Below are 72,089 nucleotides of genomic sequence, written 5' to 3' on the forward strand. Positions count from 1 at the left end.
TGCAAACATGGTTCTAAGGCTCTCCACAGTGGTGGAGGTGGTGCTCGAGTTTAAAATGGTGCACTCGATCCACTTTGAAAATGCATCGACGACTACGAGGAACATTTTGCCCATGAATGGGCCCGCATAGTCTACATGCACCCGCGACCACGGTTTGGTGGGCCAGGACCAGGGGCTTAGGGGGGCCTCCCTGGGGGCATTACTGAGTTGGGCACAAATGGTGCACCGTCAGACGCAGAGCTCCAAGTCCGCGTCAATGCCAGGCCACCAGACGTGGGATCTGGCTATGGCCTTCATAAGGACGATCCCCAGGTGCTCGCGGTGGAGCTCCCGGACAAACGCCTCTCTGCCTCGCAAGGGCATAACTACTCGGCTGCCCCACATCAGGCAGTCTGCCTGTAGTGATAGTTCATGCATGTGTCTATGGAAAGGTTTGATCTCCTCGGGGAAGGCATCGCAGGCCTCTGCCCAGTCACCAGTTAAAACACATCTTTTGACTAAGGATAACGTGGGGTCGCTGGTCGTCCAGGCTCTAATTTGGCGAGCCGTCATGGGCGAACCTGTGGATTCAAAGGCATTGATTGCCATGACCATCTCACAGTCCTGTTCGTCAGACCCTTCCGTGGTCACTAAGGGTAGCCTGCTAAGTGCGTCGGCACAGTTGTCTGTGCCTGGTCTGTGCCTTATTGTGTAGTCGTAAGCCGCCAGCATGAGTGCCCACCGCTGAATGCGCGCCGAGGTGTTGGCGTTTATTGCCTTGCACTTGGATAGCAGGGACGTGAGGGGCTTGTGGTTGGTTTCTAATGCGAACTTGGCCCCGAAAAGGTATTGGTGCATTTTTTGACACCGTACACGCACGCGAGCGCCTCCTTCTCAACCATACCATACCCGTGCTCTGCCCGCGAAAGTGACCCGAAGGCATAAGCAATGGGTTGTAATTTACCCGCATCATTGACATGCTGTAAAACACACCCAACCCCATACGCTGATGCATCACATGTAAGAACTAGCTTTTTACCTGGGTCAAAAAAGGCTAAAACACTGTTGGAACATAGAAGGTTGCGTGCCTTATTGAAGGCGCGTTCTTGGGCGTCCCCCCAAAACCAATCACACCCCTTTCTGAGTAGCACATGGAGAGGCTCCAGCAGTGTACTCAAGTTCTGCATAAAGTTCCAAAAGTAATTGAGTAGCCCGAGAAAGGCGCGCAGTTCCGAGACATTCCGGAGCCTGGGTGCCAGACGAATTGCTTTGGCTTTGGATTCTGTTGGGCGGATTCCATCAGCGGCAATCCGTCTGCCCAAAAATTCAACCTCCGGCGCGAGGAACAGACACTTGGATTTCTTATCTCTTAGGCCTACCCGATCCAATCGACTTAGTACTTCCTCCAAATTGCGGAGATGGGAGTCGGTGTCCCTGCCCGTGATGAGTATGTCACCTTGAAACACAACCGTCCCCGGGATGGACTTGAGCAGACTCTCCATGTTGCGCTGGAATATAACAGCTGCCGACCTGATGCCGAATGGGCATCGATTGTACGTAAAACGGCCTCGATGTGTGTTGATGGTGGTGAGTAGCTTAGACTCTTCGGTCAGTTCTTGCGTCATATACGCAGATGTGAGATCTAGTTTCGAGAAAAGTTTTCCCCCAGCCAATGTGGCAAATAAGTCCTCTGCTCTGGGCAGCGGGTATTGGTCCTGTAGGAAGACTCTGTTTATGGTAGACTTGCAATCCCCACAGATTCGTACAGATCCATCAGGCTTCATGACGGGGGCGATGGAATTCGTTAGTCACCAGTCGTTAAATTCCACGGGTGAGATAATGCCTTCCTGCAGAAGCCGGTCCAGTTCGTGTTCAATCTTTTCCCTCATCACATAAGGCACAGCTCGAGCCTTGTCATGGACCGGTCTGGCATCCTGTGTGATATAGATTTTAACTTTAGCCCCTTTGAAGGTGCCCACATCTGGCTGAAAGAGATGTTCAAAACGACTTCGAACTGTTGAGCAGAAGGTCTGTTCCTCTGATGACATGGCGTGAACATCATTCCATTTCCAATTTAGTCTTGCCAGTCAGCTTCTCTCCAGCAGTGCTGGGAGATCTCTGGGGACAATCCACAGGGGAAGTCAGTTCACCGACCCTTTGTGTGTGACTGAGAGCATGGTGCTGCCAAGGACTGGGACGATTTCTTTGGTATAGGTCCTTAGTTTGGTGTCGATCCTTGTGAGTTTTGGTCTGTTGCTTTTGTGCGGCCACAGCTGTTCAAATTGTTGGACGCTCATGAGAGATTGACTCGCTCCCATGTCCAGTTTCATGTTGACGGGTATCCCGTTGAGTAGGACCCTCATCATTATTGGAGGCGTCTTGTTGTAAGAACAGTGTCCATTGATCATGTTGACCCGCTGTACCCTGGCATCCCGGGCACTGTCCCCACCATCTTCTGATCCGCTTTCCGACCCTTCCGATTCGTATACCAGCCGAGCTGCTGTTTTCTGCACATGCGAGCCAGATGCCCTGTATAGTTGCAGTTTCTGCAAACAGCATGCTGAAATCGACACCCCCTTGTTGAGTGCCTGCCCCCACATCTCCAGCACAGACCGCTTCTATTGTTTCCGAAGGATGAGCTGCGTCTGGCTGATCTCTCTTGAGATTCTCTCAGTTTGTAGTTGATTGCTCGCATTGTGGGTTGATGAGGTGTGAACGGCAGTTCATGTGGCCCTTGATGGCTTTTGGCACCACTGCCTGCTGTTGAGGGCCTGCTCTCCTGCCTTTGTCTGTGTGTGGGGCTAGTGGCTCGTTTCATGCTGTGAACCCCTTGTTTCGTTAGTTGTCGTACCCGCAGTATAGATCAACCTCGTTTCTTCTTCTCCTGCCAAGAATGTCTGTGCAACCAGTGCTGCTGCCTCTCGGGTCAAGTTCATGGTCTCTATAAGCTTTCGGAATATGCCTGCATGGCCTATTCCTTCAATAAAAAAGTCTATCAATACTTCTCTCCTTAGTTCATCGGCGAACTCACATAAACTAGCCAGCCTCCGAAGTTCCGCCACAAAGTCGGGTATGCTCTGGCCCACACAGCGTCTGTAGTTGTAGAACCTGTGTCTGGCCATGTGTAGGCTGCTCGCTGGCTTCAGGTGGTCTCCCACCAGTGTGCTCAATTCTTCAAACGACTTGCTTGCTGGTTTCTCGGGTGCCAGCAGGTCCTTCATTAAGGCGTATGTTTTCGAGCCACAGCTGGTCAAGAGATGGGCTCTTCTCTTGTCTGCCTTATCGTCGCCCAACCAGTCTTTGGTTACAAAGCTTTGCTGGAGCCTTTCTATAAAGTCCTCCCAATTGTCTCCAGCATTGTATTTCTCATCTGAGCCGTTGGTAGCCATTCTGTTAATTCTGTGATCCCGTAACTCGTCGCCACTGTAAAGTCCTGACCCTGCAATACAGACTTACACGAGGCAAATGCTGAAGTCAAGGTCACTCTGGACCTGCACCTTTATTTCACAGCTCTCGAGTGCCACACTTGCCTGAGACCTGCCTTTATATACCTCTGTGGAACAGGTATGCAGTGTCTCCTGCAAGTGCACCACTGGTGGTAAAGTATGCTTTTGGTTACAGGTCATATCTAGTTACAATCATGTACAGCATGGTAAGATACAGTTATATACAGTAGTGTGAGATACATGACAAGAACCATAAAGAATCAGTCGAAAAGGCAATTTGGTTGGTCTGTCTACAGCGACAGGTCCAACTCTCAGACAAAACCGTTGAGTCACTATAGGCAGAATTATAGGAATGCGCAGAGACATCACAGGAAAGGGCTATGGCAGAAGAAAGGTTATGGGGAGAACTCCATAAGCTAAAACATGGAAAGGCACAGCTAATGGAAAGGTTTAAGAACAGTCAGGACAATTTTCAGTGTCAGGTTACCGAGGCTAAAAATAATGAAAAGATACTGTGGGAGGAAAACACTCGCCTCACCCGACAAGTGAAAGAGCTGAAGGAGAAATTAAGAGACGTACAGGCAGCTTATAAAGTAACCAGCACTAACGGGTTTGAGTCAGGAGACCACGGTCCCTGCTAGCAACAAATCAAAAGTTTAACCCTTGCTCTGTCCAAAGCAAAAGGCATGATATGCCGAATAAACCCGGGTATGGTCGAGGTAAGCCTGGAAGAGAAGGAAGAAACTGTTCAGCCACCACCTGTGGCACTGGTGACTCCTCCGGTTCAGCAGCAGGAGGGACGAACGAGTTGAGGGGCGGACAGGGATAGCAGACCACTACCACCTATGGCGCTGAGTTTCAGCTTGGCTTGGCAGCAGGGAGGAGGGGTAGGCGAGCCAAAGCAGGAAGGGCCAGAACCAGGGCCAATGTGCCCGGTCCGGTAACAAAAGTTCGGCCTGCCCACCGGTGTTGGGGGTCTGGGGCCCCTGGAAAGTCAGTTTGTGATCCCCCACACTCCCCAATAGCTTAGGGCTATGATAAGTCACCTGGGAAAGCTCACTTCAAAGGGAGACCCTTCGGTTCACTTTATCGAAGTGGAACAGGCGGGGGATATTAACGGGTGTGATGATGCTCCTCCTCTCACTGGATGGCAAGCTATACCAGTCCCGCTCTGTCGAGAGCAAAAGGGGCAGAGAACATATGCCTCAGTCCAGGAAGACATTCTAGAAGCCATGGGCTGTAATGACAGGAGTCCCTTCTCCAGAGTAGAGAAAGCAGTGCAGCTCACAGGGGAAACCCCACAGGCTTTCGCAGACAGACTTTGGCCTGTGTACCAGAGCGCCTGTGGAAGGGACCTCAACCAAAATCACCTAAGCCGGGACAAGAGAGCCCACTGGCTCCGAAGCCTGGTGGCAAACAGTTTACCACAAATAAGAACAAAGGCCGAGGCCTGGTTTGACCCGAGAAATCCCCAGGCCACCAAACAGGGAGTGGTCAGGCAACTGACCCTAGCCTACCGGAAGTGCAGGGGGACGGAAGAGCACCCACCCAAGGGAAGGGTCCATAAAATCAAACCTAGCCAGAACATGGCGCCACGAGGGGGCAACCCCTCCGATACAAAACGTACCTGTTTTGGTGCGGAAAGAGTGGGCACTGGAGAAAGGATTGTAGAAACCCATGGAAGCGTAGCGCAGGGAAGAGTTCTCCAGCCCCTGCCCAAAAGACCGAGACCAAGAAGCCAGTCCCTCCCCACACGTTTGATACCTTCCTAACTGCATCCAAACAATGCTAGATGGCCCTGGGCGGGTAGCCACTGCCACCGGTACCAAAACTCCATCTGCCCCCTCCCAACCAAAACCGTGACTAGGACAGGCACAGCCTGTCTACCTGTGTTCCCTTGAGTATGATGCGTGGGGGAGGCCGACCGTTCAGATGGAGGTGGAAAAGGTGAAAGGAACTTACCTGCTGGATACCGGTGCATCAAGCACCCTTGTCTATGCAGCTAACCCCGCCGCCTCACCTCTGTCTAGCAGGGTCCCCTAAAGCTTGGTGGGTTGCACAGGCGCTGAGCAGGCTGGCTGATTCTCCGTTCCGCTCTCTATTCGTTTAGGAACACTCCACACTAAGTGGACTTGTGTCCTGATGAAGTGGGAACAGGAAGGGAGGGGGATCCTGGGGGCTAACTTCATTCTAGGCCACAGGATCTTAGTGGATTTAAGAAACCACTGTCTTTAAGGATCAGTATGTACGGGACAGGAAAGTGAGGTGATGGTTATCCCAGAAAAATGGGGAAAAGGGTCCGTGTGCACCATGAAGCCAAAGGAGGGTTACGACCTTGAATCACTGGTCAGTAACACTCCGATAGAGTACCAAGAGTATGTGAGGGCAAACCTTGCAGCTTTTGCCACTCACAAACACGACTGTGGAAGGATAAACGGGGTCGAGGTTAGCATAGATGGGGACCCCATGACCCGACCACAGAAACAGTATAACTTCCCCAGGGAGGCGGAGGCAGACATGGAAACAGCCTTGGGTTCTTTTTGTGAAACCAATAGCTACCCATGTGAACTCTCAGTTGTGGCCGGTTCATGAACCGGACAACTCCTGGAGAGCCACGATGGACTATTGAGTATTCAACCGTAAAATCCCCGCCTGTGCACCCACCTTTGCTGCCGTTGCCGATCTCATTGGAAGTATCCCAGCCTCTGCCACCACATTCACAGTGCTGGATATTTCCAACGGGTTCTGGCCCATACCTTTAAGAAGGGAAGATCAGCACAAGTTTGCTTTTACCTTTAAAGGACAGCAATACACTTGGAACTATCTCCCTCAGGGCTTCCACAACAGCCCTAGCATTTTTCACCAATGTATGGCCAATGTATGTTTAAAGAACTTCAGCAGACCCCATCAATAGTACAGTATGTGGATGACCTGCTCCTGTTCACCGATGAGGGGGAGGAACAAGGCCCACTGCTGGCTGAGCTGCTGGAGCTGCTGAAAGAAGAAGGGTTTAAAGTGAACCCCAAGAAAGCACAGATCGGCCTGAAGGAAGTAAAATTCCTGGGACCAGCTGTGCGCACTGGGGAAAGGGCCATTGACAAAGCAAGAAGGGAAGCAGTGCAGAAGTTACCAGCCCCCAACACAGTAACAGGAGTAAGATCTTTTCGAGGTCTAACCGAGTACTGCAGAGATTTCATTGAGGATTATGCAGCCACCGCAGCCCCTCTGCTCCGACTCCTACACAAGGGAGTGGAGTGGGATTGGGACGAAGGCTGTGAGGCAGCATTTATCCAACTCAAGAAAGACCTACAGACCGCGCCAGCTCTAGGGGCTATCGATGGGGGTGAAGAGTTTTTCCTGGAGGTAGCAGCCAGTGGGGACAGCCTGAGTGCAGTACTGCTCCAGGAGCGGCATGGCCGGCTGAGACCAGTGGTCTACTCCTCCAGGATACTCACGGACGTGGAGAAGGGATACTCCAACTGTGAGTGGCACCTCCTAGCCACTCACTGAGCTGTGAAAAGATCACTGATCTTCATAGAGGGTCCCCTATCACATTCCTTACCCACCATATGCCCACCCAAATGCTCCTGGACAGGAGGATCAAGGACGGGACAGTGAGCAGTGCCCACATTGTTCGCTGGACCCTACTCCTCTCCCAGATGGACCTAAGGGTAAAGGATCTCTGGAGCCAAGGCTCGCAGCCAACATGATCTATCCAGGGACAGCCCACCGGTGTTTCTTAGAAGAGGTATGGGAAATTAACATTGGCCTTCGGGCTGGGTTACACCCCACAGGCCGAGAGATCTATGTGGATGGTTCAAACACGGTATCTGCGGGTGAATGACTCACAGGCTGCGGAGTTTATGACCCAGAGGCAGGCATTGCCCTGGCGATTAAACTCCCCAGTATTATGAGCGCCCAGCACGCTGAACTGTCTACGGTGGTGTACGTAGTCACACACCCCGATGAATCCCCTACCCCACACACGATTTGCTCGGACAGTATGTTTACATGCAATTCGTGTACGGAGTACCTGGCTATCTGGTCCCGTCGCGGATACACATCCGCAGACGGGAGACCCCTGGCAATTAAACCCTTACTGGAAAAGTTCATGACAGCGGAAGGGGAGGAAGGAAAGGTCTATATACATAAAGTGAAGACACATTCCACCACAGAACCCCATAGCGAGGGACATGTTGGCCAAGCAAGGTGCCCGCACGGGCAAGCTCTGGGATCCTTACAACCCAGGACCCATTGCAGCAGTCAGAGGCAGGATTGGGACGGCAGGGAGGGCAGGGGTAGCATTGCCCCCGGACCTAAAAACAGTTCAGACCCAAGACCCCGTCCTCAAAACTGTCCTGAACACGCTAGCTAAAGGGGAAAGGATAGACGGCCCGTACGGCACCGCAGCTATTGCCATGAAAGAAGGCATGCTGTTCAGGGGGGAGCAATGGGTAGTACCACAACAACACCGGAGAGAATTCCTCCAGCTGGCTCACAAGTGTCCAGGAGCAAGACACCCCGGACCTGAGACCATCTGGCAATTGGTGGAACAGGCAGGATGGTGGCCGGGACTCAGGGAAGACGCCCGCAAGTCCTGCGCCGGCTGTCTGGTGTGCGCGGCCAACAACCCTGATCCCCAGAAAAGAAAGGTGTCGATGGGACATATCAGGAGGGTAGAGGGACCCTGGCAGTTGATCCAGATCGATTACATCGGGCCCCTACCCACTGCCCAGGGGGCTACAAGTATTGCCTAGTATTGATGGACGTATTCACCAAATGGATGGAAGCCTTCCCATGCCGAACAGCTACCGCACTGGGAAAAGCTAGGATCCTGGTCAGGGAAGTATTCTCCCAATGGGGACTACCGCAATATGTGCAGTCCGACCAAGGGAGCCACTTCACCAGGCAGGTGATGTAGGAGACCCTTTAGGTGCTCGGCATCAAAGGAAAATGGCATGTCGCCCACAACCCGCAGTCATCTGGGCCTGTGGAGTGTTTAAACCACACTATCAAAGAAAGGCTGCGGAAAGAGAGAGGGGACTCACCCAAGAGGTGGGTAGAATTCTTACCACTGGTCCTCATGGGGATCCGGGCCAGCCAGTCAAAGAACACGGGGTACTCCCCGTACGAGCTCATGACCGGCAGAGCCATGCAAACCCCCAACCATGAGTTAGCCCTGGTACTCACGGAAGGTCAGCTTAGGTCAGCTTTGTCAGGAATCTGTTTGAACACCTTAAACAGATTCACTGGCAGGCTGCTAACAACATGGGAAAACAGCATCGGAGCAACCAACTGCTGCTAGAACCCCGCAAGCACCACGAATGGGAGATAGGGGACCAGGTCATGGTGAGGAACTACGCTCGAGTAGCGATTTTTGAGGCACTGTACATGGGACCGTACCACATTGTCGACAAGGCAAGTCCATGGTCTATGCTGTGAAAATGCCCCGCCGTACAAAGTGGTTCCACATAAACCATTGCAAACTTTTCAACCCCGGGACAGCAGCTAAACGTAAGGGACAGCCAAAAACAGTGGACCGTACTAAAGGCAGGGATCCCCAGTCAGCAGTCCCCGACTGTGGAAATCCCACAGCGGACGTGGCAGATCCACAGATTGTACCGATAGGGGCAGTGAACTGTATTACTGGAGGAGCTATCCCCCCAATCATTTGGGACTCGGACGCACCCCCAGTAGCCAGAGCCTTAAGAAGGACTCCCTGCACACCACGGCCAAAGACACCGTGGCCACCAGCACCACAGTTTCAGTGGTTCAGCCCCGGGAGGTTTGCATTCCGTAAAAGAATACCCAAGATCAGAGATCAGTCTACGGACAGGGACCCCCAGCCAGCAGCTTTCGGCGGTGAGGGACTCACGGGAGAGGTAGTGGTGGACCAGCCACCAACTGAGAGTCCCCAGCCTGCAGCCTCAGGCTGCGCGGAACCCACAGGTAACGACATGGACCCAGCAGCTACACAGCAGCTGCTGACACGTGTGCTGATGTGGATTGAGAACTGGTTGGCAGACAGGAAGCAAAGAGTAGGAGTAAATGGGTACTTTTCAGAATGGCAGGCAGTGACTAGTGGGGTACCGCAAGGTTCTGTGCTGGGGCCCCAGCTGTTTACATTGGACATTAATGATTTAGACGAGGGGATTAAATGTAGTATCTCCAAATTTGCGGATGACACTACGTTGGGTGGCAGTGTGAGCTGCGAGGAGGATGCTAAGAGGCTGCAGAGTGAATTGGATAGGTTAGGTGAGTGGGCAAATGCATGGCAGATGAAGTATAATGTGGATAAATGTGAGGTTATCCACTTTGGTGGTAAAAACAGAGAGACAGACTATTATCTGAATGGTGACAGATTAGGAAAAGGGGAGGTGCAAAGAGACCTGGGTGTCATGGTACATCAGTCATTGAAGGTTGGCATGCAGGTACAGCAGGTGGTTAAGAAAGCAAATGGCATGTTGGCCTTCATAGCGAGGGGATTTGAGTACAGGGACAGGGGGGTGTTACTACAGTTGTACAGGGCCTTGGTGAGGCCACACCTGGAGTATTGTGTACAGTTTTGGTCTCCTAACTTGAGGAAGGACATTCTTGCTATTGAGGGAGTGCAGCGAAGGTTCACCAGACTGATTCCCGGGATGGCGGGACTGACATATCAAGAAAGACTGGATCAACTGGGCTTGTATTCACTGGAGTTCAGAAGAATGAGAGGGGATCTCATAGAAACGTTTAAAATTCTGACGGGTTTAGACAGGTTAGATGCAGGAAGAATGTTCCCAATGTTGGGGAAGTCCAGAACCAGGGGTCACAGTCTAAGGATAAGGGGTAAGCCATTTAGGACCGAGATGAGGAGAAACTTCTTCACCCAGAGAGTGGTGAACCTGTGGAATTCTCTACCACAGAAAGTTGTTGAGGCCAATTCACTAAATATATTCAAAAAGGAGTTAGATGTAATCCTTACTACTAGGGGGATCAAGGGGTATGGCGAGAAAGCAGGAAGGGGGTACTGAAGTTACATGTTCAGCCATGAACTCATTGAATGGCGGTGCAGGCTCGAAGGGCCGAATGGCCTACTCCTGCAACTATTTTCTATGTTTCTATGTTTAGTCCCAGAGGGGCCATTCCCCCGATCATCTGGGACTGGAAACCCCCAATTCTCCAGGTCCTGCGGTACAGACCACCTTACATCCAGACATACAAGCTGCCCAAAGGCCGCAAAAGGAAGGAGCAGAACAGGATTTAGCCTGGCCACCCGGAGGCGGGTGGCGAAGGTACATAGCGTTACTTTACGATTTTAAGGTGTTTTAAATATTTTTTGGAGTTCAGTTTAGATTTTAGAAATTTTAAAATTTTAAGGTTCAAGTTGGATTGTGGAACTGGATCACCTTTGCCAAGCCAGAGAACTGTTTTTCTCAAGGGCAAGGCTATCTATTTTGTGTCCCTACAGGGAAGGAACCGAATGATGAGAGGGGCCTTGCTCCTGCTTGCCCTAATGGGGGGGGTACGAGTCACAGAGATGATATTGAGGAATACCAGGGGGTACACTATGCAGTAGCTTCAGTCATCTTAAACCTTACAGAAGTACACTTACCTGCATGGTGCCCGAAGGAAACGGAGCAGCTATACCAGACCCTACTCAGAGAAATGTTCAAGAAATTTTACGAGTTAGATTTTGTCAATATAGACAAAGCAGATTTATATACCCTATACGCTGGGAACACCATGGGCACAGGGAGACAAGAGGGAGATAATGCGAGTCAATCCCAAGAGTGTTATAACTGTGGGAATTTGGGACACTTGAGCTGGAATTGTAGGCTCCCGAAAGGAGGGAAACCGGGCTACAAGGGTGCTGAGGCAAACCAGAGCCACAGGAAGGCAGCCGACGACCCAGTATCAATTACAGCAGGTTATGGGCACGGGTGGAGAAATGCTGGACTAAAAATCTCTGATGTTTCAGTGTGAATGGTAAAATTAAAAGCATATGGATGGTTTGTAACTTGACTTTAAGTGTGTGTGTGTCTGTATAGTTTTTTTTCAACCGGCACTGGTTAGTTTGAAATTGGTTTGAATTAATTTGGAATTGAGGTTAATTAACTGGGAAAACCAAACCTTCATTATGGCCATGTTGGAATTTTGGTTAACTTGTGTGAAAAACCTCTAGTTCCGGACATGAGGCAATCACATATATTTGGTATTTTTAAAATAAAAATTTTCTGACCAATTCAAGAATGTGACCAGTGGAGAAAAGGCTGTGTGCTGCTATTGTGCATGAAGGAAAGAACCATTGTAATGTGTAAACTATTGGTATGCGTGGTATCATGCATTAGTATGTGTGTTTGTCGCACTTTAAAAAAAAGGTAACACTCTGTACAAGCAGAAAGCAACACCTTGTCAAGAGTGAAATAATTATTCCGAGCATTTGTAAAATGTTGAAGTTATATTTTGAGTGGATGTTTTCCCTCAGTAACAGTAAGGGAAAATAGCTGGATGAATTAACCCATTGGGCGGACAGAAAAACCACAATAGATGTTCGTTTCTTTTTCTTTCAAGCAGGCAATTACCGGAGAGGTGTAATTGATTTATAGGGAAATGACCTTAAGGTGTAGCTGAACTGGATGAGGCATTGCTGTGTGAACTCCAGTAATTTAGATCACAAAGGCTGGACATTTGACTTAGCTAAATTGATTTAAAGATAACTGGAGAAGGACCTGTGATACGAGATTGTGTTGAGAAAGGTGGTGGAAGGAGAAACAAGGGATCCATGTCATGTCTTGTCTGTGTGGGTTTGAGGCCCAATGTCTGTGTGATCCCAAATCCCCCGAACATCATCAATGCCACAGAGCTCATCCCATACACCAGGAAGCCCCCGCCCAGAGCCCCGATGGTACAGACGACTGTAGATAGGTGTCCCACCACCACCAGGGGTCCGTGGAATGGGTTGGTGTTAATTCCCTACTGACAAAGTTTTGTTTCAGAACGTGCACCACTCCGTGGCATCCGTGATCCTGAACCTGACTGAAGTCCACCTACCTGTGTGGTGCCCGAAGAAAACAGAGAAGCTTTATGAAGCTCTGTTAAAAGTGATGTTTCAGGAATTTTGTGAACTGGAGTATGGAAATGTAGATAAAGAACAGCTTTATGGTCTGAGTGTTGGGAATAGTGTGGGATCTGGGAGGCAGGGAAGAGTGACCAGGAACGATGTAGCCACAGTGTTCAGTACGGAACGGGTGTTGTTAATAGTATGGATGATGTACAACTCCAGATGCAGATCACGGGGTTAAAGAACCAACAGCGTAAGATTCTAGGGGAAGAGAATACAGTGGTGGGTTCAGAGCTTCATGAGGACCAGACAATGACCGTTCATTTAAAGGAGGTCATTGCGGAGCTGGAGAGACACGTTAAAACTGTTGATGATTTGATACGGGAGGACAGGAACGCCTCGGAGCCCGCTGCACGGAATGAGGTGTGTGTGTTGTATGGAACATGGTTGCTGGGCGAGGGCTGCAGTAACCTGGAGGAGCTGAGGCAAGGTCATGTCCCTTCATGGATAAGCAACAAGCATCTCGCCGCGCTGCACCCGTATAGCAATTCATTGAGCACGTGCCAGCTTCGTTTAGCCTCTGAAGCCTACCCTGTCCCTGTAGATTGCAGGCGGTCCAACCATACAGTGATGGGACTTGCAGTAAGGATGCCGGTAATGGGCGGGTCACCCCAGCCAGCACCAGTATAGAGGGTTGAGAATATCGGGGTCATTTGCGGAGGAGTGCATGTCCACTCTAAAGCGGTCTCGCCGTCTGTCATAAAGTGGGAGCATGCTATGACAGGCATTGACCTCTCTGGATGTCAGAGCCGGGGTGCACACATAATACTGTGTCCCCAGCACTTGAATGGTTTTGCTCGATCAGGATGTGAGTTTGCTTCTGCAGGCATGGAACCTATCAATTGCACCATGGAAGTGATGGTACAAGACTGTGTTCCTCCACAGGTAGCATATATAGGAGGTGGAACATATTGTATCACCACCAGTGCGCCCCACTACCAGCATGGACAGCACATCTGGTGTCCGGTGAGTGACAGCAGTTTCTGTTTTAAAGCCGAGACAGAAGTTCAAGTGGCTCAGTTACGAATTGTCCCCATTCCTGAACCCTCCACTGTTCACCTCACTGTAAGTGACAACATAACAAACCTGCAATACTATGTTGCACATTTCAGATATGAAATCCCCCCTCTATCTGAACATCTTACTGCCCTACTGAAAGCTGTAGAAGTATCACAGAAACTTTTCTTTACTTTAGAACAAAAAACAATTGAGATAAGGGGCGAGATTTCAGAGATCAAATTCCACTCTGGTGGAATATTTTCAGAAATATAGAGGTCCCTGCCGGGATCAGCATTGCTTCCCACGTTTTGATTGTCTGCCAGCTCGCGACTATTCTTTATCGATGGTGCACTACCTGCAAGGTGAGAGGCAGAGGTCGTCCGTCCCAGCACCAGAGGGTGCTGGACAAGCCCTAGCTGAACTTAAGGGTGGTATCAGGAGGAAAACACTAAATATGACAGGACACTGCAGAAAATTCGCAGTCACCCGGTGAGGTCCGGTTTAGGTTCCACCTGCTGTAAAAAAAAAAGCAGAGGTCAAGTGTTAAAAGGTTTTTACTACGTGTGTTTTACTGTGTATTTTTGTGAAACTGGAGTTATGTAGGGGTGTTGGACCCCCTCTATGCTGTAATGTAACTTATGACTGAATTTACCTGTAAACAGTAATACATTTCAAAGGGGAATGTACATTTGGGTTTAACTAGGTAAACTACAGAGGAAGGTTGACTCTCAGGAATCAGGAATTTTGCTCAGCTAGCATGACACTCTAGCATGTAGAGTATCACTCGGGGGACTGTAGGATTGCAAAATTCGTGGAAACCCCTCAGTGTTTGGACTCATTGAAAAGAAAATTCGATTTGGGACTATCAAACAGAAAGTTTGGGATCCTAAAATGCTTATGGAAGAAATCTATGAGTTTTAACCAAGTTTGGGATTTTTAAGAGTAGAAGCAAGTCTTCCTCGATTCCGAGGGACTGCCTATGATGATGATGTAGAATCAGCCAGTGATTTCTGGTTAGAATCAGCTGGTGATTTCTGTGTTGAAGACTGAAGTCAGCTGGTGATTTCTGTGGTGAAGACTGGGATCCTCTGGTGATTTCTGCGGTGAAGACTAGAATCAGCCAGTGAGTTCTGTTTAGAATCAGCTGGTGATTTCTGTGTTGAAGACTGAAGTCAGCTGGTGATTTCCATGGTGAAGACAGGAATCAGCTGGTGGTCACTGGAGTGGAACTTAAAATCAAATGGTGATTACTGTGGTGAACCTTACAATCAGCCAGTGATTTCTGTTTAGAATCAGCTGGTAATTTCTGTGGTGAGGATTGGAACCAGCTGGTGATTTCTCTGTTGAAGACTGGATCAGCCGGTGATTTCTGTGTTGAAGACTTGGGCAGAATCATCAGAATGGGCAAAATCAACTCCCATAATATCACCCAGCATTAATTTCTGCACTGATTTAACGCCGAGATTCAATAATACCACCCGCCCACTTTTTTTGTCGTAAACAGCATATTTACCAAAATTAGTGGCTATGAGATCGTCCAGCGTCAATTTCACCACCTCGCACACATATCACCCACAATATCACTCGCCCAAAAAAAGTGGAACTAACAGGAACTAATCACAGCGTTATGGACACCATGTTCTACACCACATGTTGCATCCTTTAAAAGGCTGCTGTGCTTCAACCTCAGGGGAGTTCGGTTGTACTCTGGATCATTGGAGTTGATGTGAACATCTGTACAAACATCTTGACCATACTGTGACTGATTGGAACTTAATAGGTGTCTTCGTCGGGACATTCCTTGTTTGTGACCAATTGGTGGAAAACAGAGAGCTACTGCAAAGGGGCCTGTCCTTTCTCACTCTCTCTTGGTGACCAATTACATGCAGCAGACTCGAGGTCACCGACAGTACGGTCCACTGCATTATGCATCCAATGTAAGATGTGACAGACCGATGAGGAGGACATTACAACCCCGCAAGTACAAGAAGAAGCATTCTTACCCCGACTTGCCCGATACCACCTGCCTTCGGAGACTGCGCTTCCACAAAGAGGTTATCACTGAGGTATACCAGCTGATAAGGGCAGATTTGCAGCCTGCCAGCACCATCAGTACTGCACTGTCCATCGCAGTCAAAGTCACCACGGCACTGTCGTTCTACGCCTCGGGTTCTTTTCAGGCCACAGCTGGAGATATTTGTGGACTTTTTCAGCATGCCACACATCGCTGCATTAGACAGGTCACTGAAATCCTATGCACATGCAGGAGGGACTTGATCAGCTTCCCTATGACCAGGAAGGCACAGAGTGAGAGGGCTCTAGGATTCTCCAGAATTGCAAACTTCCCCAATGAGCAGGAAGCAATAGACTGTATGCACATTGCGATGTGAGCACCTTTTCATGATGAAGAGGTTTTCAGGAACTGCAAGGGATTCCACTCCCTGAATGTCCAACTCATTGTCAACCATGTCGAAATCTTGACTCTCAATATAAGACTCTGACACAATCAGCTCCGGTAGATGTTCCTTTAATAAGTTTTACTTGCAGCAAGGAAGAATCTTGCTCAGTCAAGGGCTAAGCGAAGACTCCCACAGTGGTACAAATTTACAATATCTTTATACAGTAGAATAAACAAGTTATGGTTCCATCACGTGTATCAGTTCTGCCCTTGCGGTCAGCAAATACAGATAAAGAGCTCCCCGATCATATAATTAGTACCACATCCTTGTTTGAGTCCTTACATATCTGTACAACCTTTATCTAGTCCTTCTAAGGTTTAGCATCACAACAGTTATTATTAGGGAGTACAACAGGACATTCTTTCTGTTATCTGGTCTTTAAGCCTCCGGCTGGGTGGGTATATTCAAGGTTCCCTTGCTCAAACAGATGGCTCCTGCTTTTCTCAATTAATCAGCTATCAGCAGTTTGTCAAGGTTAGCATGTTTATGCAGAAGCAGACTGTTAGCTGCAGGGGCTTCTGGGAGGACTGGGACTTCATTTTGTTTCATTGCCAAAGGGTACATGTAACAGGAAATGCAACTTTAAAATTATATTGCCACAACCACCAGCAAATTATAATGGCAGCGAATGCTAAATTTCCGGGCAGCATCCATGATGCTCACATCCTGCGTGAGAGCACTGTATCTGACTTGTTTAGCAATCAGCCACAAGGTCAATGCTGGATGCTTGGTGACAAAGGATATGGCCTTGCCACCTGGCAGATGCGCCCCTGCATGACACCCACACCGAAGCCGAGAGGCAATCAACGAGAGTCACAGAACAACTCGCAATATCGTGGAGAAAACCAGTGGAGTGCTGAAGCAGTGCTTTAGATGCCTGGACTGCTCAAGAGGTGAACTCCAATACCATCCTGAGCAGGTAGCTCAATTCGTGATGGTGTGCTCTATGCTGCAGAACTTGGCTATCAGGAGGGGACAAGAATTACCTGATGAGTCAGACAGGCCACCTCACCAGAGAGAGGAAGAGGAAGACGAGGAAGCGAATGCTGACATCGGCCCACATAATCAGGCTGATGCTGAAGCCATGCCCCCGCCACCCTGTAGACTGCAAGAAAGGGCCTGTAGTGGCATGATAGCTGCAAGAGCCTTACGACAGGAGCTCATCAATGATCGCTTTGCTTGAAAGAACGTTGGTGTTATTTACAAGGCTGACACACTGCTGGATGTGCAGGTCATACATCAATGGTGGGCATCACCTTGGTGACAGTTAAAGTTTAAGTTGATTGAAGTTAAGTGTAATTACACCCGTTGATGTTAAGGAATCACCAACATGTCACGGTGCAGCTATCTGAGCCAATGCGCTACAAGGTTTTGTTAAATAAAAAACATTTAAAGTAACATTAGTCTGAAATCAACAGTATTTCTGTATAACCCAATCCTTCCCCCCCCCACCAACCCGCTTCTCCTCCCCACCTCTACCCCTTCCCCTTCCCCTCCTGACTCCAAGCCGCCTGGCCGAGGAGCTCCTCAGGCAATGCTTCGTTGGGGCGGGGGGGCGGTGATGGCCAAAACGCTGCATGGACGGATGCGGGAGAGGACGGTCCCGAGGTGGGAATATGTTCCGAGCCAGAAGTAAGATGTTGTTGTTGGCTCTCATGTCTGGTTGGCAATGGGGGTGCGGCACCTTGGGATACAATGGCATGCTCCGGAACCACTGGGAGCCCTCTGCCACTAGTGTTCCTGGCTACCAGCTCCAGAGCCTCCTCCATCCCTATCTTATTTGTTGGACAAAAACTCAGTGCCAACTATGTTCTTGGTACTTAGTAGGGTTTTTGCTGCTAGTGAATCTCCCTCATGCCTCCCACAACAGCCAGACAAGCACACACCACAGCCACACAAGCTTTCAGTGCCTCTGAGCTCCCTCTCTATCTGACTCCTCTTCTGCGCATGTCATGATCATCCTTGACCTCCTGAAACGTGGGAATCGAGCATTGCCATGCCGTTGCTACGGGTGGCGACACTTTACGGCAGAAGGTCAAAAAAAATTTACGCTAACGCCCATTTCATATCGCTCATGGTAATGCCCATTTTCAAATATGGAGTCTAGATGCTTTGAGAATGGGCGAGAAGCCGGCGATCTGAAAACCCTTTTTTACCGCGCACGCCAGAAATAGCACCCATTTTTGGGTGATAGGCACAAAAGTGGAGGTTCTAGCCCACAAAATATAAAAACAGATAGCAAGAGTTTCTACAGGTATATAAAAAGGAAAAGAGTGGCGAAAGCAAATGTTAGTCCCTTCGAGGACGAGACCGGGGAACTAATAATGGTGAACATGGAGATGGCAGAAACTCTGAGCAAATATTTTGTGTCAGTCTTTACAGTAGAGGACACTAACAATATTCCAACAGTGGATAGTCATGGGGCTATAGGGGGGAGGAACTTAACACAATCACAATCACTAAGGAAGTGGTACTCAGTAAGATAATGGGACGAAAGTCAGAAAAAACCCCTGGACCTGATGGCTTTCATCCTAGGATCTTAAGAGAAGTAGCGGCAGGGGTTGTGGATGCATTGGTTAGAATTTACCAAAATTCCCTGGATTCTGGGGAGGTCCCAGCAGATTGGAAAACTGCAAATGTAACACCTCTATTTAAAAAAAGAAGCAGACAAAAAGCAGGAAACTATCGACTAGTTAGCCTAACATCTGTGGTTGGGAAAATATTGGAGTCCATTATTAAAGAAGCAGTCGCAGGACATTTGGAAAAGCAAAATTCGGTCAGGCAGAGTCAGCATAGATTTATGAAGAGGAAGTCATGTTTGACAAATTTTCTGGAGTTCTTTGAGGATGTAAGGAACAGGATGGATCAAGGGGAACCAGTGGATGTCGTGTATTTGGACTTCCAGAAGGCATTTGACAAGGTGCCACATAAAAGGTTACTGCACAAGATAAAAGTTCATAGGGTTGTGGGTAATATATTAGCATTGATAGAGGATTGGCTAACTAACAGAAAACAGAGAGTGGGGATAAATGGTTCATTCTCTGGTTGGCAACCAGTAACTAGTGGGATGCCGCAGGGATCAGTGCTGGGACCCCAACTATTTACAATTTATATTAATGATTTTGAAGAAGTGACTGAGTGTAATGTAGTCAAGTTTGCTAACAATACAAAGATGGGAGGAAAAGCAATGTGTGAGGAGGAAACACAAAATATGCAAAAGGACATAGACAGGTTAAGTGAGTGGGCAAAAATTTGGCAGATGGAGTATAATATTGGAAAGTGTGAGGTCATGCACTTTGGAAGAAAAAAAAATCAAAGAGCAAGTTATTATTTAAATGGGGAAAGATTGCGAAGTGCCTCAGTACAGCGGGACCTGGGGGTACTTGTGCATGAAACACAAAAGGATAGTATGCAGGTACAGCAAATGATCAGGAAGGCCAATTGTATCTTGGCCTTTATTGGAAAGGGGATGGAGTATAAAAGCATGGAAGTCTTGCTACAGCTATACAAGGTATATGTACGGCCACACCTGGAATACTGCATGCAGTTTTAGTTTCCATATTTACGAAAGGACATACTTGCTCTGGAGACAATTCACAGAAGGTTCACAAGGTTCATTTTGGGGATGAGGGGGTTGACTTATGAGGAAAGGTTGAGTAGGTTGGGCCTCTACTCATTGGAGTTCAGAAGAATGAGAGGTGATCTTATCGAAATATATAAGATTATGAGGGGGCTTGACAAGGTGGATGCAGAGAGGATCTTTCCATGGATTGGGAGACTAGAACTAGAGGGCATGATCTTAGAATAAGGGGCCGTCCATTTAAAACAGAGATGAGAAGGAATTTCTTCTCTCAGAGGGTTGTAAATCTGTGGAATTTGCTGCCTCGGAGAGCTGTGGAAGCTGTGACATTGAATAAATTTAAGACTCTACTAGGGGGCCGAGAGTTGAGTGAGAAGGAGGAACTGAAGGAAATCCTTATTAATCAGGAAATTGTGTTCGGGTATTTGATGGGATTGAAGGCAGATAAATCCCCAGGGCCTGATAGTCTGCATCCGAGAGTACTTAAGGAAGTGGCCATAGAAATAGTGGATGCATTGGTGATCATTTTCCAACAGTCTATCGACTCTGGATCAGTTCCTATGGACTGGAGGGTAGCTAATGTAACACCACTTTTTAAAAAAGGAGGAGAGAGAAAACGGGGAATTATAGACCAGTTTGTCTGACATCAGTCATGGGGAAAATGTTAGAATCAATTATTAAAGATGAAATAGCAGCGCATTCGGAAAGCAGTGACAGGATCGATCCAAGTCAGCATGGATTTATGAAAGGGAAATCATGCTTGATAAATCTTCTAGAATTTTTTGAGGATGTAACTGGTAGAGTGGACAAGGAAGAACCAGTCGATGTGGTGTATTTGGTCTTTCAAAAGGCTTTTGACAAGGTCCCACACAAGAGATTGGTGTGCAAGATTAAGCACATGGTATTGGGGGTAATGTATTGACGTGGATAGAGAACTGGTTGGCAGACAGGAAGCAGAGAGTCGGGATAAACGGGTCCTTTTCAGAATGGCAGGCAGTGACTAGTGGGGTGTCACAGGGTTCAGTGCTGGGACCCCAGCTGTTTACGATATACATCAATGATTTGGATAAAGGAATTGAGTTTAATATCTCCAAGTTAGCAGATGACACTAAGCTGGGTGGCAGTGTGAGATGTGAGGAGGACGCTAAGAGGCTGCAGGTGACTTGGACAGGTTTGGTGAGTGGGCAAATGCATGGCAGATGCAGTGTAATGTGGATAAATGTGAGGTTATCCACTTTGGGGGCAAAAACACGAAGGCAGAATATTATCTGAATGGCGGCAGATTAGGAAAATGGGGGGGTGCAACGAGACCTGGGTGTCATGGTACATCAGTCATTAAAAGTTGGCAGGCAGGTACAGCAGGTGGTGAAGAAGGCAAATGGCATGTTGGCATTCATAGCTAGGGGATTTGAGTATAGGAGCAGGTAGTCCTTACTGCAGTTGTACAGGGCCTTAGTGAGGCCTCACCTGGAATATTGTGTTCAGTTTTGGTCTCCTAAGGTTCATCAGACTGATTCCCGGGATGGCAGGACTGACATATGAGGAGAGACTGGATCCTTTCACTGGAGTTTAGAAAGATGAGAGGGGATCTCATAGAAACATATAAAATTCTGACGGGACTGGACAGGTTAGATGCAGGAAGAATGTTCCCGTTGCTCCTGAGTTCCAGAACCAGGGGTCACAGTCTAAGAATAAGGGGTAAGCCTTTTAGGACTGAGATGAGTATCAAGGGGTATGGTGAGAAAGCAGGAATGGGGTACTGAAGTTGCATGTTCAGCCATGAACTCATTGAATGGCGGTGCAGGCTAGAAGGGCCGAATGGCCTACTCCTGCACCTATTTTCTATGTTTCTATGTTTCTATGTTTCTATGAGGAGAAACTTCTTCACTCAGAGAGTGGTAACCTGTGGAATTCTCTACCGCAGAGAGTTGTTGATGCCAGTTCGTTGGATATATTCAAGAGGAAGTTAGATATGGCCCTTACAGCTAAAGGGTTCAAGGATATGGAGAGAAAACAAGAAAGGGGTACTGAGGTGAATGATCAGCCATGATCTTATTGAATGGTGGAGCAGGCTCGAAGGGCCAAATGGCCTACTCCTGCACCTATTTTCTATGTTTCTATAACAGAAATAGACAGTTTCTTGAGCGATAAAGGGATAAGGGTTTATGGGGAGCGGGAGGGGAAGTGGATCCATGATCGGATCAGCCATGATCTTATTGAATGGCGGAGCAGGCTTGAGGGGCCATATGGCCTACTCCTGTTCCTATTTCTTATGTTCTTATGACTTTTCTTCCCAATGTCTTTAATATTCTTTCTTTTTTCTAATTATTTCGTTCAATGCATTATTTCACTCAATGACTACTTTGTGGTTATCTATATGGCCACAGCAAATAAAATTAGGCCTTATATTGAAATCATACATCGTGTCTGACAAAAAATATAGAACCAATTAATTGGATTTCAGAAAATTTGCTGAGTCTTTTCATAAACTCATAGCTGTAACTAAGCGTTACACCATTCATGCCGAACAGACCATATAAAATGTTATTTTAAACATGTACATATGTTGAACAGATTTGATTTTGATAGTTTTAAATAGTTGCTCAGGGAGGCCATCAAAAAGGGAGAAACTTTTCCTTTATAAAAAAGAATGGCCTTAATTCGAGTAGCACCATTATACACTGTGTCCCTGAATTTCTGCAGGATTCACCTGATCATCTGCGGGAACAGAAGCAGGAGTAAGCATATGCAGGAACAGTGTATGCAGCCATTTCTAGTCATTTGTGCTGTTCCTCCAGGGGCTCCGCTAATCTGCTGCCAGAGAATGCTCCTGGAAATTGCAGGCAAAAAATAAGTAGCGTTAGTAAATCTCCTGTGACATTTCTCATCTTGGACCTGGAGAGTGGTTATTAATGCCGATCATGTTTCTCTTTCAGACAGTACAATGGTGATTTTCTGTAATCTAGCAAATTTACTGAGGCAATATGTCACACAGCTGACACCAAGTAAAAATATTACACACCTCATTGTTACAGCCCCGCCTCACAAGCATGATAAAGTTTCCTACTGCATTTTCATCTGATTTCAGGCGAATTGTCAGCAAGAAATGGTCTGGGGAGCCAGGAGTCATGATGGCTGTTGAAAATGCATACAAGTTACGTATGCATTGAACTAGCTTCAATTTCAGGAGATTTATTTTCATATAGGGGCATCAACCTTTGTGAAAAGTTGCTGGCTCGTGTAGTGACTGCAGATTCACTGCAAATGTTCACATGCGAGCTGGACGACTTCCTGGGTGAGGCTGGTATCACTGCGTACAAAAGGTAGGTGGATATTAGATATGCACCTCATGGTCACCTTGATCTCCTCGTACGTGTTTTGCTCACCTTTGGCATCAGAGGGGAAATTCCTGGAATTCTTTTTCCCATGAATTGGCTGAGGGTTTCCTTTTAGATCCTATTGTGTTGCTTCTCCCAGGAGATTGCACTGCTGTTGGTGGGTAGGGAGCTTTGAGTATCATGATGCTCAGCTGCAACATTACAGTTTTGAGCAGGCTTGAGGGAACAGCTGCTCATTTCCTGTCTGTCATTGTTGTATATTCATAAATATGAGTGGGTGAATGCAAAATATGCCATAATGATAGAATTGTTGTATCTAGCACTGCTGGATGTAAGGCATACAGGAGGGGATTTGCATTGTTAAAGTTCCCTGAAAGTGCATGATCAATTATGGAACAATTGATTGCATTCCCACACTTCCCAATGCCAGCCATCCTCTTCAGTTTCCAGAGGCACCTGGCACTTTCCTTAGCCGCAGGTAGATTCCTCAGTACTGAATAAAATGAAACTGAGAGACAACCAAAGTTATGTAAATGAGGCATAGTCAGCAGCAGGAAAGTTGGGTGGATAATGCAAAGCCCTCGAGGGTGGGGGTAATTTTAACCGAACTTGTCTGGTAGAAAACTGACAGGATGGGATTGAGCTCTTGTTTAAAACTCTGCCCGATTTTACTTTCCATTGACTCCAGAATGAAAAATCGCGAATAAATATCTACAATACTCTTTACCTACCATTTAAAAAAAAACATGCTTAAGATGCAAGTAGCATTGGGCCAATTGTGTAATAGGGTATACTGGTAATACTCGTGCCAGTTGGACCTCAGCCTGTTTCTCGCCAGACCACACAGAGCACCACCATTCTGTGGCCAGGTTAGGATTTACAAAGGCTGATCACACATTGCATGGAATAACCTCATTATTCCGTTAAAATTTATTCTAATTCATTTAGAGTACCTATTGCCACCATTTCAAATGCTCAGTGCTGGGAATGAACGGAGGTTGCGAGAACCATTTAAAATTGACTTTGCTTTGAGATCCCTTCAGCTATTTCCACATAACATTCTTCAAAGGTTCGTGCATTATTAGCTGTAGAATTTTCTTGATGTACTACTTATCGCTCATAAATCTTTTTTGCATTGGTTTTATTAAATTAGTTGATGATTTCAGTTGTGGCTTAAGATTTACAATTTCTGGGGATTGGTCAGATGTTCCCTATTTTCTATCTGTGTGGTTTGCACGAAACTGTAGTTTAAGCTGCGACAATCACAGTTCTCAAGATGGGCATCCTGCTCGACATATCCCTCTAATCGTTGCCTTTGGAGGAGGAGGAGGGGGATCTGAGGAGGTATGAGTGGAAAGTATATTTAATGCAAGGTGCTCTTGCCACTACTACCCTTACCTTAGCCTAGAAATATAGTACTGCCCAAAAAGGTGGTGGGGGTAGCGCAGTGGAGCGCACATTGCATACGCCCGTTAGTGTTGTCCCAGGTAGCATGTTATATTCATGCTGCCTGTTAATTATCATGACACAGACATGCAGCCAGCATTCCTGCACTGCTCATTGCATGCCTATTGGGGACCGGATATTGGTAGTCCCTGATGCCACTTAAAGGCAACAAGCACTTCTTAAAGGGCAGGTGCCCTGGCTGAAGTCACAAGGGAAAAATTCTCAATACAAAAATGGCTGCAGCAAGCACTGAGAGGGCACCGTGGTCCTGGTGCAAGCAGTGGACAAGATGAGGGAGATCCTCTTCCCCCAGGGGGCAGAAAGCCCTCCAGGCAACAACTCTTATCATCAGAGGGAAGGGGTCACTGAGGAGGTCAATGCCAGGAGCTTAGCTCCAAGAACATGGCTGCAATGCTGAAAGAAGTTCAATTACCTCACTTAATTTGTGAAGTTAAGAATACTACCCCACTTCTCTTCACACTTCTAATCACTGGACCAACCTGCACTGCAGCTTCTTCTCGTCATACTCACACACTCGCTACTATTGCAATACTCACTTCCCAATCTCACATCTTATAAACTGCCATGATTGCTACATTCTCTAAATACCTCACAAGACTGTCACTAACACATTCTGTGCCATCCACGGCTTGGGACAGGAGGCTGCCAGTGGAGGAGGCCAAGCTCACCTGCATACTCTCTTCCCCATGGAAGAAAACTGCCATCATGGGCAGTGGGAGAGTCTTGGTTGTAGAGACTGGCAATGCTGGAGGAGATGTTGTGCAGGGTTTCTTCACACGTTATCCTTTATTTCCCTTATTAATATATTCTTACCTACAAATTGCTTGGGGGTTAAATTGGGCATTGTAGCACCTGTTTTTAGGTGCTTTACGGCCTTCTAAGATTCGAGAATGGGGTCCGAGATGCGCGCACATTTCTGATTGGAAGTGTGCAGGATGCCATCTTGATAAAAGGGTTTGCCCGTGCACGTAACAACCAGCGGCAGCATATAAAACAATGAGATCATGACGCGAATCTGTGTGCAATGTCGATTTGATACAAGCACTGCCATTTTGTAACTCCACACTCCAACCAATGCCCTGATTTAACCTTGCACAGCTGAACACGACATTAAACAGAATGAAGGACCCCCACCATTGCTAAATAAAGGCATCATGAACTACATACAGGTTAGTTACTGGATTATTTCTTCTGGCTGCTAATGTAATGATACACCTTTTTGGAGGTTTCCTATACTAGGCTAAAGTTTTAATAGTCCTCAGGGAGTAATGCTGAAGTACTTTTTTGTTGATTTAAAAGCTTATGCTGAAACAAGTTGCTTCCAGGCATGGGCAGCCTGGTAGAGCTTCCTCTGGGAATTGAAAATGACTGGGAGAATGAACAGAGTAGTGAAGCTGTTAGAAGAGGGAGTAAGAGGAGGGAAGAATAGCTTTCAGCAGGAGGCCATATCCACTGAGGATATTTAGGGAGCAATTCTCTTACATCAATTTCAGCAAGGACCAATGCACGAGACATCTTTGCTTCACAAAAGAGGCTGTGACTGAAATCTGTCAGTTGTTGCAGCCACAACTTGAACTTCAACGCATGGAAAAGACTGCATTGCCTGTGGCTGTCAAGATTACTGTGGCTCTTAATTTTTATGCATGTGACTCCTTTCAGGTTGCTGCTGGAAATATAAGCAACATCTCACAGTTTGTTGCATAAGGGAGTTCACTGAGGCTCTGTATACAAAAAGAAACACATTCATCTCATTTTCTCTTGCCGGAGAGAAGCAGGTGGAGCGAGCACGAGGGTTTGCACAGATTGCAGGCTTCCCCATGGTGCAGGGAGCCATTGATGGCACGTACATTGCTTTGTGTGTGCCTCATCTGAACTCAGCCATATTCATCAACAGAAAGGGATTTTACTCCCTCAATGTGCAGCTGGTGTTCGACCACAGGCAATGCATCATGCAGGTGAATGACAGTTATCATGTCAGCAGTCATGATTCCTTCATTCTGTGGAAGTCCTCTGTGCCACCTGTACTTGAACCACCATGGCAATATATTCACAGACACCCCCTCGAACTTGCCATCTCACATGGCTTCTCTACACCCATCGTGTCAATCACAGATAAGGCCACTCACATCCCCCTTCCCCCTTCCCCCTCTCAATCCAACTTTCTTCTGTGTCCGCCCCTGGAACAAACTCTTTCCCTCCCCCTGCCCCCCGACCAGTCACTTACAATGGCACTTCAAATTCCCAACTGTCTATTTAAATTCCCACCTGTCTAGCCTTTAGCCCTCACAGCAATCATGGAAATCAACACTTCTCATGTTTCATTTTTCCATTTTTAATCGACGGTGTAATTATAGATTATGTATAACCTGAGTAACCATAGCGATTCTGAGAGCAGTAAAGACATTCATGAAAGCTCTACCGTCATGGTTTCCTGTTACAGTCTATCTTAGAGAATTATTACACTTCAAAGGCTGAGATGCCCTCTCTAGAATACACAACAGGAGTTAGACAAGGAATTACTGTCAAGAGCCCATATGACCAAACATTTTATTCAATCAAACTTCCAAAATATTTGGAAGTCTCACAATAATTATAATTACATAAAAGGACAACATAATTGCTGTTGAAACACATTCAGTGTAAAATACTTATCCCCTGCATGCCTCGCCCTCTTAAAAACATTAAGAATACTACACAGCCCAAAATAATACTCCCTTGAAGCTCACCTCAGGTCTGACCACTAGCTATAACTGTGCATCCCAAAGTTTGCTTTTGTGATAAATACAAAGGTGTCCAATTTTGTATGATAACACTCCTGCGACAGCTTACGATGTTAAAGGCGCTATATAAATGCACATTGTTGTTGATACTGGGCACCTTGCTGATGAGTGCAGTAATCCTGGAAATCAGCAGGCAGCACCAATTTACTATCCTGCCTGCAACGTAATGAACGGGCGCACGTTAATCGCCAACCACGATTGCCAAGCCTGTTTTCGGTAGTTAGCCAGTTTAACCCCCCAAATTGCTTTCACCAGTCACTTCGCTCTCTCTCTCTCTGCTCTCCATTTGCACTAGAAGCTAACTCTTGTCCCTCTCTTTCATTTCATGGTGAAATAACCTAGACAACCAGAGCCTTTACAGCTATATCATCACCAGTTCCAGCCACTTCCAGATCTCCGGTCATAGACTCTCCCCTTCTACCACCATCAGTCACACACTCTGGCCCTGCACAGCCATCAGTTCCGCACATAACTTGCCCATTACATCATCGCCATGTGCAGCGCCCCATTACCACCCTGGAAGAGAACTTTGGCTGCGTCCCCTCACTTACCATCTGCTGCTGACAATGACAGCTTCAGCTGTCAAGTTGCAGTCAGCTGGAGGAGCACTATTTAAAGGCGCCATCTTTGCAAACAATTTTTGTCAGCCATTACTCTGTGCAGCTTGCTAACATATAGGCAGAGTGGCAGGTGGACAGATTTGAGCGATTTTCATTTCGGGGACTATTCTGCCTCTTAACTATTCCTTTGTTCCATTGAGGGCAGATTTGAAACAACAACGTTTATATTGTTTCATGGGGGCTGTGTTGGCACTCGACCACCTGTTCTGACGTCACCGGCAAAGGTTACTTAGGTGGAGACAATGGCAGAGACAAATGCACAGAGAAAGGCAGAGAGAAATACAGGGAGCAGGACAGGGAGTAGGACAGGGAAAAAGGCAGGGAGAAGGTAGGGAGAAAGGTAGGGAGAAAGAAAGCAACATGTGGCCAGAGGGAGAAAGCTGCCAAAGGAGGCCTTACCCTCCCAGGGTATTCCAGCAGCTCTTCCTCTGCATCAATTTCACTGAGGAACAGTGTGTTCAAAGGCTTCTCTTCAGCAAAGACATGGTCACAGAGCTCTGCCATCTGCTGCAACCAGACCTCGAGCCTCAGACCAGGGTGAGAGCAGCTCTCTCAGTGGCAGTCAAGGTTACCATTGTGCTCAATTTCTACGCCAATGGATTCTTTCAGGGAATAACAGGAGACATCCCCTACATCTCCCAGTTTGCCGTCCATCACTCCATCCGCGAGGTTACAGATGTTCTGTACAGAAGGAGAAAGGACTACATTTCCTTCCCCATGACCAGAGAGTGCATGTGGCTTCATCAGGATAGCGGGCTTCCCCATGGTGCAGAGTGCCATTTACTGCACCCACGTCACTTTGCAGTCACCGCATAACAATCCTGAGGTATTCCGTAACTGCAAAGGCTACCACTCACTGAATGTATAATTGGCGTGTGACCACACACACACAGAATCCTCACCGTCAATGCCCGCTATCCTGGCAGCAGCCATGATCCCTTAATCCTGCGCCAGACTGGTATGCCAGATTCCTTCCAGCCACCACATCAAGCTCTTGGGCACCCTTCACATCAGAGTGCATGGCCATCACCCTTTCTGTGAATGCCTCCCCATCGAGGTCATTATCTGAGTCCTGTGCAGCAGAACTTGCGCTTGAACTTGCCTTCCAGGGAGATGGCTCCTGAGGTTGTCTTTCTCCTTGGCCTTGCTGCAGCCCACTAGGCCCCAGTGCATCACCCAGTGCAGATCCCTCTACTAACCTAACCTCTAACGAATGCGTAGTGTCAGTATCTGAGCTGGTGCCTGCAGGTGACAGATGCAATGACGCAGTGCTCGGCTCCTCCTCCTCCTCCTCTTCCTCCTCAATCTCTCCCTCCTGAGTGTGCTGGGGGGGCTCAGGTGCAGGCTCCACATCTGCTTGCTGGTTATCTGAAAGTATAAATGGCACAATACTCGCACTAAGGTGAGGGCACGGGAGCAGGAATGGAGCAAGGAATGCAGATAGTGATGAAGCCTTCTGGTTTGACGGGGAAGTTGGATGAGAAAAGGAGAGGGGATAAAGATACCGTTGTTGCCCTCAGCAGCTTTGACTTCGCCAGCTATGGCGCCCACCACCTGTTCCTCAAGGTCACTCAGCTCGCGCAGTTCAGGTTCCCCTCCTCCAGTCCGCTGCTGCTCCCTCCTGTTATGTGCCATCTTGGCCTGCAAAAGAAAGGAACTTGTGTGAGTAACAGTCCAACTATGTATGTGGAAGATATGCCTGTCGTGGTTGATTGGCTGTGAATGAGATGAAGATATGAGTCTGAGTAGCTGAAGATGCTTGGTGGGTGAGTAGTGGGGGAGTGGTGCTTTGCTCAGTGTGCACAGACAGAGGTTCAGAGGCTGGTATGTAGGAGGTCTGAAAGCATCTACTCACCTTCACCACCTGACTGAGGTGGTTGAATTTCTTTCGGCACTGTGTGAGGGTTCTGACTATCACAGTGCTGGCCGACACCTTCTCAGTCACCTCTCCCCGGCCCTGAATACCTGTGGAGATGGCCTCCTTCCAGATGGAGGGAACAGTGACTCCCTCCTTCTCTCCCAGTGCCACATTATTAAACCGTGTGGCCCTCTCCCTTGAAGCTGGATTTGCACCAGCCATCGCACAAAGGTGCCTTCATTCATGAGAGGTCTGACTCAAGTGCAGCAGTGCTGAAAATGAGCAGCAGCAGTTTGAAATTACTTTTCCTTTAAGAGCAATAATGAGCTGGAAGCAAGGATTGAAGGTTAATTGCTGAATGCAAGTCAGCTTAAATTAGGTAACTCTCTGTCAATAGCACCCCTGCAGCACCCAACTGAAGGCATTAGCGCCTCATTTACCGCCCCCTTCATTCCTGGGGCGAAAAGCCCAATTTCCTACTATTTTGCAAGCCATTTCGCCAGGCGCTAAATTTTCAAAAAGTTAAAAGTTAACACCCTAAATGGGGCGTTAGCGAATTTCGTCCCCTTTATCTCTCCTACCACGGACTCTCTGGAGGAGACATTGGCCTCCTTTGCACCTCCCGTTACCGTTTCCAGGGGGTGATAATGGGACACAAATGGCTTTACAACTGGGTACGGCGAATTGAGCGACGCCTGTGAAATTCCCTGATGCTTTTGCGCTGGCTAAGACTTAGCATCTCGGTCCCTGGTGCCCTAGTGATCATGACATCAGCCGATGTCATGTTGGCGTCCCGGTCACAAATTCCCTCTCGACCCCTGCACCTGCCAATAGCAACAGCAGGTAGAGGAGGTGATATGCAGTTGCATGGCTGCTGGAGGAGCGGTATTTAAAGGCGTCAACATCCGGTTTATTTTTCGTCAGCAAAGAAGGCTGCCTTGTCAGTTTAACAGAGACAAACAGGCGTTTTGAGTGATTTCAGCATTTTTCAGTTTAAGGAGTCTTCTGCCCCAGAAAAATTATCCACTTTCAAATTGCAACATTTCTATATTTTAATTGGGGCTATGCTGGCAGTGGACCATGCCCTCCAGCGTCAATATCGGAGGCAGCGGAGGCAGAGAGAAAGAGTGCAAAAATGGCCAGAAGTAGGAGGGCCAACCGGGCTCTCAACAGGAGGCCTTACCCTCCCAGGGTATTCCAGCAGCAGTTCTCCTAAATCAATTTCACTGAGGAACAGTGCGTTCAAAAGCTATGCTTCACCAACCAGACTTGCAGCCTCAGACCAGGGTGCGTATGGCTTTTACTGTGGCAGTTAAGGTCACCATTTCCCTCAATTTCTGCACCAGCGGACCCCTCCAGTGAGCAACAGTGACATATCTAACATATCACAGTCTGCCATTCATTACTGCTAACTTGATTGAACGTTTTGGGGAGTTAACAAGGAGGGTCGATGAGGGTAGTGCATTTGTAGTAGTGTATATGGATTTTAGCAAGGCTTTTGATAAGGTCCCACGTGGCAGACTGGTCACGAAAGTAAAAGCCCATGGAATCTAAGGCGAAGTGGCAAGTTGGGCACAAAATTGGCTCAGAGGCAGGAAGCAAAAGGTAAATGGTTGATGGGTGTTTTAGTGACTGGAAGGCTGTTTCCAGTGGTGTTCCGCAGGGCTCAGTACTAGGTTGCTTGTGGTATATATCAATGATTTAGACTGAGTCTTGTGCCTTTTTCTTTCAGATAATCAGCAACCAGATGAGCAGCATGTCCCCGAGCCTCACATTGAGAGTGAGGAAGGAGAAGAGAAGGAGGATCAAAGCATTATATCATTGCATCTCTCACCTGCAGGCACCACCTCAGATTGGCACTATGCGATCTTTACAGGCAAGCTTAATAGAGGGGTCTGCACTGGGTGATGAACCAGGGACGAGCGGGCTGCAGCAAGGCCAAGGGGAAAGGGTAGCTCGTGGGCCAGCTCACCAGAGGGCGAGTTCACGTGCGAGTTCTGCTGCACAGGCCACAGATGGGGACCTCAATGGGAAGGCGTCCATAAGCAGGGTGATGGCCATGCTCTCCGATATGATAGGTGCAATGGCATGGGTGCCCAAGAGCCTCTCGGCAATGGTAAGGAGCATGGAGGAGTCCGCCTCCAACATTGCATAGAGCTCTGCACACACCATAGAGCCCATCATTTCTATTCTGCAGAGGATGGTGGACTCCCAGAGAGACTGTGCGGATCTAGACCTCATGACGCGTGTCATGGGTGATGTGGCAGCTTCCAATGCAGCACAGGCGGAAGCAATGCAACATCTTAGTGCTGTAATGCAGACAATGGTTGGTGGCATCGAGCTTCAGACTGGTCCCTCAGCTGGATGCCACAAAAGCTCTGACTGCAGCCATCGTTGCTGGCTCCACCACAATCTCAGGGAGTTGCAGCAGGACATCAATCTGTGCTCCAGCAGATTTCTGGGATGCAAAAGTGCTGCCTCGGGGGAGTGGCAGTGGGTCAGTGGAGCAGGAACCTGCTGTCCTCTTTCAGGATGACAGCATTCCTGATCCCACCACTATCACTCCGCCATTGCACTGTCATCCAGCCAGCCCAGCCTGCCGCCGCCCATCTGAGGTGGCGCAGTGTACCGCTGGGCCTTCCAAACCCAGAGCTTGTTGAGGACATACTGCAAGGCCATCTGTAGTCTCTGGCACTAAGCAGCAGTTGTGCAGCATGCAGTAGACGATGATGCAAAGGATGAATGGCTCAGTCGAGTACAGGGGGGTCCTCATGAGCTGTCGAGGCAGCGGAACCGTTGCTTGAGCGCTCCAATGGTCTGCTCAATGATGTTCCTGGTGGCAGCATGGCTTTCATTATATGAGTGCTATGCACAAGTGTTGGGGTTACGGAGGGGAATTATGAGCCAGGTGGAGAGCGGATAGCCCTTGTTTCCCAGCAGCCAGGCGCGAGCTTGATGTGGTGTCTGGAATTGAAGACATCGTGATTGCTGCCAAAATAGCAGGCATTGACAGTGAGGATTCGCTATGTGTGGTCATACACCAACTGCACATTAAGTGAATGGTAGCATTGGCATTACAGAATAGCTCAGAATTGTTTTGTGGTGCCTGCAAAGTGAAATAGGTGCAGTCAATGGCGCCCTGCAAAATGGGGAAGCCACTATCCTGATGAAGCCACATGCTCGTGCTTCTTCTCTCTGCTCATGTTGTCCCTTCTCCTGCTATAGAAAGCATCTGTGATAAAGTGATAAAAGCTTGTGATGTGAGTAGGAAGTGGTATGAGAGAGAGGGGATGAAGACACTGTTGTTGCCCCCAACAGGGCCGATATCGCCGATGGCCATGGCCACGGTGCCCACCACCTGCTGCCCAATGAGTCGCAGCACTCGTTCCTCAAGGCCTGTTCTCTGCTGCTCCCTCCTATTGTGGGCCAACTTGGCCTGTGTGTGAGTCAAAGTCCAGCTATGTGTTTGGGAGAATATGCCTGTTCACAGTTGAATAGCTGTGATTGTAAGCAAGGCGTGAGATATGGATGTGAGTTTGAGTAGATGCAGATGTTTGGTGGGTGGGTGACTGATGGGGTTATGGTGCATAGTGTGCACACGCTGAGGTTCAGATGCTGGTATGTAGGACACGTTGAAGCTTGTATTCGCCTTGATGCAATCTCTCCTTTAAGAGTTGGAAGGAGCCAGTGTGAAGGATCATTGCCGATTGCATTGCACCTGAAATCCATTATCGCTCTGCTGGTAGCGCCTCTGTATCGCCCTACTGAGGTCATTAGCGCTTGATTTAATGCTCCAGTTCTTCCCTGCAGCGCTAACAGCCAATTTATTAGCGCCTGGTGCTAATTTGTCAAAATTTCAAAAGTTAGCACCCATGGGCAAATGGAGAGTAAGCAGGAAATGGGCACATGGAGATTAAGCAAGAAATGGGTGCATGGAGAGTAACCAGGAAATAGGCACATGGAAAGTAAACAACAAATAGAGAGGAGGGGAGGAAACGGGAAACAATCACATGGTGAATAACCGGGAAATGGGCACATGGAGAGGGACCAGGAAATGGGCAGAGAGAGGGACCAGGAAAAGGATACAGAGAGAAGGACCAGGAAAAGGGCAGAGAGGGAGGGACCAGGAAATGGGCACATGGAGAGGGACCAGGAAATGGGCAGAGAGAGGGACCAGGAAAAGGATACAGAGAGAAGGACCAGGAAAAGGGCAGAGAGAGAGGGACCAGGAAATGGGCACATGGAGAGGGACCAGGAAATGGGCAGAGAGAGAGGGACCAGGAAATGGGCACAGAGAGAAGGACCAGGAAAAGGGCAGAGAGGGAGGGACCAGAAAATGGGCACATGGAGAGTAACCAGGATATAGATGCATTGAGGGTAATCAGGAAATAGAAAAAGTCACAAACAGTAAAATCATAGAATTATAGAATGATATAACATAGGGAACCAAAGGACAATGGGGATAGAGCGGAAAGGAAGAGTTTGGGTAGAACATCTTATTGAATGCCAGTGCAGGCTCAAATGACCAAAAGGTCTACTCCTGCTTCTATTTCTTAAGTTGTTATGTTCTTATGTTCAGGTGCTGAAAATGTGGATGCCAATCTGCCACTTAAGGAAGTGGTGTCCCAACTTCCTAAAGGTTCAACGTCATGCAATCTGACTCTCATAAGCAGCAACTTAGACTGGCACCACACTTTAGAGGTTGGTTAGTGGTGGGGTCTTCACGTGGTGAATCACCAGCCAAAAGTGTGTAGGAACTAGGGCACGGGGTTTGCATACTTGCTCTGCTGTAGAGGGGCCAAATGGCCTACTCCTGCTCCTATTTCTTATGTACTAATGTTCTCAGATGTTGACTTTGAGGGCTCGGGTATATATGGGGGAAGGCTAGGTGCACAGGGCAGCCTGCCAGGGAACTTGCACACAATGTCACAGAGCATTGAGGACAGCAGCTCTAACTTTTGTCAAGGCTTTGCAACGAGAATGGAGACCATTCTGTCCAACATGGACTGAGTGATCAGCTCCATAAACACCACAGTGGTGCCCACCATCTTGGAGCCTCTGCTGTCAGCTTTCACAGCTGCCATGGAAGCTCAGATGGCTGTCATCTTGTCTCTAGGAGCCAGTATTGACAGGGGCTTCAAGAGCATCACATCACTCCTGCACTCTGTTCTCGAGCAGAGCCATAGGAGTGCTGCGGCGCCATCACAGGAGGGGGGCCTTGGTTCCATGGGAGAGGCATCTGCTCTCTCTCAGAATAACAGCATGTCTGTTCTCCCATCACCCACTCCACCAGTGCTCTTGTTAGTGCCACACAGCCAGCTGGGCCAGACTGCCCCGGCCTACGCCAAGATGGTGCAGTTTTGAGGCGGGGCCTCAGGATCACCTACCACGATTATCTGAAGTATGCTCAATGGAAGCTCAGCAGTCTTCCATTTCTCAAGCTATAGCCACTGGGAAAACACTTTGTCGAAACACCAGAATAGGTAAAGTTCATGTAGGAGAAGTGTTCCCTGAATACCTACTGTGGATATGGTCTCCTGCGCAGTTTCCTCCTCCTCCCTGTTGCACCTGCTCCCCCTCCTCCTCCAGCCATAATGGCAGCCCGAACAGACCACCCATGACTGCAGCGAAACTATTCCTGAGTCAGCCAAATGCAGCACAAGACCAGAACAACGTTCTTCTCAGCCATCAAACTGAACTTTCCAAAGGCAGAAAACAGGCTAATAAACACCCAGATGTTAACCAGCAGGCTGAAATGATAAACCAGCAGCTAAAGTAAACATTGGTCCCCTGGAGGATGAGACTGGGGAATTAATAATGGAGAACAGGGAAATGGCAAAGATGTTGAACAAATATTTTGTATCGGTCTTCATGGTAGAAGACACTAAAAACATCCGCATAGTGGATAATCAAGTGGCGAAATGGAGGAACTTAATACAATCACTATCACTAAAGAAGTATTACTTGGTAAAATAATGGGACTAAAGGAGGACAAGTCCCCTGGACCTGATGGCTTACATCCTAGGGTTTTAAAAGAAGTGGCTGCAGAGATAGTGGATGCATTGGTTGTAATCCTACCAAACTTTTCTGGATTCAGTGGCGGTCCCAGCGGATTGGAAAACCGCAGATGTAACACCCGTATTTAAAACAGGAGGCAGATAAAAAACAGGAAACCATAGACCAGTTAGCCGAACATCTATCATTGAGAAAATGCTGGAGTCCATTATTAAGGAAGCAGTCGCAGGATATTTGAAAAAGCATAATACAGTCAATCAGAGTCAGCATGATTTTATGAAAAGGGAAATCATGTTTGACAAATTTGTTGGAGATCTTTGAGGATGTAACGAGCAGGGTGGATAAGGGGGAACCAGTGGATGTGGTGTATTTGGATTTCCAGAAGGCATTCAATAAGGTGCCACATAAAAGGGTACTGCACAAGATAAAAGTTCATGGATAGAAGATTGGCTAACTAATAGGAAACAGAGAGTTGGCATAAATGGGTCATTTTCCGGTTGGCAAACAATAACTAGTGGGGTGCCGCAGAGATTGGTGCTGGGGCCTCAACTATTTACAATCTATATTAATGACTTGGATGAAGGCACTGAGTGTAATGTAGCCAAGTTTGCTAATGATACAAAGATGGGTGGGAAAGCAAATTGTGAGGAGGACACAAAAAATCTGCAAAGGGATATAGACAGGCTAAGTGAATGGGCAAAAATTTGGCAGATGGAGTATAATGTGGGAAAATGTGAGGTTATCCATTTTGGCAGAAAAAATAGAAAAGCAAATTAGAATTTAAATGGGGAAAAATTGCAAAGTGCTGCAGTACAAAGGGACGTGGGGGTCCTTGTGCATGAAACACGAGTTTGCAGGTACAGCAAGTAATCAGGAAGACAAATGAAATGTTGGCCTTTATTGCAAGGGGTTAGAGTATAAAAGCAGGGAAGTCCTGCTACAACTGTACAGGGTATTGGTGAGGCCACACCTAGAGTACTGAGTACAGCTTTGGTCTCCGTATTTAAGGAAGGATATACTTTCATTGGAGATTGTTCAGAGAAGGTTCACCAGGTTGATTCCGGAGATGAGGGGGTTGACTTATGAAGATAGGTTGATTAGGTTACTCATTGGAGTTCAAAAGAATGAGAGGTGGTCGTATCGAAACGTATAAGGTTATGGGGGCTTGACAAGGTGGATGCAGAGAGGATGTTTCCACTGATAGGGGAAATTAAAACTAGGGGACATATGCTCAGCATAAGGGGCCACCCATTTAAAACTGAGCTGAGGAGGAATTTCTTCTCTCAGAGGGTTGTAACTCTATGGAATTCTCTGCCCCAGAGAGCTGTGGAAGCTGGGTATTTGAATATATTTAAGGCGGAGATCGACAGATTTTTGAGCGATAAAGGAATAAAGGGTGATTGAAAGCGGGCAGGGAAGTGGAGCTGAGTCCATGATGAGATCAGCCATGTTCTGATTAAATGGCGGAGCAGGCTCGAGGTGCCAGGTGGCCTACTCCTGCTCCTATTTCTTATGTTCTTATGTTCTAACATGTAAGTACTGCATGATCCCTTTTGATAGTGCTGGTGAAGTGTCCTTCCTGCTGGTTGAGTTTAGCACGAGGCCTGTCAGGTGATTCGGAAAGGGTCCTCCAAGAAGTGCAGGGCCCTAATTTGAATAAGTTCTTCAGTGTTTTCCATAGTTCTGACATGTGCTCTGGATGCCTACGAGAAGCCCGATCCAATATTATGTTTGGTGCACTTCCATCTCGAAATGAGCTAGCCCTTCCTGCCACTATGTTGAAGGCTTGGGCATCCGTTTAGACCCCAAAAATGGGCATGGCTCAATTGAATTTCTCGATGTTTGAGAATAAGATAAAGGTATAGTTCACTACACAGAAACTGAGGCGTTCTGCCTTTACTTCTTTTACTTCAATAGGGAGGCAATTTTGGAAAATGCCATCATCTTGAACCAAACCTTTCGTCAAGTTGCACGACAGGACCAATTGTCAGTAAATGTCAAAGTGACTAGCTTTTTAACTTCTTTGCTACTGGATCCTTTTCCCACAATGGCTAAATTTCACAACCACTGGTGGGTTGACACATTATCCAGTTGACAGATGCTTTGTTTACCTTCAGTCATTTCCCCATGGAAAACAGGTAGCAGCATGAGAGATCAGAAGAAATTTCTTCTCTCAGAGGGTTGTAAATCTGTGGAATTCGCTGCCTTAGAGAGCTGTGGCAGCTGGGTCATTGAATAAATTTAAGACAGAAATAGACAGTTTCTTAAACGATAAGGGGATAAGGGGTTATGGGGAGCAGGCAGAGAAGTGGACCTGAGTCTATGATCAGATCAGCCATGATCGTATTAAATGGCAGAGCTGGCTCGAGGGGTCTTATGGCCTACTCCTGCTCCTATTTCTTATGTTCTTATGTTTTTCTATGTCAGGTTTCCCCACGTTCAAGACATTATTGTTAATATGCCATATGGCCATACAGGCCTTATCCCCAATAGCACCAGTGTTACCATGAGGCTCTGCTGCAGTTGGCCTTGAGTGGCCACTCTCTCCATGGTGCAATGCATTTCACTCCTCCTAACTCTAATCTCTGCTTAGCCCTGCACTACCTGTTGCCAATGACTTACAACCATCTTTCTCCCCGATCCCCATCACTCTCCTCCAATCACTGCAGCACACTTCACTCCTGTGATATATTCTTTACGACATCACTAACAACACACACTACAAGATGGCTTCAACTGTTATTATGTGACTATATCACATGACCCTTTTATTATCTACAGTAGTTGCATTACCACAGTAGTCCACATGGTGGAGCTCTATTACACTTCTTCCTTAATGAAGAAGTAATCACAACAAAATAATCATCATGCATAACTTGCGTGATATACACAACAAAACATATGGATTTATTTTGCCATATTTACAAATCAAACTTAACCACTGGTTATCTGTTTCGAAGAGGATACCTTCTTTCTTGAACCGAACTTTCTGATCTTGTTTTAGGACTTAGACTCATTCTAGGCTGAGCCTGAGGAGAGTATTTCTCCAAGGGTAACCCTTGATCTACATTTGAACTCTCTACAACTTCACACTGTTTGTCTGCCTGACTCAGATTCAGACTTAAATTCTGACTTTCTCTTGGATTTGTTTGTAGTACTTCTGATGAAGGATATGCTACTGGTACTCTACTTGTAACAAGACTATCTTCCTCATCAGAAATAATGGAATCATTCCAACATTCAACTCCTTCCACATCTGTAGATAAAATATGATCAATGTGAACAAACTTAACATTTCCACGATGAAACATCTTGACCAAATATGTGCGAGGACCATATCTTCACTACTCTATCTGGTAACCACTTTTAATCATTTAGGGTGCTGGTTCTTCACTCTAAACTTCTGATTAGGTTTTATACTTCTCTCTCTTACTCTACCTCTATCATGATTCTCTTTCTGTCTTAATTGTTTCTCTTCTACAAACTGTGCCAAATTTGGCTTTAACAACGAGAACCTGGTTCATGGCTGTCGTTTGAGAAACAACTCTGCTGGTGTTCAACCAGTTGTTGTATGAGGAGTATTAAGATGAGTCATTACAAAATTAGCCAGTTAGAGGTTCAATGACAACTGGCGTTTCTTTGGATTTGGATCTAACATTTGCTTGATGAGGGCACGTTTTACAATTTCTGCTGTGCATTCTGCTGCACCATTTGAAGCAGGGTGGTATGGTGGAACTTTGATATGTTTCACACTATTTCTGCTCTTGAACTGTGCAATTTCTTCTGAACAAAATAGCAGCCTATTATCAGACACAATTTCTTCGAGGAGGCCATATGAAGGAAACGATCTTCGCAAATTGTCTAGTGTTTTACTTGTTGTTATTTTCCACTTTGGAAACACCTCTACACACTTTGGATGACTATCAATCACAATGAACAATTGTTGTTCTTGTTGCTCAGCAAAATCTACCTGTAATCTTTGCCACACCTGGGAGGCCATTTCCATAGCTGTAATGGTGGTTTCTGGTCATTGACGGCGCCCCTTCGCTTTAGGAGAGGGGTGTGCCAGGGATGCCCCATGTCCGGCCAGTTATATGCCATCTGCGCCTCCTGCAGACGAGGTTGACGGGACTGGCTCTGCAAGGGCCGGGCGTGGAGGTCGTCCTGTCGGCTTACGCCGATGACGTGCTCCTCACGGTAGAGGATCCCATTGACCTGCGGAGGATGCGTGAGTGCCAGGAGATTTACTCAGCCGCATCCTCCGTCAGGATCAACTGGGAGAAATGTTCCGGACTCCTGGTGGGTCAGTGGCGGGTGGACTCCCTGCTGGAGGAGCTCAGGTCTTTTGCCTGGAGCACGACCCATCTCCTCTATCTGGGAGTCTACCTTAGCCCCGACGAGGAAGCCTGGCCGACGAACTGGCAAGAGCTGGAGGCCAAGGTCGCCGCTCGCCTAGGGCGCTGGACAGGACTGCTCCGAGTGCTGTCCTGCAGGGGTCGAGCGCTAGTCATAAACCAGCTGGTGGCTGCTATGCTGTGGTACCGGCTGGTCACTTTGACCCCTCCCCCTGCGTTTGTCGCCAAGATACAGAAGAAGCTGGTGGACTTCTTCTGGAACAACAGGAAGCACTGGGTCTCTGCCACGGTCTTGAGTCTCCCGCTTAGGGAGGGCGGTCAATCATCGGTGTGCGTCAACGCCTAGCTAGCGACTTTCCATCTTCAGACCCTGCAGAGATACCTTTACGTCGAGCCCCCTCCTAGGTGGCGTTCGCTGGCGACGTATTTCTTCCGCCAGCAGCACGGCCTCAACTACGATACACAACTCCTGTTTGTGAGCTTGGGGGGTGTCAGGACCGCCGTCCAGGAGCTGCCTGTCTTTTACAAGGAACTCACCAGGGTCTGGAACAAAGTCTCCACCAAGCGCAGCTCTCCACCGGCTGGAGTGGCGGCTGTCCTGCAGGAGCCGCTGCTCGGGAATCCGTACCTCCACGACCGAGGTTTTAGGTGGCGGTCAGACGAGAGGGCTGTGGCTGGTGAGGTGATCAGGGTCAGGGACCTGCTCGATGGCGGAGGAGCGGGCTGGATGGCGCCAGACACGCTGGCGCGGCGACTAAATTCGGCCGAAGTCCGCCGCGTGGCCGATGCCATCGAGTCGCTAAAAACAGCTCTGGGCCCTGACTCCGTTAGGTGCATCGAGGAGGCTCAAGCACGTGGGGAGATCCCGTCCGAACTGACCCCCGTCCGGACGGAATTCGGTGCCAAACCCCGGAACCACCCTCGGGAGCCGGCGCCTCACAACTTGAGCCGCCTCGGGGAAATCCCCTCCGTGCCTTTCAGTTCCGCGCGGAGGGGTTTCCTGTACGGGCTGCTCCTGCACACTCTCAACTTTGCCATCCTCGCCGGCCGTCCGGACACACCATGGTGTACCATCTTGCCATCCGGAGGAGGCGGGGGTCCCCGATGGGAGTGCACTCTACGCGGGAGTCCTCCCAGTATTTATTGGGGACTTGGCCTGGAGGGTGGTGCACGGAGCAGTCCCGTGCAATAAATTTTTAAGTCGGTTCACGGGCTCCCAGGCCGCCTGAAATTTCTACGGTCTGGAAGAGTCCGTGTTCCACGTTTTTATGGAGTGTGCGAGGTTGCAGCCCCTGTTTCATTATTTAAAGGGGCTGCTCCTCAATTTCGGATTGCACTTCAGCCCCACACTCCTGATCTTTGGGCACCCTGTGCGGAGGGGAGCGGGTAGGTCTGAGGACCTCCTTGTAGGACTGCTCCTGGGCACGGCCAAGGGTGCCATCAGCCGGTCCAGGCAGCGGGCGGTTGAGGGGGTCGTTCAGCCTGACTGCCTGCCTCTCTTCCGCGCCTACATCCGGGCCAGGGTGTCCTTAGAGATGGAGCACGCGAGAGGTGGGCACCGGAGGGACTGGAGTGCATCGTTACCCCCGGCAACCAAATTTTAATTTGATTTTATATGTTTTAAAGTCTAATTTATTTTAAATGCCGATTTTAGTGTCCCCCTCCCCTTTTATAGGGGGCACTTGAAAAAATTTGATTTTAGTGCCCAAAAAAAACAAAAAAAACAAAAAAACAAAAAAACTACAAATAAATACAAAAAACCAAAATAAAACACAAAAAAGGGCCTTGAAAAATATTTGAAGTGTCCCCCCCAGATTGGGGGGCACTTGATTTACTGTTTACTATTTGTCCCAAAAAGAGTTGTAATGGTGGTTTCTTGCTTACTGATTGACATGTTATACACTGACTAACAATGTACTTTATATCTTTATCTAAACCTGCCCACCATAAGTAATTGTGTGCAAAACTCGTGGTCAAGCACATTCTCAGGTGCTGGTCATGAAGCTCTCCTAATAATTTGGACCTGAACTTGTTTAGAATAACTACTCTTGCACCCCACATGATACAATCTTTATTGACTGATAATTCATTCCAAAGAATGAAGTATGAATGAATACCTTTCTCTGCTACCTGGTTTGGCCAGCTATTTGCTATATAATCATACACTTTTGACATAACTGGGTCTCGTTTGGTGGCTCCACCAATTTCTTCAGCTGTGACTGGCAGTTCATCAATGTATGAAAAATAGAACACTTCTTGGGTGTAACTTGTGATGAGGATGGCAAGCTAGACATAGCATCAGCATTACTGTGATCAGCTAATCGTCTGTACTCAATGTCATACATATATGCTGACAAAATCAAAGCCCATATTTGCATTCAGACTGCAGCTAAGGCTGGAACTGGGGACTTTGGATGGAGAATTGCTGTCAGGGGCTTATGGTTAATAAAGATGGTAAACCTATGACCATACAAGCATTTATGGAACCTCTTTGCCTCAAAAATCAATGCCAAGGTTTCTCTTCCGATCAGTGCATAATTATGCTCACTAGCACTGTGAAGCAAAGGCAATTGATCTCTCTCCCCACTAACTGGTACATGAGAGATCACTGCCCCAACTCCATACGGAGAGTGATCACATGCTAGTTTGATCTCCTTAGCTATGTAATCGTGAACTAACATGGTGCTCTCTACCAACTGGATTTTACATTCCTTGAAAGCAGTTACGCATTATACTGACCCCTTCCAATGGACCTGTTTTTTCAACAGCTCATTCAGTGATGTAACACTGTAGCCAAATTTGGTAGGAACTTCCCACAATAGTTCAAAAGACTCCAAAATAGAAACATAAGAATATAAGAAATAGCAACAGGATTAGGCCACCTGGCCCCTCGAGCCTGCTCCGTCATTTAATAAGATTATGGCTGATCTGATCATAGACTCAGCTCCATTTCCCTGCCCGCTCCCCATAACCCTTTATTCCCTTATCGCTCAAAGGTCTGTCTATCTCCGCCTTAAATATATTCAATGACCCAGCCTCCGGAGCTTTCTAGGGCAGAGAATCCCATAGATTTACAACCCTCTGAGAGAAGAATTTCCTCCTCATCTCAGTTTTAAATGGGCAGCCCCTTATTCTATGTCCCCTGGTTTTAGTTTCCCCTATGAGTGGAAATATACTCTCTACATCCACCTTGTCGAGCCCCCTCATTATCGTATATGTTTCGAAAAGTTCACCTCTCAGTTTTCTGAACACCAATGAATATAGGCCCAACGTACTCAAACTATCTTCATAAGTCAACCTCCTCATCTCCAGAATCAACCCAGTGAACCTTCTCTGAACAGCCTACAATTCAAGTATATCCTTCCTTAAATACAGAGATCAAAACTGTACGAAGTACTCTAGGTGTGGCCTCACCAATATCCTGTATAGTTATAGCAAGACTTCTCTGCTTTTATACTCTATCCCCTTTGCAATAAAGGCCAACATTCCATTTGCCTTCCTGATTACTTGCTGTACCTGCATACTCACTTTTTGTGTTTCAGGCACAAGGACCCCCAGGTCCCTCTGTACTGCAGCACTTTGCAATTTTTCTCCATTTAACTTATAATTTGCTTTTCTATTTTTTCTGCCAAAGTGGATAATCTCACATTTTCCCACATTATACTCCATCTTCCAAATTTTTGCCCATTCACTTAGCCTGTCTATATCCCTTTGCAGATATTTTGTGTCCTCCTCACAATTTGCTTTCCCACCCATCTTTGTATCATCAGCTAACTTGGCTACATTACACTCGGTCCCTTCATCCAAGTCATTACTATAGATTGTAAATAGTTGTGGACCTAGCACCGATCCCTGCGGCACCCCACTAGTTGCTGTTTGCCAACCTGGAAATGACCCATTTATCCTGACTCTCTGTTTTCTGGTATTTAGTCAATCCTCTATCCATGCTAATATATTGCCCGCAACCCGTGAACTTTTATCTTGTGCAGTAACCTTTTATGTGGTACCTTATCGAATGCCTTCGGGAAATCCAAATACACTACATCCACTAGTTCCCCCTTATCCACCCTGCTCGTTACATCTTTAAAGAATTCCAGCAAATTTGTAAAATATGGTTTCTCTTTCTTAAAACTATGCTGACTCTGCTTGATTGAATTATGCTTTTCCAAATGTCCCGCTACTGCTTCCTTAATAATAGACTCTAGCATTTTCCCAATGATAGATGTTAGGCTAACTGGTCTATAGTTTCCTACTTTTTGTCTGCCTCCTTTTTTAAAAATGATCGAAGTTCAGTGATATTTTTGGGAGTGGGTACATTTCTAAGTGCATGCAGCTTTCCCTTGGTTGGATATAAACCATCTTTGTCTACTCTGTACCCTAAATACTCCACTGAGCTTTGAAATAACTCACACTTGCGAGCAGTCACTTGTACTCTGTGCTTCTCGAGCCATTCCACACATTTTGCCTGTTTAGTGCTGGTCATTTAAATACCCCTTCATTGCCTTGTCAAATCTCGTTCATCACCCCATGGAATATGGCGGGGGCGTAAGACTCTCCAAATGGTAGCCTATTAAATTGATATAGGCCTAAATGTGTATTTATAGTCAAGCATAACTTGGACTTCTCATCTAGCTCAAGTTGTAAGTAGGCATTTGACAGATCTAACTTCGAGAAGAAATGGTCACCTATCAGTGTTGTGAACAAATCTTGTACATTTGGCAATGTATTGGAGAGATTACCCCCTAGAACTTGGTTTACATTTACTTTATAATCACCACACAACCTTATCTTACCATCAGACTTAGGTATAACATCAATGGGTGTAGCCCAATTACTTAGACCAACCTTTGAGATAATGTTCTCAGTCTTTTAAGACCTTGCTCAACTTTCTCTTTGAGTGTGTATGATATGGGACACGGCTTGCAGTAAACTGGTCTAGCGTCCTTCTGCACTCTGACAATCACCTTGAATTCTTGGATCGGACTGCCTGTTTTGCGGAACATCTTTGGATACCGCTTGATGACGTCCTTTTTTGATGCAAATTTCGTTTCCACACAAATAATCTCATTCCAATTCAGCTTCAGTGATCCCAATCAATTTCTACCTATCAAAGCAGCCTTGTCTCCTACCATTACCAAGAGAGGCAACCTCTGAAACCACTCCTTGTATTTCATCGGCATGGTGATATGTCCTACTGCAACGATTTGCTCACCTGAGTAGCCATGCCACTTGTCGAGATATAGTGATTCCGGTACTAAGCTCATGGATGCACCAGTGTCGATTTCCATGGGTATCCTGATTCCTGCAATGTAAACTTAGAAGGCGAGACTTCGTGAATCGTTGTTAGATACCCTTGTGCTCCTGATGATGTGTATCTCCAGAACCTCCTCGTCCTGTTGCTCCTCTTCAATGCTATGTAGTGTCTGCCGATTTCTACTTCTATCATTGAACATCGGTTTACTCTTCAGTCGGCATGTCTTCGCAAGATGCCCAGTTTTCTTGCAGAAGAACCACTCTGCCTTCACATATGAACAACTTTAAGCACTGTGTTGTCCCAGACACCTATAACATGACTTTAATGTATTGTTACCATGGCCAATTGCTGAGGCCTTGGGGCCCAATTGCCTTTTACTTTTAACATGTAGGCGATTCACCTCGGTTGTCTGATGACTGGAAATGGCGTGAAAGTCTTGGGAGTATTGGTCGGCCATATCCATCGACATAGCTAAATCAAAAGTCAAGTTAGGGGTTGTCATCAACATTCTTCTGATGGTTTCATTTTTCATCTCACAAACAAACTGGTTAAGCAATGCTCGGTCCTGAAAGTTTCCGAAATGACAATGAATGGATAGCTTCATTAAAGCTACAATGTACTCACTGATACTCTCGTCGATGAATTGTATTCCTGTATTCCAAAGTGATAACTTTCAGCAATTTCCAGGGGCTCAGGCTGTTCTAACTTTCGAACTGCCATCAGTGGCGTGGCCTTCAGCTTGACGGGAACAAGGACATTTTTCAGTGTTTCATACACCTCGAGGCTTGCTTCAGTCAATAAAATAGCCCATTTTTTTTCTAAATCCACGCGGTTACGGTTTTCATCGTCGGGGACTTCGGCAATACTATTTGCAGTGAAAAACATTTCTAGCCGCTCCACATACGTCCCGAAAGTCTCTCACCTAAGTGCCCTATTATTTCCATAGGCACAGCCATCTGGACTCTTGAAATTCAGTCACGAGTCACGTGTGCTTGTAATTCACCTTGGATTTTTAGCTGTTTCGCAAATCAAAGAACCTCTCAAAGTCTCTGTTGTTTGACTGGATTATCCACCAAAAAAAATTCAGTTAGGGAATCCTATTCTCGTTCACCAATGTGATATATTCTTTACGAATCACTAACAACACACATTACAAGATGGCTCCAACTGTAATCATATGACTATATCACATGACCCTTTCATTATCTGCAACTGTAGTTGTATTACCACAGTAGTCCACTAGGTGGAGCAGCAATCCACTAGGTGCAGCGCTATTACAGCTCCACTTCCTTCCGTTGCACCTGCAGCACTCTGCAACTGCTACTCCACTCACAATACTTTCCTCACCTCCTCGCACACCTGCTATCTGTCACACACCAGCAACACTATTCTACCCTCACATGTCTCCCCTCACATGCACATCCACAAAATATATCACTAGGCTAATACTAATAAAATAACTTTCTTGCAGGAGAAGCTTGCACGTAGAAAGCGGCAGCAAGCAGTCACAGGAGCAGGGAGAGCATTCATCGAAATGTTGTCTTGGATATATAAGAGTAAGTAATGGACATCGTGGTCAGCAGGTATGTCAGGAGTATGGCATCTCGTGAAGCTGGAGGATACTTCTCACACCTTTCCATCACCTTTCCCTCACTCCCTTCTCACTTAAATCTCATCTTTGCAACTATGCTGTTGCTTTCAGAAGCCACTCATCCATTTCTACTTATCCTTGACACTAATGTTAATGCTTGTCCCTCTCTTCAATTTTGGTTCCACATGGCCCTGAGGGAGCAGAGGATGACGAGAGCTCTCAAAAGGAGGAAGAGTCACTCAACCTTACTCTTGCATACACCAGCTCAGAGATTGGCATTCTGGATAGATCAGAGGATAGGCAAGAAAGGTCTTCACTGAGATATGCAACCAGGAACAAGGGCAGGGGGTTAGAATGGCCCAGGAAGCAGCACGCTGGAGGATGAGCTTGCATCCTAGCCCTGCTGCAGAGGGCACGGCTGAAAACTTTGAGGGCCCATCATACATAAGAAGACTGATGGCACTACACAATGATCTTCTAAGTGCACTGGTCTGCCTGCCAGTAAGCCTGTGCACAATGCTGGAGAGCATGGGTGGCTCCAGCTCCAACTTGTGTGTTGCTTTCGCATACGGCATTGGGACCATGCAGTAAATCAGGGAGCGAGTAGTCAGCTCTATGAATATTGTAGGGGACCCCATAGCAATGGAGCTTCTAGTGACAGCTCTGACAGCTTTGCTCAGAGCTCAGACCGCTGCTATCTTAGCTCTAGGGTCCAGTAGCTACTCCGGGCTTTTAAAAGCCTGAAGGAATGTGTGGATAGGGGAAACAACATGCTTATCAGCCATAGAATTAATTGGAGATGTTCCACAAATCCACAGCCCTTTTTAATCTTAAATAGAATCTCCAATCTGCTTTGGAGTTTGTAATGCCCACCCAGGCCTGGTTGCAAATTGATGTGGAGCTTAAATTAGACAGAACTGATTTATGCCTGAATTTGTGGTCCAGTACACCTCATCTGCTCCTGAAAACAAATGCAGATCAGGCATACCACACACTAAGATTGTCCCATAATGTGTAATGCTGCTGAGCTGCAATGTATACATACCTGTGTGTCAGTGAATGAAAGAGTACAGGGGAAAAGAATAATAAGCAATGGACAGTATTAACCCTGAGCTCGTGGAGGTCACCAACCTACCCCTCCCCCGGTCTTATTATGGTCTCTGGCCCCAGAATTGAGAGTGCCCAATGAGCGATAGGTTCACACATGAATAATGGCCAATTGGGTGTGTTTATGGAGCATGATTGATGCCCATGAAACTGCATCCCAGCCTTCAGAAGATGACTGAAGGAGAGAAAGTTGGCAGGGGTGAAGGGGAGTAGGGAAAACATTATTGGTGGTAAGGTTTCTGGAGAGAAATTACATTCAACGGCTAGTTCAATTCATTCTCATACATGGTTATCATGGTGACCTAACGTTTGAATAGATTGCTAATTGTACTTTTAAATATGGATTTTGAAAATGTTCAGATGCTGCTGTTCAAAATTGTCAATATACTATCTTCCAAAATATAAAACATTAGTCCAAAGTGAAGCTGCCCTAGATTGGATGTATGGTAAAATAAACCTGAGTGCAGTTTATCTTGTTTCACTAGATTCACTCGACTGATTCCTGGGATGGGGGTTTGTCCTATTGAGATTGAGTTGACTAGTCCTATATTCCCTAGAGTTTAGAACAATGAAAGAAAATGTCATTGAAACGTATAAAATTCTTAAAGGGCTTGACAGGGTAGGTATTGGGAGGATGTTTCCCATGGCTGATCTTAGATCTGGTACAGTGTAATGAGACAGGATTAATAAATGATCTCGCAGTAAAGGATCCTCTAGGAATGAGTGACCATAACAAGGTTGAATTTCAAATTCAGTTGGAGGGTGAGAAAGTTGGTTCTCAAACGAATGCCCAAAGCTTAAAATAAAGGAGACTGCAAAGGTATGAGGGCAGAGTTGACTAAAGTAGACTGGAAAAGTAGACTACAGAATGGGACGGTTGATGAGCAGTGGCAGATATTTAAGGAGATATTTCATAACTCTCAACAAAAATATATCCCAATAAGAAGGGAAGACTGTAAGAGAAGGGATAACTATCCATGGGTAACTAAGGAAATAAGGGATGGTATCAAATTGAAAACTAGGGCAGACAATGCGGCCAAGAACTGTGGGAGGCCAGAGGTATGGGAAACTTTTAAAAGGCAGCAAAGAAGAACTAAAAAAATGATAACGAGAGTGAAGACAGATTATGAAAGTTAATTAGCACAAAATAAAAAAACTGATATTAAGAGTTTCTACAGGTACATAAAAAGGAAAAGAGTGGCGAAAGTAAATGTTGGTCCCCTGAAGAATGAGAATGGGGAATTAATAATGGGGAACAGGGAAATGGCAGAGACATTAAACAAATATTTTGTAGCGGTCTTCCTGGTAGAAGACACTAAAAGCATCCCAATAGTGGATAATCAAGGGGCTATAGGGAGGGAGGAACTTAATACAATCACTCTCACTAATGAAGTATTACTTGGTAAAATAAGAACATAACTTAAGAAATAGGAGCAGGAGTAGGCCATACGGCCCCTCGAGCCTGCTCCACCATTTAATACGATCATGCCTGATCCATTCGTGGACTCAGCTCCATTTCTCTCCCTGCTCTCCATAACCCCTTATTCCCTTATCGTTTAAGAAACTGTCTATTTCTGTCTTAAATTTAATCAATATCCCAGCTTCCACAGATCTCTGAGGCAGAGAATTCCACAGATCCACAACCTCTGAGAGAAGAAATGTCTCCTCATCTCAGTTTTAAATGGGCAGCCTTTTATTCTAAGATTATGCCCTCTAGTTCTAGTTTCCCCAATCAATGGAAACATCCTCTCTGCATCCACCTTGTCAAGCCCCCTCATAATCCTATATGTTTCGATAAGATCACCTCTCATTCTTCTGAATTCCAATGAGTAGAGGCCCAACCTACTCAACCCCCTCATCTCTGGAATCAACCTTGTGAACCTTCTCTGAACTGCCTCGAAAGCAAGTATATCCTTTCGTAAATATGGAAACCAAAACTGCATGCAGTATTCCAGGTGTGGCCTCACCAATACCCTGTACAACTGTAGCAAGACTTTTATACTCCATCCCCTTTGCAATAAAAGCCAAGATTCCATTGGCCTTCCTGATCACTTGCTGTACCTGCATACTAACCTTTTATGTTTCATGTATAAGGACTTTGCAATCTTTCTCCATTTAAATAATAACTTGCTCTTTGATTTTTTTCTGCCAAAGTGCATGACCTCACACTTTCCAACATTATATTCCATCTGCCAAATTTTTGCCTGCTCACTTAACCTGTCTATGTCCTTTTGCACATTTTTTGTGCTTTCCTCACAGATTGCTTTTCCTCCCATCTTTGTATCGTCGGCAAACTTGGCTACGTTACACTCGATCCCTTCATCCAAGTCGTTAATATAGATTGTAAATAGTTGGGATCCCAGCACTGATCCCTGCGGCACCCCACTAGGTACTGATTGCCAACCTGAGAATGAACCATTTATCCCTACTCTGTTTTCTGTTCGTTAGCCAATCCTCTATCCATTACCCCCAACCTTGTGAACTTTTATCTTGTGCAGTAACCTTTTATGTGGCACCTTGTCAAATGCTTTCTGGAAATCCAAATACACCACATCCATTGGTTCCCTTTTATCCACCCTGTTCGTTACATCCTCAAAGAATTCTAGTACATTTGTCAAACATGATTTCCCCTTTATCCAATCCATGCTGACTCTGCCTGACCGAATTTTGCTTTTCCAAATGTCCTGCTACTGATTCCTTAATAATGGACTCCAACATCTTCCCAACCACAGATGTTAGGCTAACTGGTCTATAGTTTCCTGCTTTTTGCCTGCCTCCATTCTTAAGTAGGCGCGTTAGATCTGCAGTTTTCCAATCTGCTGAGACCTCCCCAGAGTCCAGGGAATTTGGGTAAATTATAACCAATGCATCCACTATCCCTGCCACTATTTCTCTTAAGACCCTCGGATGCAAACCACCAGACCCAGGGGATTTATCTACCTTTAGTCCCATTATCTTATTGAGTACCACGTCCTTAGTTATTCTGATTGTGTTAAGTTCCTCCCCTGCTATAGCCCCTTGACTATCCACTGTTGGAATATCATTAGTGTCCTCTACCGTAAAGTCTGATACAAAATATTTGTTGAGAGTTTCTGCCATCTCCATGTGCCCCATTACTAATTTCCCGGTCTCGTCCCCTAATGGACCAACATTTACTCTAGCCACTCTTTTCCTTTTTATATACCTATAGGATCTTTTGCTATCTGTTTTTATATTTTGTGCTAGTTTACTTTCATAGTCTATCTTCCCTTTCTTAATCATTTTTTTAATCATTCTTTGTTGGCTTTTAAATGTTTCCCAATCTTCTGTCCTCCCACTAGTTTTGGCCACATTGTATGCCCTTGTTTTTAATTGGATACTGTTGTTTATTTCTTTAGTTAGCCACGGATGGCTATTTTTTCTCTTAAGCTCTTTCCTCCTGACTGGAATATATTTTTCTTGAGAGTTGTGAAATATCTCCTGTATAGGTTGGCAAAATAATGGAACTAAAGGCGGATAAGTCTCCTGGACCTGATGGCTTATGTCCTAGGGTTTTAAGAGAAGTAGAGGCAGGGATAATGGATGCATTGGTTGTAATCTATCAAAATCCCTGGATTCTGAGGCGATCCCAGTGGATTGGAAAATCGCAAATGTAACGCCCCTATTTAAAAAAGGAGGCAGACAAAAAGCAGGAAACTATAGACAGTTAGCCAAACATTAGTCATTGGGAAAAAGCTTGGAGTCCATTATCAGGAAGCAGTAGCGGGACATTTGGAAAAGCATCATTCAATCAAGCAGACTCAGCATGGTGTTATGAAAGGGAAATCATGTTTGACAAATTTACTGGAGATCATTGAAGGTGTAACAAGCAGGGTGGATAAGGGGGAACCAGTGGATATGGTGTATTTGGATTTCAAGAAAGCATTCGTTAAGGTGCCACATAAAAGGTTACTGCACAAGATAAAAGTTCACAGGGTTGGGGGTAATACGTTAGCATGGATAGAGAATTGGTTAACTAACAGAAAACAGAGAGTTGGGATAAATGGGTCATTTATAGGTTGGCAAACATTAACTAGTGGGATGCCACAGTGATTGGTGCTCGGGCCTCAATTATTTACAATTTATATTAATGACTTGGATGAAGGTACTGAGTGTAATGTAGCCAAATTTGCTGATGATACAAAGATGGGTGGGAAAGCAAATTGTGAGGAGGACACAAAAAATCTGCAAAGGCAGGCTAAGTGAGTGGGCAAAAATTTGGCAGATGGAGTATAATGTGGGAAAATGTGAGGTTATCCACTTTGGCAGAAAAAATAGAAAAGCAAATTATAATTTAAATGAAGAAAAATTGCAAAGTGCTGCAGTACAGAGGGACCTGAGGGTCCTTGTGCATGAAACACAAAAAGTGAGCATGCAGGTACAGCAAGTAATCAGGAAGGCAAATGGAATTTTTGCAACGGGGATAGAGTATAAAATCAGAGAAGTCCTGCTACAACTCTACAGGGTATTGGTGAGGCTACACCTGGAGTACTGTGTACAGTTTTGGTCTCCATATTAAAGGAAGGATATGCTTTCATTGGAGCCTGTTCAGAGAAGGTTCACCGGGTTGATTCCGAAGATGAGGGGGTTGACTTATGAGGATAGCTTGAGTAGTTTTGGCCTATATTCATTTGAGTTCAGAAGAATGAGAGGTGATCTTATTGAAACATATAAGATAATGAGGCGGCTCGACAAGGTGGATGCAGAGGCTACTTCCACTCATAGGGAAAACTAAAACTATGGGACATAGTCTCAGAATAAGGGGCCGCCCATTTAAAACTGAGATGAGGAGGAATTTCTTCTCTCAGAGGGTAAATCTATGGAATTCTCTGCCCCAGAGAACTGTGGAAGCTGGATCATTGAATATATTTAATACAAAGATAGACAGATTTTTGAGCGATAAGGAAATAAAGCGTTATGGGGAGTGGGCAGGGAAGTTGTAGGTGGTCTGCTTTGGTGATTTTTGTCATGTATCTTACATTATTATATATAACTGTATCCTAACATGCTAGATATGACTGTAATAAGATATGACCTGTAACCACCAGTATACCTTAACACCAGGGGTGCACTTGCAAGAGACAGGTATATAAGCACAGGTCTCAGGCAAGTGCAGCATTCCAGAGCTGTGAAATAAAGGTGCAGGTCCAGAGTGACCTTGACTTCACTACATGCCTCGTGTGAATCTGTACTGAGGGGACAGGACTTTACAGTGGCGACGGGTTACGGGATTACAGAATCCACAGAATGGCGAACAATGGATCAGATGAAAAATACAATGCGGGAGACAATTGGGAGGACTTTATAGAAAGGCTCCAGGAAAGCTTTGTAACCAAAGACTGGTTAGGCGACGATAAGGCAGACAAGAGAAGAGCCCATCTCTTGACCAGCTGTGGCTCGAAAACATACGCTTTAATGAAGGATCTGTTGGCACCCGAGAAACCAGCAAGCAAGTCGTTTGAAGAATTGAGCACACTGGTAAAAAATACAATGTGCTGAAGCCAGCAAGCAGCCTACACATGGCCAGACACAGGTTCTACAACTACAGACGTTGTGTGGGCCAGAGCATACCCGATTTTGTGGCGGAACTTCGGAGGTTGGCTAGTTTATGTGAGTTCTCCAATGAACTGAGGAGAGAAATGCTGAGAGACTTTATCATTGAAGGAATAGGCTACGCAGGCATATTTCGAAAGCTCATAGAGACCAAGAACCTGACCTTAGAGGCAGCAGCACTGGTTGCACAGACATTCTTGGTAGTGGAAGAAGAAACGAGGTTGATTTACAATGCAGGTACGACAACTAACGAAATATTGGAACAAGAAGTTCACAGCACTAAACAAGCTGCTACCTCCACACACAGACAAAACCGGGAGAACAGGTTCTCGACAGCAGGCAGAAACCATCAAAGGCCACAGGAACAGCCGTTCACACCTCATCAACCCACAATGCGAGCAATCAACTACAAACTGAGAGAAGCTCAAGAGAGATCAGCCAGACGCAGCTCATTCTTTGGGAACACTTTAAACAATAGAACAGGTCTGTGCTGGAGGTGTGGGGGTGGGCACTCGTCAAGAGGTTGTCGATTTCAGCAGGCTGTTTGCAGAAATTGTGAATATACAGGGCATTTGGCCCGCATGTGCAAAAAAACGGCAGCTCGGCTGGTATACGAATCGGACGGGTCGGAAAGCGGACCAGAAGATGGTGGGGACAGTACCCGGGACACCGATGTACAGCGGGTCAACATGATCAATGGCCGCTGCTCTTACAACAGGATGCCTCCTATAATGATGAGGGTCCTACTCAACGGGATATCTGTCAATATGGAGCTGGATACGGGAGCGAGTCAATCTCTCATGGGCGCTCAACAATTTGAACAACTGTGGCCGCATAAAAGAGACAGACCAAAACTCACAAGCGTCGACACCACACTAAGGACCTATACCAAAGAAATCGTACCAGTCCTCGGCAGCGCCATGCTCTCTGTCACACACAAAGGGACAGTGAACCGACTTCCCCTGTGGATTGTCCCCGGAGACCCCCCAGCACTGCTGGGGAGAAGCTGGCTGGCAAAACTAAACTGTAAATGGGATGATGTCCATGCCATGTCATTAGAGGAACGGACCTCCTACTCAACAGTTATAAAGCGACTTGAACATCTCTTTCAGCCAGGTGTGGGCACTTTCAAAGGGGCCAAAGTCAAAATCTACATCACACAGGATGCTAGACCGGTCCATCACAAGGCCAGAGCTGTACCCTATGTGATGAGGGAAAAGATTGAACACAAACTAGACAGGCTTCTGCGGGAAGGCATTATATCACCTGTGTAATTTAGCGACTGGGCAAGTCCCATCATCCCAGTCATGAAGCCTGATGGATCCGTACGAATCTGTGGGGACTACAAATCTCCCATAAACAGAGTCTCCCTACAGGACCAGTACCCGCTGCCCAGAGCGGAGGACTTATTTGCCACATTGGCTGGAGGTAAACTTTTCTCAAAATTAGACCTCACATCTGCGTATATGACGCAAGAATTGACCAAGGAATCCAAGCTACTCACCACCATCAACACACATCGAGGCCTTTTCATGTACAATCGATGCCCATTCGGCATCAGGTCTGCAGCTGCTATATTCCAGCGCAACATGGAGAGTCTGCTCAAGTCCATCCTGGGGACGGTTGTATTTCAAGACGACATACTTATCACGGGCAGGGACACCGACTCCCATCTCCGTAATTTGGAGGAAGTACTAAAGCGGTTGGATCGGGTAGGCCTACGAGTCAAGAAATCCAAGTGCCTGTTTCTCGCACCCGAGGTTGAATTTTTGGGCAGAAGGATTGCTGCTGATGGAATCCGCCCAACAGAGTCCAAAACAGAAGCAATTCGCCTGGCACCCAGGCCCTGGAATGTCTCAGAACTGCGCGCCTTTCTCGGGCTACTCAATTACTTTGGGAACTTTATGCAGAACTTAAGCACGCTGCTGGAGCCTCTCCATGTGCTACTCAGGAAGGGGTGTGATTGGTTTTGGGGGGACGCCCAGGAACGCGCCTTCAATAAGCCACACAACCATCTGTGTTCCAACAGTGTTTTGACTTTCTTTGACCCAGGTAAAAAGCTAGTTCTCACATGCGATGCGTCAGCGTATGGGGTCGGGTGCGTTTTGCAACATGTCAATAGTGCGGGCAAATTACAATCCATAGCTTATGCCTCCAGGTCACTTTCGTGGGCGGAGCGTGGGTACGGAATGGTAGAGAAGGAGGCACTCGCGTGCGTGTATGGTGTCAAAAAGATGCACCAATATCTTTTCGGGGCCAAGTTCACGTTAGAAACCAACCACAAGCCCCTCACGTCCCTCCTATCTGAGAGCAAGGCAATAAACGCCAACGCCTTGGTGCGAATTCAACGGTGGGCACTCATGCTGGCGTCCTATGACTACACAATAAGGCACAGACCAGGCACTGACAACTGTGCCGATGCGCTCAGCAGGCTACCCCTGGCGACCACAGAAGGGTCTGCCGAACAGGACTGTGAGATAGTCATGGCAATCAATGCCTTTGAGTCCACAGGTTCGCCCATGACGGCTCGCCAAATCAGAGCCTGGACGGTCAGTGACCCCACGTTATCCTTAGTAAAAAGATGTGTCCTAACCGGTGACTGGGCAGAGGCTCGCAATGCCTGACCCGAGGAATTAAAACCCTTTCACAGGCACATGCATGAGCTATCACTACAAGCAGACTGCCTGATGTGGGGCAGCCGAGTAGTCATGCCTCTGCGAGGCAGAGAGGCATTTGTCCGGGAGCTCGACCGCGAGCACCCGGGGATCATTCTCATGAAGGCCATAGCCGGATCCCACGTCTGGTGGCCTGGTATTGACGCGGACTTGGAGCTCTGCGTCCGAAGGTGCACCATTTGTGCCCAACTCAGCAATGCCCCCAGGGAGGCTCCACTGAGCCCCTGGCCCTGGCCTACCAAACCGTGGTCGCGGGTGCACGTAGACTATGCAGGCCCATTCATGGGCAAAATGTTCCTCGTAGTTGTAGATGCATTTTCAAAGTGGATCGAATGCACCATTTTAAACTCGAGCACAACCTCCACCACTGTGGAGAGCCTCGCAACCATGTTTGCAATGCACAAAATCCCTGACACATTGATCAGTGACAATGGTCCGTGCTTCACCAGCGCAGAATTCCAAGACTTTATAATTGACCACGGCATAAATCACGTCAAGACGGCACCGTTCAAGCCGGCCTCCAACGGCCAGGCGGAGACAGCAGTGCAAATCATTAAACAAGGCATGCTTAAAATCCAAGGTCCCACGCTGCAGGGTCGCCTGTCATGACTGCTGCTGGCCTACAGATCTCGTCCACACTCACTGACTGGGATCCCCCTCCGCGCAACTGTTGATGAAAAGGACTTTAAAAACAAGGCTCTCATTAATCCTCCCAGATATGCACAAAATCGTTGAGGCAACGCGCCGTAAGCTGACTGAGTACCATGACGGAAATTCGAGGGGGAGATGGAATGAGATAGGGGACAAAGTTGTACTAAACTATGGCAGGGGTCCCAAATGGCTTGCAGGTACAGTAATGGGCAAGGAAGAAAACAGGCTACTGGTAGTACAAATGGACAATGGCAAAACCTGCCGGAGGCATGTCGACCAAGTCAAAAGCAGATTTACCAACAACACTGTGGAACCCGAGGCAGACTACAATGTGGAACTCGCACCACACCTGGTGGACAGACAGAGGGAACAACCTGAGGAAAGGGCAATCCCAACAGACAGCCCAGGCGAGTCAACAACAATCACACCAATCTAAACAGACTGCCCAGGCGAGATACCAGCAACCACACCGAAAGAAAAACAGACACCAAGGCAAACAACTGAACCACAACTCAGACGCTCCACGCGAGAGCATAGACCACCTGAGAGACTGAACCTATAAAGACAATAAGACCTTGGGGGAGGGTGATGTCATGTATCTTACATTATTATTTATAACTGTATCCTAACATGCTAGATATGACTGTAATAATATATGACCTGTAACCACCAGCATACCTTACCAGCAGGGGTACACTTGCAAGAGACAGGTATATAAGCACAGGTCTCAGGCAAGTGCAGCTTTCCAGAGCTGTGAAATAAAAGGTGCAGGCCCAGAGTGACCTTGACTTCACTACATGCCTCGTGTGAATCTGTACTGAGGGGACAGGACTTTACAATTTTGAATCACCCCAGCCCATGGTTCTAGACACAGGAATTATTTGGGGGAACAGAAAACTGAACCAGAGACAAATCTTTCTGCCTCAACCGTACAATACTTTACTCGGTTCCACACACACACACACACACACACACACACACACACTCACACACACACAACAGTAAAAGTAACACCTGATGGCATAAACTAAACAGTACAACAGTACAAAACCGGGCCCGTCCTAATAGGCCCCTGTCACAAATTAAGACGTCTAAGAAAACAACACACTGCGGTAATGTACAGGGTATAACTGGATTAGTCCAACAAATCCCACCTTACACATACTATAATCACACGCAGCACCTCCTCACTAAACCCCTGAAGCTTGTTTTGGGATACATGACACCCTCTTACACTCGATTTGGTGGTTTTAACGGTGCGTGAGCTTGGATAATGCTCATCCAGATTATCCCTTGACTTACTCGCTCCTTCTTCCTTGGGGAAAGCTTTCTCTTCCAATTCCTTGCCACCGTTGCAGCATTCAGGTCCTCGTCTCGAGGGTCCTTCCGAAGGTGGAGTAACGAGGCTCTTGGTCCCTCGTTGGTGGGTTTCCTCTCCATCTTGCATGGAGTGCAGAGTTCTTGAAGCGAAGGGAGAAGAGAGAGAAATGGCAGCAAACTGCCTTCTCTTATACGTTACAGTCCATGCTTCTTCCTGCCAAAATAGTGTATTTCCTTTGTCTGGGGTGATTGTCTGAATGGCCCATCATCCCAGATCTTACATTCTGTTGATGGCTCCTGATGGCTTCTGCTTCCACTGGGTCTGGGACTTATTGGCAATTCTTTGTTTGATTTCCCGCCTTTTGGGGATATTTCATCCAGGTAATGGTGTAAATGGCCGTTGATGGGTTTCTGTTTCACACCCGATCTTGGACTAAGTGGTTTCCCATTGCTGAACAATCCTGCCAATCGCCTGGAATGAGTTTTTTCTCCTGGCCATTGTTGCCCAGAGACCTCGGTCTGCTCCAGACATTTTCAGCAAACAATGAAACACAATCTGTCCAAAACTCCCAATCTTTGGGAAACAGTAGTGTCCAACATGTTCTTCAATAAAAATCTTCTGGCGTAAGGATTCTGTTCAATACCCTTTAATATCTTCCTGGGGTCTGCGCCGATGCTTACAAGGTGGAGCTGAGTCCATGATCAGATCAGCCATGATCTTATTAAATGGTGCAGCAGGCTCGAGGGGCCAGGTAGCTTACTCATGCTCCGATTTCTATGTGTTGTGTCCTTAGATACTCTACTAATGACTCCATGAGGCAGTGTGTTGTACTTGAACTGTAATGACCTTAGTCCTTTATAGTTAACTCCAGAGTGAGGATCACACCTGGTGGCCTGCCTTTTATACTAGGCCAGGCACACCTGTACAGGTAACCTACAAGTCTCCCACTGCTGTGCCCTCTGGTACCAACAGTAGCCATGTAGGAGACATGACATCACTCTTCCCTGAGACTTTAATGCAAATCGCCTCTGCATTTACTGTGCTCTGTGCTTAGCTCTATCTGGGCTTTGTCTGGTCATTTCCATCTTCGGTGAGTGGTTGGTGCAGTAGCGTGCTGGTCGTTGCTGTTTGTGTGTGTGTGTCCCTGGCCACTCCATTCTCCCCCCCGACCCCCACATCGATTTTGTCGGGGGCTCCTAGCATTCATGTACATCCAAGTTCAGGAAAGTGGGTTTTGTGGTTCCGTGGTGTGACAATACATTAGATGCCTTATCGATGCAGTGACCGGTGCATGAGGACAAGCTAGTTCCGGAGCTGCTGGGTTGTATCCCTGCAGTCTGGTGGTAGCTCAGTGCCCAATGCTGGCAATGGAAACCCGGTTGGCTTGAGCAGCCTGCTCCCGGGGCTGTTGCAGTGGTTCCTAGCGTCAGGCCAGTTCACAGATGCCTGTGACCTCCCTGACCTTTCTTTGCGCCCTGGGTCGCTGCTGCTTCCTGAGGAGCTGTCGTCTAGCAGTGCACAGGGAACTGCTGACTCGTTGGTCTGAGAGTCGTTTGGTTTGGGGTCCTGGCTGGTCCCGGTCCCCTTAGTGGGAACTGTGGTGAGTGACCCTTCATTTACAGGTATGGCCTTGGTGGCGATGGGGTCTCGGGACTGTGCCTTAGTACAGTTTGCTCCTTCAGGCTTGTGGCAGTCAGTGCCATTGGGTGCCTGAGAGATGGAGCCGGTCAAGGGCATGGCATCGATACCGGTGCTGTTGCCCTGCTGAGGCCGCTTGCTCTGCAGCTCGTGTGTGTCGGCTGCTTGTGGCCATACTCCATGGTGCATGACTCTGGTCCCCGGGACACAGGCTACAGCATTGGGTAGCTCGCTGGATCTGTGTGCTCCCAATGGGTGTCTGCCCACTGTATTGGCTGTGGCAGTTGAAATCCTGCATCGCACAACTTTTCATTACTTATGCTGGACAGACTGTGGGTCCGATTGCGATCGCGCGACTTTTTCTCGCTGGTTGTATGTGCACAGTTCAGAAAATCAATGACACATTTTACATATTCGCGCAACTTTTCCTCGCTGGTTGCATATACACAATTCAGATTATCAGTTCCACATTTTACATGATCAATTACACTTTTTCCTCTGACTTACAATTACTATTACATTGCTTAAGTGTGTGGAACTGTCCCTTTAATTGTGGTGGGTTGCCGGCCTCCTTTAAGAGAGCCTTGCTTGCTTGACCCCAATCTGCTTCTCTGTTTGGTGCCATATGTTGCTCCATCAGACCATCTCGTGGTCTGGCCGCGGCCATCTTTGTCTTCAGCGCCTCACCTCGTGTTTTGGGCGCCATCTTTTCTCCATCTACGATGTCGACTGCAGTGATCCTCTTCTCCCCCGGTTCTGCCTCCGAAGCTGGAAAGTCGCCTTTGGGTCTGATTTTCTTCCTCCAGAGTCCTGCCACAAGAGCCTGGAAGGTGCGTTCGGGTCATATCAGCTGGATCATCTCCACGCAGTCATGCTGGGCGGTCTGTGTCTCGGGTGCCGTGCTGGTCTGCTCTCCGGTGCCGAGTCCACCCTCAGGTGAGGCCTTGCTTTGCCTCTGAGCACAAAGGGCTTCGATCACTGGAGTGGGGTGAACTCTTCCCATTTCCAATGGATCTTCTCCATCCACCTTCTGCCAAGCAGCGTTGGTCCATCACCTGCAACAATCCACAGGGGTAACTTGTGCACCGCGCCATCATGGAGTACCTTTACATTCGTGCTACCAACGACTGGGATGATTTCATAGAAACATAGAAACATAGAAAATAGGTGCAGGAGTAGGCTATTCGGCCCTTCGAGCCTGCACCGCCATTCAATAAGATCATGGCTGATCATTCCCTCAGTACCCCTTTCTTGCTTTCTCTCCATACCACTTGATCCCCTTAGCCATAAGGGCCATATCTAACTCCGTCTTGAATATATCCAATGAACTGGCATCACAACTCTCTGCAGCAGGAAATTCCACAGGTTAACAACTCTCTGAGTGAAGAAGTTTCTCCACATCTAAGTCCTAAATGGCCTACCTCTTATCCTAAGACTATGTCCCCTGGTTCTGGACTTCCCCAACATCGGGAACATTCTTCCCGCATCTAACCTGTCCAGTCCCGTCAGAATCTTATACGGTTCTATTAGATCGCCTCTCATCCTTCTAAACTCCAGTGAATACAGGCCCAGTTGATCCAGTTTCTCCTCATATGACAGTCCAGCCATCCCTGGAATCAGTCTGGTGAATCTTCGCTGCACTCCCTCAATAGCAAGAACGTCCTTCCTCAGATTAGGAGACCAAAATTGAACACAATATTCCAGGTGAGGCCTCACTAAGGCCCTGTACAACTGCAGTAAGACCTCCATGCTCCTATACTCAAATCCCCTAGCTATGAAGGCCAACATACCATTTGCCTTCTTCACCGCCTGCTGAACCTGCATGCCAACTTTCAATGACTGATGAACCATGACATCCAGGTCTCGTTGCACCTCCCCTTGTCCTAATCTGCCGCCATTCAGATAATATTCTGCCTTCGTGCTTTTGCCCCCAAAATGGATAACCTCACATTTATCCACATTATACTGCATCTGCCATGCATTTTCCCACTCACCTAACCTGTCCAAGTCACCCTGCAGCCTCTTAGCATCCTTCTCACAGCTCACACTGCCACCCAGTTTAGTGTCATCTGCAAACTTGGAGATATTACACTCAATTCCTTCATCCAAATCGTTAATGTATATTCGAAAGAGCTGGTCCCAGCACTGAGCCCTGCGGCACTCAACTAGTCACTGCCTGCCATTCTGAAAAGGACCCGTTTATCCCGACTCTCTGCTTCCTGTCTGCCAACCAGTTCTCTATCCTCATCAGTACATTACCCCCAATACCATGCGCTTTGATTTTGCACACCAAGCTCTTGTGTGGGACCTTGTCAAAAGCCTTTTGAAAGTTCAAATACACCACATCCACTGGTTCTCCCTTGTCCACTCTGCTAGTTACATTCTCAAAAAATTCCAGAAGATTCGTTAAGCATGATTTCCCTTTCATAAATCCATGCTTACTTGGACTGATCCTGTCACTGCTTTCCAAATGCGCTGCTGTTTCATCTTTAATGATTGATTCCAACATTTTCCACACGACTGATGTCAGGCTAACCGGTCGATAATTAACCGTTTTCTCTCTCCCTCCTTTTTTAAGAAGTGGTGTTACATTAGCTACCCTCCAGTCCATAGGGACTGCTCCAGAATCGATAGACTGTTGGAAAATGATCACCAATGCGTCCATTATTTCTAGGGCCACTTCCTTAAGTACTCTGGGATGCAAACTATCAGACCCCGGGGATTTATCGGCCTTCAATCCCATCAATTTCCCTAACACAATTTCCCACCTAATAAGGATATCCTTCAGTTCCTCCTTGTCACTAGACCCACTGTCCCCTAGTACATTCTGAAGGTTATTTGTGTCTTCCCTCGTGAAGACAGAACCAAAGTATCTGTTCAATTGGTCTGCCATTTCTTTGTTCCCCATTATAAATTCACCTGAATCCGACTGCAAGCGACCTACATTTGTCTTCACTAATCTTTTTCTCTTCACATATTTATCGAAGCTTTTCCAGTCAGCTTTTATGTTCTCTGCAAGCTTCCTCTCGTACTCTATTTCCCCCCTCCTAATTAAACCCTTAGTCCTCCTCTGTTCAATTCTAAATTTCTCCCTGTCCTCAGGTTTGTTGCTTTTTCTAGCCAATTTATATGCCTCTTCCTTGGTTTTAACACTATCCTTAATTACCCTTGTTAGCCATGGTTGAGCCACCTTCCCTGTTTTATTTTTACTCCAGACAGGGATGTAGAATTGCTGAAGTTCATCCATGTGATCTTTAAATGTTTGCCATTGTCTATCCACCGTCAACCATTTAAGTATCCTTTGCCAGTATATTCTAGCCAATTCTCGCCTCATACCGTTGATGTTATCTTTCCTTAAGTTCAGGACCTTAGTTTCCGAATTAACTGTGTCACTCTCCATCTTAATAAAGAATTCTCCCAAATTATGATCATTCTTTCCCAAGGGGCCTCGCACAACAAGATTGCTAATTAGTCCCTTCTCATTACACATCACCCAGTCTAGGATGGCCAGCTCTCTAGCTGGTTCCTCGACATATTGGTCGAGAAACCATCCCTAATACACTCCAGGAAATCCTCCTCCACCGCATTGCTACCAGCTTGATTAGCCCAATCAATATGTAGATTAAAGTCGCCCATGATAACTGCTGTACCTTTATTGCACACATCCCTTATTTCTTGTTTGATGCTGTCCCCAACCTCACTACTACTGTTTGGTGGTCTGTACACAACTCCCACTAGAGTTTTCTGCCCTTCGATATTCCGCAGTTCCACCCATACCGATTCAACATCGTCCAGGCTAATGTCCCTTCTTACTATTGCATTAATTTCCTCTTTAACCAGCAATGCCACCACACCTCCTTTTTCTCACTGCCTATCCTTCCTAAATGTTGAATATCCCTGTATGTTGAGTTCCCAGCCTTGGTCACCCTGGAGCCATGTGATGCCAATTCATCATATCCATTAACTGCCGTCTGCGCAGTTAATTCGTTCACCTTATTCTAAATACTCCTCGCATTGAGGCACAGAGCCTTCAGGCTTGTCTTTCTAACACACTTTGCCGCTTTAGAATTTTGCTGTAATGTGGCCCTTTTTGTTTTTTGCCTTGGGTTTCTCTGCCCTCCACTTTTACTATTTTCCTTTCTAGCTTTTGATTCTGCCTCCATTTTATTTCCCTCTGTCTCCCTGCATAGGTTCCCATCCCCCTGCCATGTTAGTTTAACACCTCCCCAACAGCACTCGCAAACACTCCCCCTTGGACATTGGTTCCGGTCCTGCCCAGGTGCAGATCGTCCAGTTTGTATTGGTCCCACCTCCCCCAGAACCGGTTCCAAGGTCCCAGGAATTTGAATCCCTCCCTTTTGCACCATTCCTCAAGCCACGTATTCATCTGAGCTATCCTGCGATTCCTACTCTGACTAGCATGTGGCACTGGTAGCAATCCTGAGATTACTATTTTTGAGGTTCTACTTTTTAATTTAGCTCCTTGCTCCCTAAATTCGTCTTGTAGGACCTCGTCCCGTTTTTTACCTATATCGTTGGTACCTATATGCACCACAACAACTGGCTGTTCACCCTCCCTTTTCAGAATGTCCTGCACCCGCTCTGAGACATCCTTGACCCTTGCACCAGGGAGGCAACATACCATCCTGGAGTCTCAGTTATGGCCGCAGAAACGCCTATCTATTCCCCTTACAATTTCCCTATCACTTTCGCTCTCCCACTCTTTTTCCTGCCCTCCTGTGCAGCAGAGCCACCCATGGTACCATGGACTTGGCTGCTGCTGCCCTCCCCTGATGAGTCATCTTCCTCAACAGTACCCAAAGCGGTGTATCTGTTTTGCTGGGGGGTGACCGCAGGGGACCCCCGCAATACCTTCCTGTTGGTCACCCACCTATATCTGGCTGTGTACTCTTTACCTGCGGTAAGACCAACTGAGTAAATATGCTATTCACGTCATTCTCAGCATCGTGGATGCTCCAGAGTTCATCCACCTGCAGCTCCAGTGCTGCAATGCGGTCCGTCAGGAGCTCGAGGCGGATGCACTTCCCGCACACGTAGTCGTCAGGGACACCAGAAGCGACCCTCACTTTCCACATAGTACAGGAGGAGCATAACACTTGTCCGAGCTGTCCTGCCATGATTTAACCCTTAGATAAACTTAAATTGGTAACAACAATGCTAAAGGTTACTTACTGATATAGAAAGAAAAAAGAAAAACTACTTACCAATTGTCATGTATGTAACCTTCACATAACTGTAACCCTTATGTAACAACACTGTACACTGTATACACCTGAATAATGCACACCTTGACCACAGGGGGTGAACTTGTGGGAGACACTCCTCACCTGGTCTTCCAGGTATATAAAGGGAGGTCCCATGAAGGGTCAGCACTTCTTGGTCCTGGGAATAAAGGTTCAGGTCACGTAGTGACTTTGTCTCCAGTATGTGCCTCGTGTGATTCTATAGTAAGGTGTAAGGACACCACATTTGGCGATGAGAAACGGGAATCAATGACCCACGAGGATGGCCACCGGTAGCACAGAGGAACGGTACTGTGTTGGTGAGGACTGGGACGATTTCGTTGAGAGGCTCCAGCAGAGCTTTGTCACGAAGGACTGGCTGGGAGTGGCAGTGGCTGACAAACGGAGGGCGCATCTACTGACCAGTTGATGATCCAAGACGTACGCGCTGATGAAAGACCTGCTCGCACCCAAGAAGCCGGTGGACAAGAGCTCAGCATTCTGATCGGTGAGCACCTCAAACCAGCGAGCACTGTACACATGGCCCGGCACCGGTTCTACACACACCGGCGTCAGGAGGGGCAAAGCATATCAGACTTCGTTGCAGACCTTCGGCATTTGGCCAGCCTCTGTAAGTTCACAGTTGCCTGCAGGGGGGAGATGTTAAGGGATTTCTTCATTGAGGGCATTGGTCATGCCGGGATTTTCAGGAAGCTTATTGAGACCAAGGACTTGACTTTGGAAAGGGCAACGTTGATAGCTCAACCTTCATGGCAGGGGAAGAGGAGACCAAGATAATTTACGCGCGCAGCCCTGGTTCCAACATGGCGATGGACCAGGGAGTTAACATTGTAAACGAGATTCAGAACCCCGCAGGCAGGCAAGGGCAATTCGACACCAACCAGGCAGCTGCCTCCCTGGTGCAAGGGTCAAGGATGTCTCGGAGCGGGTGCAGGACATTCTAAAAAGGGAGGGAGAACAGCCAGTTGTCGTGGTGCACGTTGGTACCAATGACATAGGTAAAAAACGGGATGAGTTCCTACGAAATGAATTTAAGGAGCTAGGAGCTAAATTAAAAAGTAGGACCTCAAAAGTAGTAATCTCGGGATTGCTACCAGTGCCACGTGCTAGTCAGAGTAGGAATCGCAGGATAGCTCAGATGAATACGTGGCTTGAGCAATGGTGCAGCAGGGAGGGATTCAAATTCCTGGGGCATTGGAACCGGTTCTGGGGGAGGTGGGACCAGTACAATCCGGACGGTCTGCACCTGGGCAGAATCGGAACCAATGTCCTCGGGGGAGTGTTTGCTAGTGCTGTTGGGGAGGAGTTAAACTAATATGGCAGGGGGATGGGAACCAATTCAGGGAGATAAAGGGAAACAAAAAGGAGGCAAAAACAAAAGACAGAAAGGAGATGAGGAAAAGTGGAGGGCAGAGAAACCCAAGGCAAAGAACAAAAAGGGCCATTGTACAGCAAAATTCTAAAAGGACAGAGGGTGTTAAAAAAAAAAGCCTAAAGGCTTTGTGTCTTAATGCAAGGAGTATCCGCAATAAGGTGGATGAATTAACTGTGCAAATAGATGTTAACAAATATGATGTGATTGGGATTACGGAGACGTGGCTCCAGGATGATCAGGGCTGGGAACTCAACATCCAGGGGTATTCAACATTCAGGAAGGATAGAATAAAAGGAAAAGGAGGTGGGGTAGCATTGCTGGTTAAGGAGGAGATTAAGGCAATAGTTAGGAAGGACATTAGCTTGGATGATGTGGAATCTATATGGGTAGAGCTGCAGAACACCAAAGGGCAAAAAACGTTAGTGGGAGTTGTGTACAGACCTCCAAACAGTAGTAGTGATGTTGGGGAGGGCATCAAACAGGAAATTAGGGGTGCGTGCAATAAAGGTGCAGCAGTTATAATGGGTGACTTTAATATGCACATAGATTGGGCTAACCAAACTGGAAGCAATACGGTGGAGGAGGATTTTCTGGAGTGCATAAGGGATGGTTTTTTAGACCAATATGTCGAGGAACCAACTAGGGGGGAGGCCATCTTAGACTGGGTGTTATGTAATGAGAGAGGATTAATTAGCAATCTCGTTGTGCGAGGCCCCTTGGGGAAGAGTGACCATAATATGGTGGAATTCTGCATTGGGATGGAGAATGAAACAGTTAATTCAGAGACCATGGTCCAGAACTTAAAGAAGGGTAACTTTGAAGGTATGAGGCGTGAATTGGCTGGGATGGATTGGCGAATGATACTTAAGGGGTTGACTGTGGATGGGCAATAGCAGACATTTAGAGACCGCATGGATGAACTACAACAATTGTACATTCCTGTCTGGCATAAAAATAAAAAAGGGAAGGTGGCTCAACCGTGGCTATCAAGGGAAATCAGGGATAGTATTAAAGCCAAGGAAGTGGCATACAAATTGGCCAGAAATAGCAGCGAACCTGGGGACTGGGAGAAATTTAGAACTCAGCAGAGGAGGACAAAGGGTTTGATTAGGGCAGGGAAAATGGAGTATGAGAAGAAGCTTGCAGGGAACATTAAGACGGATTGCAAAAGTTTCTATAGATATGTAAAGAGAAAAAGGTTAGTAAAGACAAACGTAGGTCCCCTGCAGTCAGAATCAGGGGAAGTCATAACGGGGAACAAAGAAATGGCGGACCAATTGAACAAGTACTTTGGTTCGGTATTCACGAAGGAGGACACGAACAACCTTCCGGTTATAAAAGGGGTCGGGGGGTCTAGTAAGGAGGAGGAACTGAGGGAAATCCTTATTAGCCGGGAAATTGTGTTGGGGAAATTGATGGGATTGAAGGCCGATAAATCCCCAGGGCCTGATGGACTGCATCCCAGAGTACTTAAGGAGGTGGCCTTGGAAATAGTGGATGCGTTGACAGTCATTTTCCAACATTCCATTGACTCTGGATCAGTTCCTATCGAGTGGAGGGTAGCCAATGTAACCCCACTTTTTAAAAAAGGAGGGAGAGAGAAAACAGGGAATTATAGACCGGTCAGCCTGACATCGGTAGTGGGTAAAATGATGGAATCAATTATTAAGGATGTCATAACAGTGCATTTGGAAAGAGATGACATGATAGGTCCAAGTCAGCATGGATTTGTGAAAGGGAAATCATGCTTGACAAATCTTCTGGAATTTTTTGAGGATGTTTCCAGTAGCGTGGACAAGGGAGAACCAGTTGATGTGGTATATTTGGACTTTCAGAAGGCGTTCGACAAGGTCCCACACAAGAGATTGATGTGCAAAGTTAGAGCACATGGGATTGGGGGTAGTGTACTGACATGGATTGAGAACTGGTTGTCAGACAGGAAGCAAAGAGTAGGAGTAAATGGGTACTTTTCAGAATGGCAGGCAGTGACTAGTGGGGTACCGCAAGGTTCTGTGCTGGGGCCCCAGCTGTTTACACTGTACATTAATGATTTAGATGAGGGGATTAAATGTAGTATCTCCAAATTTGCGGATGACACTAAGTTGGGTGGCAGTGTGAGCTGCGAGGAGGATGCTGTGAGGCTGCAGAGCGACTTGGATAGGTTAGGTGAGTGGGCAAATGCATGGCAGATGAAGTATAATGTGGATAAATGTGAGGTTATCCACTTTGGTGGTAAAAACAGAGAGACAGACTATTATCTGAATGGTGACAGATTAGGAAAAGGGGAGGTGCAAAGAGACCTGGGTGTCATGGTACATCAGTCATTGAAGGTTGGCATGCAGGTGCAGCAGGCGGTTAAGAAAGCAAATGGCATGTTGGCCTTCATAGCAAGGGGATTTGAGTACAGGGGCAGGGAGGTGTTGCTACAATTGTACAGGGCCTTGGTGAGGCCACACCTGGAGTATTGTGTACAGTTTTGGTCTCCTAACCTGAGGAAGGACATTCTTGCTATTGAGGGAGTGCAGCGAAGGTTCACCAGACTGATTCCCGGGATGGCGGGACTGACCTATCAAGAAAGACTGGATCAACTGGGCTTGTATTCACTGGAGTTCAGAAGAATGAGAGGGGACCTCATAGAAACATTTAAAATTCTGACGGGGTTAGACAGGTTAGATGCAGGAAGAATGTTCCCAATGTTGGGGAAGTCCAGAACCAGAGGTCACAGTCTAAGGATAAGGGGTAAGTCATTTAGGACCGAGATGCGGAGGAACTTCTTCACCCAGAGAGTGGTGAACCTGTGGAATTCTCTACCACAGAAAGTTGTTGAGGCCAATTCACTAAATATATTCAAAAAGGAGTTAGATGAGGTCCTTACTACTAGGCGGATCAAGGGGTATGGCGAGAAAGCAGGAATGGGGTACTGAAGTTGAATGTTCAGCCATGAACTCATTGAATGGCGGTGCAGGCTAGAAGGGCCGAATGGCCTACTCCTGCACCTATTTTCTATGTTTCTATGTAACAGGCTCTAGGGTGGGCCAGCAACAGAGACAATGGCAGGGGGATCGGCAATTCACGCCATCACAAGGGACAATGCGTCCCGGGTGGGTCCATAGACACTCAGCAACAGAGTGTTCAGGAGTAATCAAAGAGACAATCAGAGAGGAATGCCTGTTAGCAGTTCCTTTGTTCACAACAATCTCAGCTCATGCTGGAGGTGCGGTGGCAGACATGCCGCGAGAACCTGTAGGTTTCAGCAATTTATCTGCAGAAACTGTAACTTCAGTGGACTTCTGGCCAGAGTGCAGAAAGCCATAGCGAGGCTAGTTTATGAGGCAGAGGAACCAGACGAGGGGTCTGCAAGGCAGGGTGATGCTTGGGGCAAAGCTAAGGATGCTGAAGTCCAGCGGGCTCACGTGGCAGATGTCCACAGCTTGTATACCAAAACGCCACCTATGATGATTAAAGTTCTATTAAATGGCATCCCGGTATGCATGGACCTGGACACAGGAGCCAGCCAGTCACTTGTGAGTGCCCAACAATTTGAAAAACTATGGCCACTCAAAGCTAACAGGCCCAAACTGGAACGCATTGACACGCAGCTGCAGACATACACCAGAGAGATCATCCCAGTACTAGGCAGTGCAAACTTGGTGGTCACACACAATGGATCAGAGAACCGGCTGCCACTCTGGATTGTCCAGGGAATGGTCCCATGCTCTTGGGGAGGAGCTGGTTAGCCGAGATGAACTGGAAATGGAGGGATGTGCAAACCATTTCGTCTGTGGAGCGAAGATCATGCTCACAGGTCCTGCAGAAATTCGAGCCACTTTTTCAACAAGGTGTCGGGACTTTTAAAGGCACCAAAGTAGTGAATCGCATCACCCCGGATGCCAAACCAGTGCACCACAAAGCCAGAGCCGTGCCGTGAGAGAATTGAGAGTGAGTTAGACAGGCTGCTAAGAGAGGGCATAACTTCACCTGTTGAATTCAGTGACTGGGCAAGCCCCATCGTTCCTGTCCTTAAAGCGGATGGCTCGGTCAGGATTTGTGGCGACTACAAAGCCACCATCAACCGAGTGTCACTACAGGACCAATACCCACTTCCGAGAGCGGAGGATCTTTTTGTCACGCTGGCAGGTGGCAAGCTGTTCACCAAGTTGGACCTCACTTCAGCCTACATGACTCAGGAACTGGCTGAAGAATCCAAGCTTCTGACCACCATCACTACACACAAGGGGCTATTCGTTTCCAACAGGTGTCCATTTGGCATTCGTTCAGTGGCTATCTTCCAGAGGAACATGGAAAGCTTGCTTAAATCCATCCCCGGAACAATCGTATTCCAAGATGACATTCTAATCACGGGTCGAGACATTGAGGAACACCTCCACAACCTGGAGGAGGTGCTATGCCGACTGGACCGGGTAGGCTTGCGACTAAAGATGTCCAAGTGTGTGTTTTTGGCCCCAGAGGTTGAGTTTTTGGGCAGGAGGGTTGCCGCAGTCGTGATCCGGCCTATCGAACCCAAAACGGAGGCGATCCGTTGTGCGCCCAGGGCCCGGCAACACATCAGAGTTGCGGTCATTTCTGGGACTATTGAACTACTTCGGGAACTTTCTGCTGAACTTAAGCACATTGTTGGAGCCGCTGCACGTGCTTCTGCATAAGGGTTGTGAACGGTTTTGGGGGGACAGTCAAGAACGGGCTTTCAATCGGGCGCGGAACCTGCTTTGTTCTAACAAGTTATTGACCTTGTACAACACCTGTAAGAAACTGGTTTTAACGTGTGATACATCATCCTATGGGGTTGGGTGCGTGTTGCAGCAGAGTAATGATGAGGGCCAACTCCAACCGGTGGCTTATGCCTCCAGGTCGCTCTCCCAGACAGAACAGGGATATAGGATGTTGAAAAGGATGCACTCACATGTGTCCACGGAGTGAAAAAGATGCACCAGTACCTTTTCGGCAGAAGGTTCGAGTTAGAAACGGACCAGAAACCGTTAACATCCCTGTTGTCCGACAGCAAGGCTGCCAATGCCAATGCGTCAGCTCGCATACAGCGGTGGGCCATCACGCTGGCTGCGTATGACTACACCATATGGCACCGGCCAGGCACCGAAAATTGCGCTGACGCGCTCAGCAGGCTCCCACTGATGACCACCGAGGGGGGGTCAGAGCAAAGCGCGGAGATGGTCATGGCCGTTGAGGCTTTCGACAGCGCAGGCTCCCCCATCACAGCCCACCAGATCAAAATCTGGACCAACAGAGATCCCCTCCTATCCCTGATAAGAAATGTGTCCTGACCGGGGATTGGGCGCCCGCACACGGAGCGTGCCCAGAGGAGGTCGGGCCATTTCACAGACGGATGGACGAGCTCTCCATCCAAGGCGACTGCCTGCTATGGGGCAGCCGGGTAGTCATGCCCCAGAAAGGAAGGGAAGCATTCATCAGGGAATTCCACAGCGAGCACCCAGGCATCATGCTAATGAAGGCCATTGCCCGGTCACATGTATGGTGGCCGGGAATTGACTCAGACCTGGAACACTGGGTTCACAGGTGCACGACATGTGCTCAGCTGGGAAATGCCCCCAGGGAGGCCCCATTCAGCCCGTGGCCCTGGCCCACCAGGCCATGGTCACGTATTCA

The sequence above is a fragment of the Pristiophorus japonicus genome, chromosome 2 (genome assembly GCF_044704955.1).
Source record: "Pristiophorus japonicus isolate sPriJap1 chromosome 2, sPriJap1.hap1, whole genome shotgun sequence".
NCBI lineage: Eukaryota > Metazoa > Chordata > Chondrichthyes > Pristiophoridae > Pristiophorus > Pristiophorus japonicus.